We start from the raw sequence: 72,089 nt of genomic DNA, 5'->3' as shown, positions 1-72,089 counted from the left end.
AGAGGAGTCTACTGCTCCCCTGGTGCATTCACTATAGCTGCCAAATTTCCCTGCTTTTAAAAGTTTGATAGAAATATCTGTTGGCTACAGTTAAGTTCTTAAACCGCAAGGGTTTTTTTTTTTGCCTGTTATTGCATTTCTCTGCTTTTTAATCCAGGAGGTAAGAAATGGGATTCTGTGCAAGTTCTGCGAGAATGTATTGATCATTTGCATGGTTATTGAGTTTAGTGGGATTTACTCCCCTGCAATCATGCTTAGGATAGGTGAAACTGACCACAGGGGATGGAGAGGGAAGGGGAGGAGGAGGATGAGCAGGGGTAGAGGACAAGGAAGGAGGGGAGGAAGGGCAGAGGGGAGGTTTCATCATTTGCCTGCTTATTGAATTCAGTGGGATTTATGTCCATGCAATCATGCTTGAAAAAAAAATGAAATGGACTGCCTTCAAGTCGATTTCGACTTATGGGCGACCCTATGAATAGGGTTTTCATGGTAAGCGGTATTCAGAGGGGGTTTACCATTGCCTTCCTCTGAGGCTCAGAAGCAGTGACTTGCCCACAGTCACCCAGTGAGCTTCATCGCTGTGTGGGGATTCGAACCCTGGTCTCCCGGGTCGTAGTCAAACACCTTAACGACTGTACCACACTAGCTCTTGCAATCATGCTTAGCATATGTAAAACTGACCCTGCGGGGGAAGGAGGAGTGGAGGGGGGGAGCGTGGGCTAGAGTAAGCAGGGTGGAGGAAGAAGGAAGAGGGGAGGGGAAAGCAAGTCTCATCATTTGCATGCTGATTGAATTCAGTGGGATTTACTCCCATGCAATCATGGTTAGGATAGGTAAAACTGACCATGAGGGAGGGGGAGAGGAGAGGGAAGGAGGAAGGGAGGGGAGAGGGGACTGGAAGGAGGAGGAGGGAGAATGAGGGGATTGGGAAGGGAGGGGGAGGGGAGGGGCAAAAGGGAGGTGATGGGAGGTAGGGAGGCCAGGGCAGGTTTGATCATTTGCATGCTTATTGAGTTCAGTGGGATTTACTCCCATGCAATCGTGCTTAAGATAGGCAAAATTGACCATGTAGGAGGGAGAGGGGAGGAGAAGGAGGACTAGGGGGAAGGAGGGGATTGGAAGGGAGGGGCAAAGGAAGGAAAAGGGGCAAGAAGGAGGGGATAGGAGGAGGAAGGGGAGAGTAGGTTTGATCATTTGCATGCTTTTTGAGTGTCAGCTCTACACTGCGTCAGCAGTGCCGGTGGGGGGGCTGGAAATTCCTGGGTGGTTGGCAGGGAAGCAAAGTCCTTAGCCGGCAGTCTGGTCATAAATCTGCCAGGTCTAGGAGGAGGGGAGCTGATGAGGGCCAGGCTTGTCCGAAGCGTACTTGCCGAGTCAGGAGTCCAGAAGTGAGGTCAGTAGAGGTCCGGGATCAAGTGCCAAGGGGTCAGTCCGAAAGAGGGTGCCAGGAAACTAGGAACACACAAGCCACGCCTAACGTTGCAGTCAGCAACAAGCTGCAGCCAAGGTGTGCCTTATAAAGAGCAAGGTTGACAGCAGGTGTGAGTCCTCAACGTTTGGGCCTTAAGGAGACAGGCCTGCCTCTCTTCTGCCTGACCTTCTGCTGTCTACGTTCTGCAGGTGAGGGGGGAGTATCCTGTTCACTGTCTATGTCTGGCTGCAGGGCCTCTGCTGTATCTGGGGTGCTCTGCAGCTGAGGGGGAGAAGGAGCTGGATTCTCAGGAGGCTCCTCCATGTCTCCTTCTGAGTCTGCTGCTCCTGGGTCTGCTGCTGTTACTCCCGAGTCGTCCTCATCTGAGGAGTCCTCTGACGGGGCCATGACACTGAGTTCAGTATGGTTTACTCCTGTGCAGTCATGCTTAGGATAGGTGAAACTGACCTCAGGAAGGGGGAAAGAGGGAGGGAGGGGAGGAGGAGGGCAGGAAGGTGAGGGGAGGATGAATATGGTTCTCCTCCCTCTCCATTTTATCCTCGCAGCAACCCTGTGAGGTAGGTTAGGCTGAGGGACAGTGACTGACCCAAGGTCATCCAGCAAGCTTCATGACCTAGTGGAGATTTGAATCCAGGTTTCCCAGTCTTAGTCTGTCACATTAGCCATGACACCATACTGGCTCTGTAATCTTAGTTCAACCCTATCAACGGAACAGCATCCTATTGACAACAGTTGGCTAGCTGCTTAAGGGGCACCAGTAGTATCTTTGAAAATTCAGACGTGCAGAGTCCCTTCATGTTAGTCACAGCCATGCCTCCTTTTATTTTGCTGCTGGGTTGAGAATGAAATCCTTGTTAATGCCTTCTCCCACAACAATGTCCCTAGAAGCCAATAAGCATGAAAGGGGAGTGTTAGCTGCTGAGAAGAGTCTTCTCAATGGCTGACTCACCTCCTTTCACTGTGATTGGCTCCAGTCAGCAGGAAAGGACAAGGGAGCATTAGATGACTCTTCTCAGTGGCTAACACACTCCCCTTTCATGCTGATTGTGTCATAGGATACTGAAGACATAGGACCCTGCTCCCAAAAAAGTAAAAAGTCTAAGATTTGTACATGTACACAGCTGGTGCCTCCCTGGGAGGCGGTCCCACTGATTGACTGGATCCCATCTTCAGCCCCTAGCAACAATAAAGGGGAGGTGGAATTTTCAATTCCAACCAGCAGGTCTTTTCAGACAGAAGACAATACAGACTGGGTCTTTTCAGGGGCAAGGCAACCTCTGCTGACACCTGCAGTTATGCAATGGAGAGACAGTAAGATCAAACACTACATGCTTTCTGAGAGGATATCAAGCACACAGGGAGACAATACTTTACCATTCACCACCTGAGAGCTTTCACACTAGGAGTGAAATCCCTTCGTGCTGGGCAGCTGGATGGCTGACGGGTGCCCCTTGGCTGGACCCTCGGAGGTTCTCAAGCCTGTAAAGTGTATACACACACACATGCATACAATGGGAGGGGCGCGTTATTTACTTATGTTGGTCACGTATGTTCTACTGCTGCTCTTTCAGACACCCACACATGCATACTCTCTAAAATTTAAAGGGACCAGAAACCTTTCAGCCCAAAGGATTTTCAGATCTGAACAATCAAAGCAGTAACAAAGTTGAGATCTACCTTAAATAACATAGGAATATATCTTATGCAACCTGCCCCTGATCGTGTGCCCTGGAAATCTGCTGCAACTTCCCCAAAATGAGATTTTACATAGATCTCTTACTGTGGTTTGCACACTTTAGGAAAGGACGGAGGCTCTGCCAGTGTTGCGACAATGGTCCAGGCCATGTGGAGACATCCCACTGCTAACACCAAATTCTGTGGAGGAATTCACTCTGAGCCAATTTGCACAGAAGCAGATCTTAAGTTTATTCAAAGATGCAGTGCTGGAGAGCTGAGCAGAAACCTGGCAATCTACTTCAGGCTCTACCTCTCACACATGGTGCAGGCATTTTATAGTTTTTGAGTAACAGAACTTAATCAAGAGAAACTTACATTCATACATTTGGAGCAAGCGTAATAGCTAAGGCAAGAACAAAGGAATTGCTTTGATCCTCATTTTGTTATCAGCAAATTACTATGGCAACCTTGTTAGGGAGTTAGCTGGCAGTGTTGCACCTAGAAGTTGATACGTCAAGGATGAGGAAATAGCAGAGACATGCTAATACGGTTAATTGTGCTGTTTTCTTGTTGTCCCTAGCTTTGCAGTTTATTGCTCTCTTCCTACAAACAATGACATTCTGACTTTATATATACATTCACAAGCAGAACCAAGGATTCAGATACCCATAATCCTCTGTTTCCATAGCTAACATACTCCCCTTTCATGCTGATTTTCTTATAGGATGCTGAAGACATTGGGACCCTGCTCCCAAAAAAGTAACGGGTCTAAGACCTCCCGAGACCCTGGACGACTGCACCCCAGGGGGGCACAGGGCAGGCTGCATGACCCACAGCTGTGTCCTCAGACTACTTCCAACACCTCTGCCATTGCCTGCCCCCAGCATCCACCACCTGAGGTGGCTGCCTTACTCTGCCTAATGACAGGGCTGCCTGTGCAAGTCCTACATTGAGAAGAAAATTCTGTCCCCCATCTCAGTATGGGTGGCACACAAATGCTCCCATGTGGTAACCACTTCATTTTTCTGTGCCTGTAGCAAGAGGAGTTGTTCCCTGCTCATAGCAAATGCTTTGTGCCATTTCTTTGCTACAAACAGCAAAGGCAAAGCAAATGTCTGTATTTAGTTTGAGGAAAGCTGAACAATGGAACTCCTTGTTGCATGTAAAATGCTGTGGTATTTCTAAAGAGGGATTAAATATCAATAAAAATGTCAGTAATTGCCAGCTCATTGTATCAAACTCTGACTCTGTTTGCCACCACTTTGTGACTGGCTCTGCCCTTACACCACCATTTTGTGTTTGGTGGGCCTCAGTCCTTATAGGTGGCCCGCTGGGGGGGAGGGTAGAAGGTTTGAGAACTCCTGGTTTAACAAAACATTATTACTCTCCAGCTTTAATGAATCTGCTGTCCTAGAAAAGCAACAACTGGATTCTTAAAATGTAATTGAAAAAGTGGCTTCAGATGTGCTGGAGTGTTGTGCTTCTTCTCAGACTTTTTGAATGGCACCTCTGAAGCCACTGAAAAGCTTCCCCTCCATACAACCCTTCACAAAACTTAGGTTTTATGTTTGAAAAGTTATGTTCCAGTAACCTTTATGGAATCAGCTTACAGGTCCACAGCAGGTCATGTTGATGGTAGTCTATGTTATGTGGCCCTCAGTTGTTAAAAAAGCTTTAATTTAAATCTTCTGAAGCCACCTTTCAAGTGGAGGCTGGAAATTTGAGGGAATTGTACTAAATTCCATGGATATGGCAATGGGTGTTCTCCATTTTGAGAAACAGAAAATAGCGCTGTTTCAGATATCACAAATTAATTTTTAAATGGATGTTGCTGTATTCCTACTCCTCCACAGCCAAAGTTTCTCATGTATTTATCCAAGAATTGCTCATTTTCATTAACCAACGTGGAATGCAACTATTATCAATGAAGCTTGCATAGATAAGATATAATGCAACCTTCACCAGTTTGTATGCAATCTCAGATTAATACCACTTCCTAAATTTAAATTATGATCACTTCAATTTTTAAAGCTTTCAAAGAAAATAATCATCTATTTCTTCATTTCTCTCACAGTTTCAAACACTGTCTTCTTGTTTGTTTCCTTTCCCTCTTTTTGGGGTGAGGAGGATCAATTGTTTTTTTCTGAGCTGCTTTTGCCTTCTCTTCCTCATCCTGGTTAACATGAAACGTTCTTATTATTTTGGTTATTCTAAGTGGCTCACAAAATAAAGACAAAAAAATACTGCTTTTATTTAACTTTGTTTTTAAATAAATGCAGTACATGAAAAGTGGAAGTACCTTGCCATATTCATATATGTGTGCATTGAACACTTGTGTCTGTTGTACATCAGGGCAGAGATAGGTGGGTGTATTCTTCCAGGGTTGCCATGGCAAATGAGACTGTAAAGTGATCTGATACAAGCCTCTAAGAGCAATTGAATGAAATGATACTTGAATGCCAGCAGCAAGATTTCTTTGTCATGATTAATGAGATGTTTGGGCATTTAATTTCGTAGGAACTACCTGAAGCACCAGTCATGTCTAAGGACTATCCCATTACATGTACCTTAATAAATTTAAACATCAGTTACAGGCTAATTTCCCTTAATAAATTGATTACAGAACAGACGGCTTATGCTAAAGCCCAATACATAAGAAAAAGTTTTTAAAAAACAAGATGTCTCTGAGAAAGTCAATAATAGCTGAAACAATTCCAAGAGGATTTTAAACATTCCTAAACCAGGCATGGGGAACCTATAACTTTCAGATGTTGTTGGACTCCAGTTCCCATCAGCATGGCCAGCGGTCAGAGATTATGGAAGTTGGAGTACAACAAAATTCGAAGGGCTGTAGTCTCTATCCCTGATCTAAACAATAAAAAGCAGGCCTGAGTTTTTTCCTAGCTCTTTAGAATGCACATATTCCTGTGACCGATCAGGCACCCAGGCAGCACTTCAAATGCTTTATAAAATGGTTGGAAATAGCTAAATGGCTAGGAAGAATGCACGTGTATTATTTAAAAGTGCCCCAACTCAACTAAGATTGCAAGGTGTTCTTAACAAGCTATGCAGAATGATCTTTTTTTGTATTAACATAACTGTGTGAACTTGTGGCTGCAGCTGATTCAGTATTTTAAAAGGGAAACAGCCTTTTGAGATTCACCTGATAGCCTTTATCTATTTGGTGAATTCATTAAAATGATTTAGTGGGCACTTCCCTATAATAACTGGTGTTATTTTTGCCAAGATTCAGTAGTGCTGTTTCTGAACATGAGACACTGAAGTTGCCTCCTTGGGGATGTGATTGCTTCCCAAACTAAACAATGACAATGAGAGATATTGGGTGTGCATACTTCTTGTGATGGGTGCAGGTGTGTTGTTGTGGAACTGCATAGGTACGGCAAAGAGATTCAAAAATGATTATGAATGCTAACTTGGAAAGTTTTCAAATATATGCCGTCTGAAGGTTATCTCAGTTACTTTGCCTAGCCCCTGTTAGATGAGGGAGTGGGGAAAACAGATAATAAATGTACAGCCCCACTCATACGGCAGGTTAGGTTCCAGACCCCCGCCAAAAAGCAGGGGTCTGGAACCTAACCTGCTGATCGCACCAGAAGAGGAGAAGATCAGATCTTCCCCTCCTCGGGCGCGATCAGCTTGAGCGGGAGTCTGATCATGCCAGAAGAGGAGATCAGCTGTAGCACGCTACAGTGATCTTCCCCTCCTCTGGCGCGATCAGCTGGAATGCAGGTGTCTGACCGCCCCAAGGAGGAGAAGATTAGCTGATCTTCCCCTCCTCCGGCACGATTAGCTCCAGCGGGGGAGTCTAATCACGCCAGAAGAGGAGAAGATCAGCTGTAGAATGCTACAGCTGATCTTCCCCTCCTCCGGCACCATCAGCTGGAGTGTGGGGAGCTCCAGCCCCCCCTCCAGCTGATCGCCCCGCTGGTGCCGTATTAACGGAATGCCGAAAAGCGGGGCTCCAAGAAACGGGGCCCTACTGTACTTTAACAATGTGAAACAAAATTGGAACAAAATAGAGGGGGTGTCTCATAGGCCAATTGTTCTTAACCTTTTTTTCTCCATGTACCTTTGTTTAGGGTGATGGCAAACAACTTAATGATTTTTCTGCCTGTTGTAGCAATTGTCATGCCTTGTACTAGATGCTGTGTGATTTCTAATTCTATTTTGATGGCTTTTTTATATCTTAGATATTATATTACAATTTGAATTTCACATAATTCAAATTGTGGTACAATAAAATATAAGAAAGAAAAGAAGCAATCAAAATACAATTAAAAATCAATATGAATATTTAATGTGATGGATATGCCTGTCATCAACCACAAATTCATAGACATGCCACAGACCACCTGAATGAAGTTCATGGACCACTGGTTGTCCGTGGACTAGAGTTTGGGAACCCGTGATAGACAGCTACCTATCTTGGCTCCCATTGCTATGCTTCAAACAGAGCTCATTAAACTGTGTGAGTTTTTTCCTCCTCTTTCATTGCTGCCCTCTGATTTCAATTTCATTAGGCTCGTACTATTTTAATTTATTTCTATACTGCTGTTGAAATTTGGTTTGAAGGTGGTTTATAAGTTATTAATACACACAGTGGGCATCACAGAGTGCTGCTCCCACATTAGCTCCTTGGAACTAAAAAATATGTGTTTGGAGGCATCTCTTAAATGGCTTGTTCCACCATACTTTTGCAAAATCAGCTGTAAATTCTAATGTCCCTAATGCCACTGTTTGACCCCAACTGACCCCCTTAAGTGGTCACACCCTTCACTTCTGTCACTTTTCTTACAGACACATCCATATCCCATTGAATCACATCCACAAAGAGCTTGCCCTTGTTGCTTTTTATTTCTTTCCCTTTCAGAAGTATTGAATAAGCCAAGGATGAGAAATCTGTGGCTCTCCAGATGGTCCTGGACTCCCAACAGCTCCAGCCAGCATAGTCAATAGTTATGAGTGATGGGGGTTGTAGTTCAGCAACTTCTGAAAGCCCACAAGTTCCCCATTCCTGGTATTCAGACCTTTTTTCTTTGAGCAAGTGGAGGCCCCTGGGTGAAATCTAATCTCCTGGTTTCCAGCCTAGTGGCAAAAGAAGTGTGGGAGAAAGTGGCATTGGTAGCATTAGATTCTGCTGGCCAGTGTAAGGCGTTGTTGCTGATGTTGCTGCCCCTGGTTTTTATGCTTTACTCAGGGCAAAGAAGAAAATGGCAGTTTTTCTTTACACAAGAACAAAAAAGGGACATGAAATACAAGATGCCAGTTATTTGTCCTTTTTAAAAGTACTGTAGTCTCTGACAGTCCCATTCATCGAAGGTTGCCCTTGTTTCCATAGTGAGGGTGGTAATTCCGGCTGCCCTTTAAAATACTTGGGAATGGGAAGGGCTTTTTTTCTGTCTCCCCCCACCCTTTTACACAAGCAGCACATCTCTTAAGTAGCATTCTGAAATAAGGATGGAGAGCCAAGTATTTGCCTAGCTGTCAATGTGTGCAATTAGCTGGAGAGTTTCCTCTGTGCTCCTTACGTGGCTTATGGCTCTACCAGCTGGGAGCTTAGTTTAAACATTTCAACATTTGGGAAGCAAGCAGGGCTCCATTAGAGCAAACAGTGAATAGAAATAAAGCTAGGAGGCTGGGATGTTTATGGTTTCCTTCAACACAGAAGTAGCTAATGATATAAACACAGGTTTCTGTTTAAACCTGATGTGTTTTATTAATGAGCAGCTGGCTGCTTTTTTTCTTTTTCTCTTGTTTCTGAGCAGGATGAGGATTTCATATTGCCAAAGCTGGGTAGAAAGTAAATGGAGTACAAATAGTGCATAGGAGAGTGTAGTTTCTGATAACTCTCTCTAGTTGTATCATTATTTCTTGATAATATGCCTCTTCCCCCCCCCCAGTTTAGATGCTCATATGTAAATTGGCATGGAAAACTGCATGCATTTTGGTCTTATGATCTGGTGTGTGTGTTTGCTAGGTTGTCAGGCCATAGTATGTTATCAAACCGTCCATTAGTCAAGAAAGACAGGGGTGGATGGGAAATAAACCTGGGGTGTGTTTCTGTATACTAGGGAGTTCCTTGGGGTATGCAGGAAAACTGCTTTCGCTCTCGCTCTCCCCCCCCCTCTGATTTAAAAACACTCTCACCCTTTGCCCCCAAATCCCAGTGGAAGCCAAGGGTTGCATAGTAGCACTGCCAAAATTCTGCTTCCAAATGTTGACAGTAGAGGAGCACATAGGTGCAAGCTTTCAGATGGCCAGGTATGAGTGTAAAGCTGAAGACTGGTTTGCTGCTTGCTTCTCTTCAGACTGGAAAGCAAATACTTGAAGGAGCACTTCTTCCCATACTACCCTGGCCAGGTCTTAAGATCTTCCACTGAAATCTTTCTCCAGTTCCCTTCTTGATCAGAAGTGTGTTCTCCAGCCATAAGAGAGGGCCTTTTCAGTGGTGACACCCTGCCTTTAGAGGGCTCCTTTCTCAAGAGGCTAGCCTAGTACCGACATTGCAATCCTTTTGGTGCCAGGCTGGAATATTTTTATTTACAGAGGCATTTTATATTGTTTAAGCCAGGAGTGGTTAACTGATGGCCTTCTAGACATTGGATACTGATTCCCATCATCTCTAGCTAGTATGACCATTAGTCAGGGATAATGGGAGTTGGAGTCCATTAATATCTGGAGGGACATAGTTTAGCCACCCCTGGTCTAAGGTTTAGCTTGCATAATGGTTTTAAATTGCTGCCTTTTCTCATATTTATTTTTGCAATATAAATTATTGTTGTTCACCACCCTGGATTCTGAATCAAAGGGTGGCATATAAATGTTATGAATAACTACACAAATACATAAATAAATATTACAGTTAAGACCTTAGCTCTGACATTTTGCACTTATTTGCTGCGGTGTTATTCAGACTTGCCAGAGGAAAGTTCAGCTCAAATTTATTTATAAATTATATAAATCCATTTTATAAATTATATAAATCCATTTTAAGCATGCACCCAAATGACGCGTAAACAATATCTGCATATTTCCAAATTTACCAGAGTCAGTGTGTAGTGGTTAGAGTACCAGACTAAGACTTCTGAGACCTGGGTATAAATCCCCATTGGGCCATGGAGCTCCGTGGGCGACCTCACTCCAACCACCAACCCTCAGCTTGATCTACCTGAGAGAGCTGGTTGGCCACTGTGAGAACAGGATGCTGGACTACATGGGCCACTGGCCTGATCCAGCAGGCTCTTCTTATGTCCTTAGCTGTTGCGAGGGGGAAACCATGTATGCTGCTTTGAGTTCCTTGAAGAAAATGTAAATAAATATAATAAACCTAAATAAAATAAAAATAAATTGTAAAAAAATTTCTCCCAGTATTTTTTTTCACTTTTTGAATTCCAAATCTTTTAACATAATGTAGGTATAGTATTGCTATCATATTTATAAAGTTTATACCCTTTAATTTATTATCCTTTTGTATTCTGTGTTTGTAACTGATTTGTGAAAAGATGGTGATGTGATTTTGTTCTATTTCCCTTTCTCTTTCAGACATTTCTCACCATTACTAATATCCAATCATAGACAGTGTTTTGTAGAAATTTATAGTTAAAGCTTTTAATTTTTAATCTCTAATTTTTAGGATTTTGATTATGTCTATATGGAATATACTTGTGTTTGGTTGTAAGTCGCCCAGAGTGGCAGATTAACCTCTGCCAGATGGGCGTCTAACAAATCTCATAAATAAATAAATAAAATAAATATAACAACTAAAACATTCTACCTCGCAGACAATATATCCCATAATTCCATATGTCTTCTTAAATAAAGGGTTGAATTCAGATTGCAATGGCTTGTTAAAATGATTGCTGCATGTCTGTTTTTTCCTCTAACATTTCATTTGCATATTATCTTGGCTGCTTGCTTATGTTCCTACAAACTTTCTATAGTATATATTTCAAATCTGTCTTTGCATAAGCTGTAAATACAGTGGTTTTCATGCCACTGGAAAGAACAGTTGCTATTAGCATCCCAAATTATGTATCTCCTTTGACAATACTCATCAAGACTGTAACCAGAGTACATAAAATCCACGTCATCACTGTTCACAAGGACTCCTGTGTGTGCATTAAAGTTCTCGGTATTTCCCTTTTCAAGTGTAGCTTATAGTACTGAATTAAGTGCTGCTCCAATCTTCAATTATTATTTTTTTGGGAGGGGGAAATGATTAACATATGATAGTTTTGCCAACCCCCAAAATGCCATGTCTCATTCAGGCTTCCCGTGAAGTTGCTGAACTATACAGGCCTTTTCCTTCTCTAGTTACACACATATCATGTTAACCCTTGGGAAAATTGCTTGTTCGCTATGAGAAGTAGGGTTGCTAGGTCAGAAGCATCCCAAACCCTGAGACTGCAGGGATGTGGCCAAGTGATGTCATGGGGGCAGGTCCTAGTGATATCATTAAGCATGATACATTAAGCATCAACCACAATTGTTTCAACCACAGGAGCATACCACTCAAACAAAAAAAAATCTCTGATTGGAAATTAATATATAAATGAGGGTGTTTCCAGGTCCAGCTGAAGTGATGGGATCATTCCTTCTCACCTGCTTAGAGAGCCTGGGTAGGGAACATTTAATCTAGCCTACTTGCTTCTGGCAAGAAGGGTTTAAGTGCCTCAGGCCAGGCCAGTCACTAGAAGGCCATTGTAGGAAGAAAGCCTAGTGTTGTGGAAATGTTAGATGGGAGCACTCAGGAGTAAAGATGGATGCCCTGAAGGCTGCAATTCTAAACACACTTACTAAGGGACTAAGCCCCATAGAACTCAACTGGACTTACTTCTGAGTAGATATTGTTAGGATTGTGCTGTTGGTAAGGCTTGACTAGGGATCCTCTGAAACGATATCAATATCAAAGCGGAGTTGGCAACCCCCTGGCTGGAATGCCCTGCCTACCTTTTAACATGGCTGCTCCAAACTTCTTTACAGCCTTGACCCTTCACTGCAGAGAGAGGTTTGAGAAATGAGTCAGAGTTAAGAAGATTCTCTACTCTTTCCTGCCTACTCTGTGAGCTGCTATAAACTCACTTTGACAGCCAACCCAATTCCAGTGAGTAATTGACAGAGAGAAAACACACGTGGTTTGGTCTACCTTCACAGGCAGTAGATTGGGAACAACAGCAATTGAAGCCACACTTCCCAGTATGTGAATTGTCTTACCACTCTTGGGCAAGAAACAAACCATCATGCAAATAACAAGGTGCATTATCAATGGGTTTAAGGGGGTTGAGCTGACTACATGGAATCATGTTGTTGCTTCTATGGATGTAAGAGAGTGAGGTTAAAAGTAAATGAAATGCAAATAGAAAAAGAAAAGATAATGATGATTTCCTAAATGCAATACCATGCCAACCACAACAAGATTCCTGTGAGTAAGGCAGAAAACTCAGCATCCTATAACCAGTCAAGATTTCTAACCAAAAACCGAAACTAAAAAATCCTGGCAGCCAATCAGCCAAGGTCACAGAAATCCCCATGCAGCACAACCTGACCCGGGGGCTGCAGTTAGTGCAGAATGCTGTGGCATGATTGCTGACATGAGTGAAACCCTATCAGTGCATAATATCTCTGCTCTGAAATCTGCACTGGTTTCTGATCTGCTACTGAGCCAAGTTCAAGGTGTGCTTTCCATGTCACTGATGCCACATAGTACTTGTTCTGCTCTTGTAAGAAATGTATCCTTTCGTGTGGCAGTACCTATTTACATTAGGCAAGAGCTTCATTGTACTCATTTTGGCACCTGCTAAAAACATTTTGTTTCAGCAAGCCTACCCAGGCATGTAAAAGCTATTATGTTTTTTATGTTTTTAACTCATTGTTGATTTTATTATTTTGAATGTTTTTAAATACCTGTCTTTAACTGATTTTGCCAATAATTTTATTGTTTTAATTCTTTTTATAAACCTCTTTGAATTTTTTTTACAATAAAGCAGTGTATAAATGCTGTAAATAAAATACATAAATAAATTGTGGAGTCACAGTGGCCCTTGGGTCTCTTTCCTCTCTTAGGCACAAAGGAATCTGCCTTATACCAAGTCAGGCCATTTGATACCATCTAGCTCAGTACTGATTGCATGCACTAGCGTTTGCTGTCCAGGAATCCAGGCAATAGTCTCTTCCAAAGATTGAATTTTGGACATTGGCATGCAAAGCGTGCACCCTACCACTGAGCTACAGCCCTTGTTTAAAAAAGTATCTTTTAAAATTGTTCTTTTCATTTCACTAATGAATGCAAAATATACTAGGGCAGATCCACACCATGCATTTAAAGCACATTCCACATACATTTGAAGCACATGAATCCCATCACAGAATCATGGGAACTGTAGTTTGTTAAGGGTGGTGGGAACTATAACTGTGAGGGGGAAACTACACTTCCCAGGATCCTTTAGGGGAAGTCATACGCTTTAAAAGTGAGTTGGATGTGCTTTAAATGTATTATGTGGATCTGTATTACTTCATAAACTTTGTCTGCATATCTATCATTTTAATTAAATTTTAAAATGGAAATAAGTTACAAAGTTTACTGGATGACACATGGGCTATGCACCATCTCTCAACTTCAATCTGCCCCTCAGGGTGAAAACAACAGAGAGGGACCGTGACCACACCAAGGAAGAAGGGCACACTTAAAATATAGAGGAAATAATAATGTGTAAATAATTATTTACAACCATAGTGTGAAATCGGATATATACCAAGACATATGAAGAAATATTTATATAAGCATGAATGTAAAAGATGTTTATTATTTACAAACTTATAAATATATAGTGCAATCCTATGCATGTTTACTAAGAAACAAGTCCCAATGTACTCAATGGGGCTTACTCAAATAAGGAAGCATGCACAGGACTGTAATTCAGTGATTAGGAACTTCACTCACCCAATCCAAAATTCAGAATCATGCCTCTTTAAGCTGTTTTGCAACTGTTTTACACTTTTTTTATGGTTATTGGATTCTAAATGGCTTTATTTCTTGTTGTGAGCTGCCTTGGTTTCCAACCCTACCTCACAGGGTTGTTGGAAATATTCCATATACACACACAATGAAGATGCAAAAATACATACACCCCACATAATAGTTTATTGTCAAAACCAGTTGGCCACTGCAGAACATTTTTTTTAAGTATTAGTTTCCTGCCAGATAAAAGCAGTGACACCTAATTAAGCCCTGCCTAACTGCTTTTTTAAAAAGGATTGGAGGAGGAGAAAAAGATTTACAACACAATCCTTTTCTATGTTCATTCAAAAGTCCCACTGATTTTCAGCACAATCCTAACCATGTCTACTCAAAAGTAAATCCTACTGAATTCAATGGGGTTAAATCCCAGGTATGTGTAATTAGCATTGCAGCTTTACTCCCAGAAAAGCTTCATATTGGGAAGGTTTTCAAAGCAGGTTATAAATAAGACACATAAACTGCCCCTTCAGCAGTCCAGTAAAATTTAAACTTGTTTGACTCATTATTAGAGAAGTATAACACTACAACATACACACTTTTTAAAACGTCTGTTCAAAAATTATCTGAAAGATAAAACATATTGTTGCGCGCCTCCCCCAATCTCCAAGCGGTGAGATTTCAGGGGGTCCCTGCGCCCATCCAGGGTTTGGTTTCCTTTGGGAAGAAGGCCAGCGGAGACTGCGGTGTCTTTATGAAATACGGTTTATTTATGTACACACATTCCAACCTGAGCTTAGGATGGAGGGGTTCAAGGCATCAGCAGTCTAATATCCAGCTTTTCCATCTAGGTGCAGGGGCATCCTATCGCCACGATGCAGGGAGCCAGCCTTTCCGCATGCCTGCAGCCCTAGTTCTCCCGAACACACACTACCAACCCCAAACACACTTCTCCCCGCCCAGGAGTGGGGGGGAGACTCTCCTCCAGTAGAGTTTAAAATGACAAAAAGGATCTTCCTAGCCCCTTTCACCAGTTGCCGGGGCAACTAAATAGGACCATTAGCTACCTAGCCACTCTATTTGATTAACAAAGGAGATTCATCTGGCTAGCAGAGCCCGCCTCCCAGGCATAGGATTCCAAATCAGAGGCTGGAAAGGTGACCCACAGAAATCATCCATTCCAGCCCCCCCCCATGCTCATAACAATATAATATGCCATTTTTGCAAGTAATTAAAAAAACCCTGCATGCACACTTTTATTATAACTAAATTTGTTTACTGTGTATACCCACCAAGATCCTGCTATGATCTTCTGTTGTAGTGCAATCCTATGCATGTTTACTCAGAAGCAAGTCCCAATCCTGTACAGAGGAAGTACTCTTTATGCTGCTGAAACTATACATTTACTGAATTCCTGATGTGAGACCAGCAGGAAAAGGAAACTGTTATCAGAACTTGAAATGGGATTTAGGTATTGCCAGGGGTTAACAAATCTTGTCAATCACAACCCCGACTTCAGTTATTGGCTAAAATCCTGAAAGGGCAGGAATTAGAGCAGGCAGTACTAACAGAAGTTGCAGAGGGGGCAGCTGACATTTTGGTTTATATTTTTTGAACCCAACCAGCTAGAAACTTTTTTTTAATGAAAGCTAAGAGTCTGGAGATTACGGTGACTGACCTGGAGACCCAGAGAGGACCCCCCAAAGCCGGAGTCTCCAGGCGAAAACCGGACTCCTGGCAACCCTAATGACCCTCTGCCTGCCTGTTGCCATGATTCTTAAGATTATCGCTACTGTGACCAACACCCCCAAACCTGGAAACAGACCCAGTCTTTTTTCTGAGTTTTGATGCATGCACTTCTTGAATGGGCCAAGCGACACAGTCCCACTGCTGTCATCTTGTGATGAATGGTAGTAACAAGAGTTGCTGCTTCCTTGTGAAATTGAAAGAATGCCATTGGCCCTGTGGAAACAGGATAGATTGATTATTATCCTGGTATGTTAAATACATGTTACATTGGCTGAACCACTTTGAATGTTCACAAATGTGTTTCCTAGGGAACCTGCTTGTAACTTAATAGGGAGCATGAGGGAAATGGTCCTCTAGGGTGATCTCATGGGGATGACTTCTGGCCTAGGCCTCTTGGTGGCTTTTTCATATTTCCTTCTGTTCTTCCTGTTGTCCTTGTATCCTACTTATTTGGCTTGGAATTCTTGAATCAATTTTCAAAGCATTTCTAAATTCTTTGGCCATGTAATTGTTTATGTTTATTTAGCTAGAACAGAAGGCACAGAGAAAAGAAAGCACAACATTCAGGGCCTAATTTATACCATATATTTAGGAAGGGGTTGAGTGGGGGAAAAATCTGTCAGTTAAAGTGGGAATCCCATTAGCAGTATGCCCCTTTTAGTATTAAAAATATCTGTAGAGCACTATATATTGTCAATCTTTGTTTATACAGCTAAGTTGTAAATTGTGACAAATGTAGGAAATGATTTGAGAACAGAGTTGATGGACCTGCAGTAAATATGTCTAGAAATGTACTTGAAGTGTTAAAAGTAATAAGAATAATAGGTCTTCTATTGAGACCCAGTGTTTTTACTTTCATATTTGACAGGAAATGAAAGATTATTATTCAGAAGGACTGTAATTGCTAGAATTATTGTGTGCACGAAGTGCTGGGAGAGAACAAAATTCCTTGCATATGGCCTTGGTTATAATGGCATTTGTGACTTGTTACACAACTTGTTGTGCTCTTTAGGGCTTTTGACCCAATGGAGGCTTTCCCCGATGGAAGTTGGGGGGAAGGTGGATTTTTGCTGATTTACCCTCCAAAACGTCTGATCCAGAGCGTTGGAGGACCTTCCAAAAAAGTGAGGGGGGAAGCAAAAATAGCATCTCCCCTTTATTAGCAGAAACCTCAGCTAGATCAAAGTCCCTTCCACGAATGGAAGAATTCCGTTCTTTTTATGGAAGGCCCGCATTGGATGTGACTCCCAGTACCAAAACAAAACAAAGATGGACTTGGAACTATATGTTCTGTACAGTACCCAGAATCAAAATGGAAGAGGAAGAAACTATTTGCACAGAGCTGCTTTGAGACCTAGATGGTGAAAAAGGGACATAATTTTTAAAAATCAATAAATGGTGCTTCACGTTGCACCTCTCTCCTAATGGCCTTGTCAGCAGGAATAAGCTTGGGCAAAAGTGGGGGGGAAAGTGCTGAGTATTTCTTCTGAAGAAATTATTTATCAAGCATGCTCTGTTTGCATGAAATGATACTTTGTTTCTTAAGATCAGTATCTTAAGTTTAGTATGTATAAGGCATATAAGGCAAATACATCTTTCCCCTTCTGCCATTCTGTATGTTTAATATCTCTGAGTTTTGAATGTCCACTGTAGCTTTAAGAATGACCTAATTTTTGTTGTTGTTGTCTAGCCTTAAGCATTAATCAAGAACGGAATGGGGAAACAGAACAGTAAATTGAGGCCCGAAGTACTCCAGGATCTCCGAGAGAATACAGAGTTCACAGACCATGAACTGCAAGAGTGGTACAAAGGCTTCCTAAAAGATTGCCCAACTGGCCATTTGACTGTTGACGAGTTCAAAAAAATATATGCTAACTTCTTCCCCTACGGTGATGCCTCAAAATTTGCAGAGCATGTGTTCCGCACTTTTGATACCAATGGCGATGGGACGATTGACTTTCGGGAATTTATAATTGCATTGAGTGTCACTTCTCGTGGAAAGCTTGAGCAAAAGCTGAAATGGGCATTTAGCATGTATGACCTTGATGGCAATGGCTACATCAGCCGTGCTGAAATGCTTGAGATAGTGCAGGTAAGTAAATCAGTACTGGCGGGGTATATCTAGTCCAGTGCAGCTTCTTCAGTGGGTTTTTTTAGCCAACATACATACCACATAAATAGTGCACATCATCCTGATTAGTGTGGCACATGACTGGAGCATATTCCAGATTAAATTCTTCCCATCTTGTACCAAACTGCCATATAAAAGCTACTTAGATACATGTTGTTTATTTTACACACACATGGCAGTCTTAGCTCCAGCTCCAAACGTGCAGCCCTTAGCTTTCTCATTTCTCTTTGCAAGGCAGGGTTAGTGTGTGTCTGTGTGCAAAACACAGAAATACATATCATGTCAGACCGCTCCTCCCAGTAAGTAAACAAGTCTGATACACACACACACACACACACAAACAAATCTGTCAAAATGATGGGCATTGTCTAGTAAAACATAAGATTCTGTATTTCTTATGCCTAAGAATACAGGCTGGTATACAAACAAGCAAATGCAGCATGTGAGGAATACATTATGTACAAATTGTAGTGAGTGTCCTGATTTTGCAGCAGCAACAACAATTAGAATGTGTTGGTAGTTCTTTTATCATTTATTTCCTGTAACCTGGCAATATAAGCTTTCACTGCCTGTCAGCCTTATTCAAGTTTGGTCTACAGTCCCTTGAAGGATGCAAAACAGACTTCTTGTATTTTGCTGTTCCTGTAGGCAATCTACAAAATGGTGTCTTCAGTAATGAAAATGCCAGAAGATGAATCTACTCCAGAGAAACGAACAGACAAAATCTTCAGACAGATGGACACAAACAACGATGGTATGTTTTCTGCAGCAAGCCATTATAACAGACATGATTGAAACACACGTGTGTGTGTGTGTTCATCACTTCTTAGTATCTAGGGTATAGAGATCTACATACAGTATCCACAATCTGTAACTTTAAAAAAAAAAAAAAAAGTCCTGAAAATCTTCCATTTACATTTTTTTAAAAAAGCAATCCAGGTTTCAATCTCTTTGGTTGTACAAAATTGTGACCTTATACACCCGGAGCCGCATCTTTTCCCCTTCTCCGGGCACTAACCTTTTACTCCTGCACAATGTGTTTCCTCCCCATCATAATACTTTTCTCCTCCGGTACCACAGTCCTTGGCAAGCACTATAAAACTCTGCCAATAAGCATGTTTTACAGAATTAAGAAATAAATTTAAGGAAAAGTTGTACTTTTAACCTCATTTGTACAGTTTATTCTGGTTATGGTATTTTTAGATGTTTAGCACAGACCTTTGATGAGCTGCTCTCTTGCCTAACAGAGCAGTTGTGCCAGTACAAGTATCATGTGAAACTCATTTCACGCAGTGCAGTACGCTTAAAACTGTCAGCGTGTTGCGCTGCATCACTTCAAATGGGTAACAATTCTGTTCTAACTTGGGGGCAAATGATACATTACATAGGAGAGCCGTCATTACATCAGCCAGTGTATTTATTTTCACTTACAAAATAGCTGTGATAGGGGACTCCAAATTTGATCAGAGCTGTGGCGGAGGTTGCGGAGTGTTCTTCCAGGTGTTTTGTTAATGACTAAAGGCGAAAGGAGAAGGACTGAGATGTTATTTAATTATTGTTATTTAGCTGGACATGTATCCACCTGTAAAGGAGTGAACTGAGATTGATGGGAGAGTGGGGGTGTCTGCTTTGAGACCATAGTTGTGGAAATCTTTGGACCAGTCTTTAATTTATAGATAGCAGGATCTCAAAATATAGCCCAAAATGGGGTTTCTCCACAGGGCTCATGTCCTAGACTACACTGAGGGCATTCTATTGCTCTTGTGTTCTCAAATACCATACTGGTGAATTCTGGTTGTGCCTTCAGGCAGGTTGTGACAATCAATTCTTACCTGGGTTCAAACCGCCAGTGTGACTCATAACATAAGCATTACAGCCAATAGAGCTATCAGTGAATACTAACAGTTGCAACAGGACTAAGAATAGCTAAGATATTCATTCTGTGAAACACTATTTCTCTAATGACACAAGAGAATGCATACAATGACTATTATGTCATTGAAATCAGGACTAATAGTCATAAGATAGGAAGAACATAAACTGAACCAGGTGTGATTATATTTAATGAAAATCTCCCCACGAGGATAGCCTCTCAAATCACCAAGCTTTTCAAGGATTTAACATCTCAGTTTATGATAATGGATTGTTATACTCTATGAGCGAAGCCTCCTTTTCAGGCAAAGTTGTACGTGATTCTAGCATGAATAACCTTCCCTCTGACAAAATAAATGTGATCATACTTAGGGCTCATCTACATGGGAGCATTTCTTCATAGCAAATACACGGTTAGCTGCCAATCGGTTTTTCCCATTCACACAAGTTGGTGTTCCATTGGGAAAGACTAGTCTTGCTGTTTTCCTTGTGGCCCCACTTTCTAATTATACATTTCCACTCCCACTGATTGTTAGGGATATCACCAAATGATCAATCTAGGGATCAAATTGATTATATAATTGCTAGCAGAAGATGGAGAAGTTCCATACTTTCTGCGAAAACAAGACCAGGAGCAGACTGCGGTATAGATCATGAACTGGTCATATGGAAAATCACAGTAAAGCTAAAGAAGAAGAACAAAGCAATCATAATGCCAAAATACAATTTAAATAACATCCCAGAAGAATATAAAGATCAAATAAGGAACAGATTTGAAACTTTAAACTTAGTTGACAGACAACCAGAAGAACTGTGGAGTGAAGTCAGACATTATAAGGGAAGAATGCAACAAAACAATACCTCTAGTTAAAGAGTGAAAGACCTCAATGCATGACTGAAGAAATTCTTAAAAGGGTTAAGGAGAGAAGGAAAGCAAAAGCAAAAAGGAGATAGAAACACGGTTAGACAAAAGGAAAGAGGAAAAATAAAGAGGCTTTCGAAGAGGACTGGTGGCCCTTCATACTGTTCTCTGCAAAAGATGAATTAACGGGTCAAGTACCAACTCCTTTTAAAAGACTATGGTTAAGTTAATGTTCTCCTTAGACTCTAAAACTGTGTATTTCAATGGAAAATGGAAGATGTTGAATAGGTGGGAAGAGGGAAGATTTATGGGGGTGGGGTGGGGTACAGTAGTATTGTTTAGAATGTTGATGAATATATATGTTTTTCAAAACTTCTAAATAAATAAACACACAAAAAAAGAAACACGGTTAGAACCCTAAATGCAACAATACAGCAACTAATACATAGGGACAAAGAACTATTACAATAGTTATTGTACAGAAATAGAAGAGAACAACAAAAGGGTATTCCAAAAGATTAGAGAAATTAAAGGGAAATTAAAACCAAGAGTAGGGATGTTGAATAATCAACAGGGGAACACACTGACTGACTGAGATAAAATAAAAGGAAGATGGAAGCAATACATTGAAGAACTCTATAAAAGAGACGCAAGGATGACAGATTAATTCATGGAGGAACATATGATGAAGAACCAGAAATTTCAGAATGTGAGGAGAAAGCTGCTCTTAAATACTTGGAAGAAACAAATAACCAGGAACAGACGGCATACCAATAGAGTTGCTACAAGCTATTGAGACTGAACCTGTCCAAATTTTGACAAAAATTTGTCAAGAAATATGGAAAAGAAAACAATGGCCCACAGACTGGAAGCGTTCAATATACATCCCAATTCCAAAGAAAGGAGATCTCAGGGAATGCAGTAATTATCGAACTATTGTCTTAATATCCCATGCAAGTAAAGTAGTGGTCAAGATTCTACAACAAAGGCTCTAACCATATATGGAGGGAGAAGTGTCAGATGTCCAAGCAGGATTTAGAAAGGGAAGAGGTACCAGAGCTCGTATTGCAAACATATGTTGGATAGTGGAACAGACCAAGGAATTTCAGAAGAAAATCACCCTGTGCTCTATAGATTACAGCAAAGCCTTTGACTGTGTAGATCATGAAAAACTATGGAATCTTTAAAAGAAATGGGGGTGCCATGGCATCTGATTGTCCTGATGTGCAACCTATACTCTGGACAAGAGGCTACTGTAAGGACAGAATATGCAGAAACCGATTGATTCCCAATTAGAAAGGGTGTGAGACGGGTGTATTTTATCACCTTATTTGTTTCATCTATATGCAGAAGATATCATACGGAAAGCGAGATTGGACCAAGATGAAGGAGGTGTGAAAACTGGAGGGAGAAATTTCAATAATTTAAGATATGCAGATGATACCATACACTTGGTAGAAACCAGTAATTATTTGAAACGAATGCTGATGAAAGTTAAAGAGGAAAGCACAAAAGCTGGACTACAGCTGATCATCAAGAAGACTAAAGTAATGACAACAGAAGATTTATGTAACTTTAAATTGACAACGAGGACATTGAACTTGTAAAGAATTATCAATACCTTGGCACAGTCATTAACCAAAATGGAGACAATAGTCAAGAAATCAGAAGAAGACTAGGATTGAGGAGGGCAACTATGAGAGAACTGGAAGAGGTCCTCAAATGCAAAGATGTATCACTGAACACTAAAGGCAGGATCATTCAGACCTCCTGATCTCTGTATGGATGTGAAAGTTGGACAGTGAAAAAAGCGGATAAGAGAAAAATCAACTCATTTGAAATGTGGTGTTGGAGGAGAGCTTTGTACATACCATGGACTGCGAAAAAGACAAATAATTAAGTGTTAGAACAAATTAAACCAGAACTATCACTAGAAGCTAAAATGATGTATCTGAGGTTATCATACTTTGGACACATAATGAGAAGACATGATTCACTAGAAAAGACAATAATGCTGGGAAAAACAGACGGGAGTAGAAAAAGAGGAAGACCAAACAAGAGATGGATTGATTCCATAAAGGAAGCCACAGACCTGAATTTACAAGATGTGAACAAGGTGGTTTATAACAAATGCTATTGGAGGTTGCTGATTCATAGGATCACCATAAGTCGTAATTGACTTGAAGGCATATAACCACAATAACTTTTTGTTAGGTGACCGAACATGCTCAGTCTATTCTACCAGCTGCAGTAGTTTCCTTTAAAAAAACAAAAACAGAAGTGCGATATCTGTTTTCCACACCTGTGGTTGGTAGGATACAGCTGAAATACACATCTTGGTTTGAGCAGTGCCATGCTTTGCGCACAAGTTAGGGGGAAAAGAAAGTAAAGGCACCGTTTACAGCAATATAAGAAAGGTCAGCAAAATGGAGGAGAACAGCCAGAAAGTTGCTTGTCAGCCCACAGGAAACAAAATGAAAGAAGGGAGAAGGAGATAGTGGGCATGGAGAGGGGAACGATTAACACATCCACCTAAAAGCATTGGAGCAAAGCATCTGCAACTACTAGAAAAACAGAGTGGAGACTTTTTTCCCTCCACTTTTCATATTATCACCGGATTGGGTTAGTACAGATTTACAACGGGAAAATTATGATAGCTTCTGTTTGCCAGTAACGTCATGTGACCATGCAGATTTAAAGAAGATGTGAGTAGCACCAAACACACAGTCAAACACAGTGTAGATGAGCTCTTATTTTCATAATAGGAATAATTGAAAATGGGTTAAGAATTGACTTCAAATGTGTTGTACCTAATTACTTTTTAATTTTTTAAAAAATACTGTCTCCTGTGGCATCAAATGCAAATGGGCATCAGTGATCCAAATTGGATTTTTTAAAAAACAAATGCTACCTATTAATAAAAACAGAGTTCAGACAGCTTTCTAAAGGGAAGAATATACTTCCTGGTGCAGCATATAGACATTGCTGAACAATAGTTGCATTAAGGGAAGAGGTGAGAATATGAAGCTGGGACGCTCGACCATGTGAGCACCCCTGCTGGAATTGTGAGTTGAATTAAGTCAGATACAATCTAGCTCCTATCTCAAAGGACTTTGGAGGGTAGCAGTTGACAAAATAGAGTTCCAGCATGCCACCCATCTACTAGCAATGATGTAATTTTCTTTTCTTCCAGGAAATCATGGACTGCATTACAAGTTCTGTGATTTCCTGGCAAGAAATTGTGCTATACCTATCATATGCTGATTCCTCAGTCTTCACTGAAGTCCTCTGAGAGGAGCATTTGCCCTAGGTACTTGTGCTTTCTGAATGCTCAGCAGGCCTCCTCAAGGCCTTCCAAGCATTTGACTAACACCTGGGGTGCCAATGCATTTTGGGGGCAAGCACAAGGCAGCTCTCATATCTCCAGTAGCATCAACCGTGGAAGAAGGGTAAATGAGTATAAACCCTTTTAAGACAGGGCTTCTGCTGCACACTGTCACTTTCTAATAATGGCCTTTCAAGGGGCTATAAAAGAGAGAGCGATGGAGAACTCTGCAGATTCCCATCCCTGCCTTGCTGCATTCCTTTGAACTTCTAGGAGAATTTGATCAAGCACAAATGGCTTCTTCATTAATTTGGGGTGTCTGTGGAGGTTTTATCTGAATTTGACTGAAATCATCCTAGAAATAGCTATATCACTTCGCTTTATAGCACAGCTTTGGCCCTCTTTGCCTGTCTAAAAAATTTGAGCATGAGGAAGATCCTTGCGCTAAGTGTGTGTTGGCAATTATATACAATAATACATCAAGAGCGGAGCTACACATTCTAAAAAACATAGGGCATCATCAAGCTGTGAGTTTTTCTACTCTTGCCAGTGGCAGTGATTTGGAACCAGAGGCAGGGAAATTCACATTATTATTACTACTATTATTATTATCATTATCATTGCCATCACCTGCCCTTCACCCAAAGATCCCAGGGTGAGTTACAACAATTTCAAAATACGGCATTTGATGATGTCAGGGCAGAGTAAAAGTTTCAATACGTATTGCCTGGGGGCGGGGGAGAGAGAAAGAACTTGAGGGTGTCATTTCAGTGGTAGCCCTCTGTTTCTCAAAAAGTGTAGTTGTGCCCTAAATTGGAATTAATGTAAGGCATTTGTCGAAGCACATACATAGTGTTCTATGCCAAGTTTTTGCATTGATTCAGATAGCAAAGTCCGCAACCAGTTAACTTAGAGTACAGTAGGGCCCCACTCATACGGCGGGTTACATTCCAGACCCCCACCTAAAAGCAAAACCTGGTGCCTGACGCCTGAAAAACGCCGTAAACAAGCACTGTATGAGTGGGGCCTTACTCTAATTGAAAGCTGCCATATTAGTGGAATGCCGCAAAGCGGGCCACCGAAAAGCAGGGCCCTACTGTAGTTGAATTTTATGTCTGCTTAATTTAAAATACGTCAACATCACTGGTTTGTATGCCATAGTCCAAGTACAGGAAAGGCATTCTGCATTTGCCTCAAAAACATCTCTGCCTGAGCTTCTGCTTCTCTCTGGATTTATTTAGGTTCACACCTCTACAAGGTGTCAGTTTATTTTTTACTTATTTATTTACTATTTTATTTATATCCTACCCTTCCTCCCAGCAGGTCCAGGGCGGCAAACCAAAGCATTAAAAACACTTTAAAACATCATAAAAACAGACATTAAAATGCATTAAAACATCTTTAAAAACATTTTTTTAAAGCTTCCAAGACATCTTTTTTTAGAAAAAGGTTTAAAAACATATTAAAAGCAATTCCAACAGAGAGTGGGATAGGGTCTCTACTTAAAAGGCTTGTTGAAAGAGGAAGGACTTCAATAGGCACCGAAAAGATAACAGACATGGCACCTGTCAAATATTTAAGGGGAGGGAATTCCACAGGGTAGGTGCCGCCACACTAAAGGTCTGTTTCCTGTGTTGTGTGGGATGGACCTTCTGATAATATGGTATCTGAAGGAAGCCGTCATCTGCAGATCACAGTGATTGACTGGGTATATAAGGGATAAGATGGTCTTTCAGGTATCCTGGTACCAAGCTGTATAGGGCTTTATACACCAAGACTAGAACCTTGAACTTGGCGCGGTAGCAAATGGGCAGCCAGTGCAGTTCTTTCAGCAGCGGGGTGACATGTTGGTGATACCCTGCCCCAGTGAGCAATCTCGCTGCTGCACCAGCTGCAGCTTCCGGACCAACCTCAAGGGCAGCCCCACATAGAGCGCATTACAGTAATCGAGCCTAGAGGTTACCAGTGTGTGGACAACAGTGGCCAGGCTATCCCGGTCCAGAAACAGCTGCAGCTGACTTACCAGCCAAAGCTGGTAAAAGACACTCTTGGCCACTGAGGTCACCTGGGCCTCTAGCAACAAAGACAGATCCAGGAGCACCCCCAGATTACAGACCTGCTCTTTCAGAGGGAGTACAACCCCATCCAAAGCAGGCAACTGACCAGTTACTTGAACTTGGGAACTACCAACCCACAGCACCTCTGTCGTTGCTAGGATTCAGACTCAGTTTATTGGCACTCATCCAGCCCACCACTGAGTCCAGGCAGCGGTCCAGGGCTTGCATGGCCTCTCCCGATTCTGATGTTAGAGAGAAATAGAGCTGGGTATCATCAGCGTACTACTGACATCTCACCCCAAATCTCCTGATGACTGCTCCCAAGGGCTTCAGATAGGTGATAGACAGCATAGGGTATGGTACCCTGCGGCACCCCACAGCACAACTGCCAGGGGGCCGAAAGACATTGCCCAATGCTATTCTCTGAAAACGACCTTGGAGATAACATCGGAACCAATGTAAAACAGTGCCTCCAATACCCATCTCACCAAGTCAGCCCAGAAGGATACCATGGTCAATGGTATCATAAGCCGCTGAGAGATCAAGTAAGAGTAACAGGGTTGCACTCCCTCTGTGCTTCTCCCAATAGAGGTCATTCATTAGGGCGACCAAGGCCAATTCAGTCTTATAACAAGGCCTGAACCCAGACTGGAATGGGTCAAGATAATCTGTTTCATCCAAGAGTACTTGCAATTGCTGCGCCACAACCATCTCAATCATCTTCCCTAAAAAGGGGGTATTTGTGATCGGTCGGTAATTGTTGCAGACCAATGGGTCCAGGGTGGGCTTTTTCAGGAGCTGTCGGATCACCGCCTCTTTCAGGGCGGCTGGAATCACTCCCTCCCACAATGATGCATTGACCACACGCTGGATCCACTCGGTCAACCCCCCTTGACAAGCTTTAATAAGCCAAGAAAGGCAAGGGTCGAGAGAACACATTGCTGGCCGCATCATTGCAAGCACCTTGTCTACAGGCTACATCAACTGAAACCGTTCCCAAGAAGTTTATTGATTGATTGATTACATTTGTATACCGCCCCATAGCCGAAGCTCTCTGGGCAGTTTACAACAATTAAAAATATTAAAAACAAATATACAAATTTAAAAAAAAACAATTTAAAAACACAGTTGCCGCAGACGTTGGGGACTACAGTAGATGTGGATGGGGCATCAAGATTGCTATGGAGGCGAGCAACTTTACCCTCAAAGTGCCTTGCGAACAATTCACAGTGGGCCTCCGAAGGCTCTAAAACTCCATTTCCTAGAGTTGATGTCAACAGATTCCTGACAATACGGTAAAACTCTACTGGACGGCTACTTGAGGATTCGATGGAGACAGAGAAGTGGGCCTTCTTCACCACCCTCACCACCACACAGTAGGCACGGTTATGATGTTTTACTCCTGCCCAATCAGCTTCACAGTGCATCTTTTGCCACTTGCGCGCTAGCCATCAACCAGCCTGTTTCATTGCCCTTAACTCACTGATGTACCAAGGTGCAAACCGGGCTCCACAATTCCTGAGAGGGCGCTCGGGGGCAACTGTGTCAAGAGCCCGACACACCTCACTTGATCCACAGCGTGACAAGGGCTTCAACAGATTTACCTGCTGGTAAACCGCCTAGAGAGCTGTAAACCGCCCAAAGAGCTTCGGCTATGGGGCGGTATACAAATGCAATAAATAAATAAATAACTCCCCCAGGGCATTCAGGAATCCAGTGGATTCCTTTAGTCTCCGGGGACGGACCATCTTAATCTGTCCACCCCCCCTGCAGGGAAGGATCAGAGCCATAAGTCTAAAGGAAGTTCAAGGAAGCAGTGGTTCACTAGTGAAATTTAGTATGTTTTTCATGTCAATTCCATTAAATGTTTTGGCGTTTGTCTTCAGTGTTTCAGATTCACAACAGGATGTGAAACTCTTTGTCTGGTTCTTATTCTGATTATTGTTCTGTAGTCTAGATTATATTAAGATTTCCTTAGACAGTTCATCCCAAGAACTGTTTGCTAAATTCTTTTGAATAAGGATTATTGGAAGCGGTTGGATGTATTGTTAGTACCATTATTTGGAGTGCCAAAATCTCAAATCTTACCTAAATGTGTGCTGAACTAGGAAGTGTTAGAGCTGATACAATTGCTGATTCATCTTTTCAAGATTGTCTTTACCTTAAAACTCATTGGCAGTTGAATAGGTATCTGTCAGGCTGGCCCTAGGAGAAATAGCACCCTGGGTAAGAAGTGCCTTCGTTCCCCCCCCCCAGCACACATTGTCAGCTTTGCCGGGCCACCCAGAGGGTTTGTGGAGCCTGGTGCAGGTGTGATGTTGGGGACCCTGCTGCTGCCTCCTACAAGGACCCATGCATGTGTGTACAAAGCTGAGGAGTGCATGCAAGAATTATTGCATGCATGGACGACATGTGAGAATTCTCGCCTGCGGTTCTTCCTTGCCCTGGGAACAAGCAGAATGACAGATGTGCTTCATTTTTTTCTTACATGGGGATAAGGGAACAGGGATCAGGTTGTGCTCCTCCTGTGTACCTCTTCCGGCAGAGCTGCTTTCGGCTTCCTGTTTGTGGCCTGCTGCTGGCCTTTTCCGCTACTGCTTTCCCTTAAGAAATATTCTTCCCTTAAGGCCTGCTCACATTGGCATCACTCCTATCCCTTCCACTGTGGTCAAGGCCACAGAAGATTAGTCTCCAGTGGCACTTTGCCTGGAAACTTAGATGGCATTCACTCACCCATTTGCTCACTGTTTGAACTCTTTCCCCGGTTGACCTGGAGTTCTTTGTGACAAGAACAGGCTGCCTGCTCTGCCATTGAATCCTCATTCCTTCTCTCCTTACAACAAACTCTGTAACTGGGGTTACTTGGCCAGAGCCAACCATAAGCTTGTCTGACCAATCTTATCTCTATTGCTGCCCAGACATAAAGAAAGACTTTACATTTCCATGATTGAATTAGACTCCCTTACAGCTGGGCTGCAGGCTTAATTAATAAGCAGGCCTCCCTTCCAGCCTCCCAAGCATATATGTTACAGCAAGCTTGAACCTCAAATTAGCATCTATTCTGTTTCATACACAACTATATAAAATATTTGCTAAATCATGGTGGAAGAGAGGTCCCATTATGTCCACAATGACATGTTGAGGTTCAGTGTCATCTTACACTAATTTGCCATTTCTTATTTTTATGAAAACTTTAAACAAAATATCAAGCATTCTGGTGAGCAGTTGTGGCAGAGCCAGGGCAGGGATCAGTGGTACACACAGGAACTGAGGCAGGGAGGCCTTGCTTTGTGGAGGTCTGGGGCAAATTGCACCAGTTGCCCACCCCCCTCTGTGCAGCCCTGCAGCTTTGCAGTGTTATCAAGTTGTACGGTCTGTGTAGGATTGCAAAACACAAGGATGTAACAGACCCTGGTACTCCCAGGCTCTTTCCAGCAATGCCTATGAAAAGGGCCCAGAGTGAGCTATCTGTTGTTTGCTGCTCTGCTTTCAGTGCACTCCTGCTCCACTTGTAGGATCTCAGTGAAGTCTCTGTCATGTGGTGTGGGTGGCTCTCAACAGATAATCTTAAAGGGACAGTATCACCTTACAGTATAAGTCTCCCAGACTGTAGCTCCTTTTCAGCCACTGTGCCACAGTTTGCACAAGCCAAAGTTTGAAAACCCACATTCTAAGCAGTGACAGTGCACTATGCAACACGGTAGAACCATCACAGGTTTACTTTTAATATTTTTTGTAGCAGTTCCTATCTTTTGGTAAGCATTCTTTATTTTATGATATCCATTATTTTTATCTTTAAAAATAATAAAAGTTATAAATAAAAATATATCCAGCTGACCTCTTACAGCTTACTGCTTTATTTTATTTTATACAGTACTGATAGTGTTTATAGTATTTGAAGTGCTAAGTGCTTGGTAACATTGCCTCAAAGTAAAGCTGTATTCCACTTATTTTTATCTAGCACAAATGATATCAAAGTAGAAATTGAAAAGGAAACATACTTTAAAGCTAATTAAAGGAAGATCATTTTTGTACTTAGTACCTGTAGAACCGTTGAAAAAAAGGTTTCAGACACTTCCTTTTTGCCACCCTAGCTTACTGCAGACAGTACCTTAAAAAAAAGCACCGCCACTGAGCTTAGCCGGACACTCCTCTCTGCTCTGAACCCCCAGCAACTGCCCAGCTTGCCAACCCAGCTTGCTGGCCCTGGGTATCTTAAAACCTGATGATTGAAGGACTAGTTTTATTTTTCTAAGATAACATTTTATAAGCATTTATTAATGGCATTTATTAGCAGACAGAATGATTTGATTTTGTCTTTCTCTTGTTTCCCTTCAAGGTAAACTATCTCTTGAAGAGTTTATTAAAGGTGCCAAGAGTGATCCCTCTATTGTGCGGTTGTTACAATGTGATCCAAGCAGCGCAAGTCAGTTCTAATTAAACTCTGGACAGTTTGCAAAGAAAATTACTGGCTTGTTCAAGCTTTGCTCGTAAATGGATGCCTTCTTAACCATTCCTCAGTAGCTAGTGGATGAGATTCCACTGCCAGATTATCTACGTATCCAAGTGAAAGAGCCTCACTCCTCTCACCAACATTAATGCAGTTCTTCTTTCCACAATTCCATCTTTTGTTTCCTTCTCTCGTGACTCACTCTACACATCCAATATAACTGAAGGGTATGTTTACAATGGCAGATTAAAGAGGGGTTTATTGTACATCACTTGGTTAATATGAACAGATGACTTTCTAGTTAGCCCCTAAGAAAGATATACTGTGTGTATCTTTTGCCCAACACAGCATTGGCAAATGGCAGGAATTTTAATTTGCTTCCCAGAAAATGGCTATGAAATTTAGAATAAATTGAGTAGAATTTTTTTAAGAGCATGATATCAGTTTCCTCCTATGAGGAAAATTGCTTGCACTTAATGGTCTTTCCATTCTTTTAAATATAAATATATATATGTATAAACTATATATATGGTGAAGTAATTTTTTTTTAATATTTAGGTCATATTTAATATATAAAGTAGAATTCATGCTTTAGCTCTTCTAGTTGTCTGATTATTCAATTTTTTTTTTTTTAGTGATATTTATGCATAGCAAAGTTGCTGTTAGGACATTGCACGTCTAGATGTTTGTGGATATAACACTGTTTAATTACCAGTTTCAACCATTCATTTTTACTGCTGATTGTTTGAGCATTTTCCTGTGTAAATGAAATTTAAAAGGAGTATTTTTCCTTCTATGTTTCTCGGTGAAGTGCCACTTAACTGTGGCTGCAGCATTTTGAAAACGGCTTGTGAGTGAGGTGAGGTGATTTGACATGCACTTGCTATGGCCCCTCCTACCTTGTCGCTGTCCATCTTTGTTAATAGTCTTGTGCATTTCCAGTGTTATTTAATATCTGCCTAATGCCAAGAAATGTTAATTGAAATAAAGACTAATTTTCTTGTCTTTCTGAGTCATACTTTAATGCTTCACTTTTGCGCATGGCATGATTTCTCTCTGGAAAGCAATGAAAGGGGGTGGGAATAGATGACCAGTTTAAAACAGTGTTCACCCAAACGGTAAGTGAATCGTTCCCCAGTCTTCCACAGATGATGTGAAGAGCAGAGCCTCTGCTCATTCACTTGCCATATCCTGACTCTTACTTTCTTATGCTAGCGGGGAAACAATCTGTGAGGCTGAATAGTGGCAACTCTCTCTATGCTTAAAGCATTGAGCAAGGAAAGAACTAGAAAAGAAAAACTCAAAGAACAATTCCTACTCCAGCCAACTGGGAGGCCTTTTCCACATGATGGCTCAGGTAATTTGTGGGGCAAATGTATAAATGAGGGCAGAATGTTGGTTCTAAAGGAGAGTTGTGTTTTGGAGCGGTCGCTTCATAAAGTTGCATGGCAGCTGTGCAGAGATGAAATGGAAATGGGCTGCCTTCAAGTTGATCCCGACTTATGGCTACCCTATGAATAGGGTTTGCATGGTAAGCGGTATTCAGGGGGATTTACCATTGCGTCCGTCTGAGGCTAGTCCTCTCCAGCTGGCTAGGGCCTGCTCAGCTTGCCACAACTGCACAAGCCAGCCCCTTCCTTGCCCACAACTGCCAGCTGGGGGCAACTGGGCTCCTTGGGACTATGCAGCTTGCCCAAGGCTGCACAGGTGGCAGGGCACGTAAGCCCTGAGCCATGCCCTGTGGGGGTGATCTTTAGCTGTCCCTTGACACCCAGGAGACACGAGCGGGGATTTGAATAGAGGGCTATTATTTCCTTACACTAGCAGCTCCATGGCAGCACCTATTGCCAAGGCACATAAAGCAGTCATTTCATGCAGTGAACTGCAGAGAGGGCTTCACTTTCCTGCTTCCAGCCTCCATCCCTTTGTAAAGGAAATAAGTGAGATGTTTTGACTTGTACTGAAGTCCAAATATATCTAGGGCCAACACCAAGCACATGGTGGGCATCCCATTTTAATGTCACTGATCATAAGGCTAAGTCCTATTTCATAAGAGTTTCTGCGGTGCCATCCCTAGCTGCTGTCAGCCATGTGCATTGCAAATTGTTTACATTTAATAGCTGTCGTATAGAGCCACTACTATGCATTCCCAAGTAGCTTTCCACATGGCTGTGATTATTTTAGTATATGAAATTGCCAGGTGTGCTTCCTTAAGCATGTATTGAAAGCAGTATTGAGGGGAACTCTACATTCATTACATACCACATGGCTATAGTGGTTATATTAAACAAGCAGGTAGCTGAAAGGTACATCCGCAGTTGCCTGTACTGTTTCTTCATGCAATCTTTTGGTGAATGATAATTACGATGTGGTTAGGCACTTTTCATATAAACACATACTTCCAACATGATCATGTTGAGGATGTGCAAATAGTATAGCCCATGGTATTGTGGTTCTGTAGCATGGATGGATAACAGACTTGAAAAATGAGGATTAGTACTGTGAGGGTAGTGATGCAATCTGATGCAGTGAGAAGACAACAGTTGATCCCTTGTCCCTTTGATCAAAATTGTCCCTTGTGGGTGCATTCTAAAACATGTTAAGGCTACAGTCCCAAGCAAACCTGCTTAGAAATAGGTTGGACTTGCTTCAGAGTAACCATGGTTAGAATTATGCTTTATGGGTTGCGTCTGATGAAGCAGATTCTTGCCTGAAGAGGTTACTTCCACACTTAAGTGTTTCACTGTACTTTTTTCTTCCTCAATCCAAATGTTGACCTTAAATGTGTATCCTGAAGCATGTAATGGGGATTCTAATCCAAGTTAATGATTGTTAGACTGGTATTTTATTTTTTCTAAATGTGATGATCCGAATTTCTCTCCAAAGCAGAATGAAATTGTGTTCATTTTGCCCTACTTGAAACCCAGAAGACAGAACGTCATTGTTCCTTTTGTCATTTTGTTCCCTTTGGCTTTTGTAAGGCGAAAACGCTACATCTTCCTTGCTTTTTAATCAACCCAAGTGTAATACATAAGAATAAAATGCAAGCAATTTTTGTCTCAAGGCCCAGCGTGAAAAGGTCTTTGATGCAGAAAACATTGGATAAATCTGCTGCTGACAGATTTTGTCGGTTACCGCAAAGTACGCCGTATTTTGTATACCAGAGTCAACCTACTCTCTCCATACTAAAGGGTGATATTATTGGCATTGAACGGGACCACCTGTTAGCAAATGTTTTGAGTTGACATAAAAGCTATTGTCCATATAAAAGGGTGCAAGAAAATGTAGTGTACTATGTTTAGATGAAACTCCTCACTCAGTGATAAATATAATTGAGTAAGAGGATTTAATCAGGTGTGTGATAATGGGGAAAACATTTGCATGTGGCAAAGAGCTATCTAACCCATGCCCAACTGTGAACACTTCGCTTTCCATTCTAGGAGAATAGAATTGTTCAAAAGCCACTCTGCAGAGCTCTAAGCTGTCCTAGAAAAGCACTACACAATTCCAACTATTGAGAGAAGAGAGGGTGTTTGTGTGTGTGTTGTAATTTAATGCTTGCAAGAACTTGAGAAAACTGGCTATAAATCTATATTGCCGGCTTTATTTCATACACCCTCTTTAATGGTGGACGGTATTCCGTTACACAAGTGTAAATAGCTCAGCCACTGTGCATGTGATAAAAAAAATCACCAAAATCCACAATTGGGCAATACTGTCAATGAGACCAACCAAAATGTGGCAAATTTTACACCAATGTTACACAAAGGAGGGGATGAGGAGAAATGAAAAAAAGTGCAAATATTAGGCTGATCTTTTAGCCTTGAGGTCAGCTTGTAGATTTAAGTTCTAAGATGCAGCCGGAACAAATCTTTCCCATGTACTATAAGGTTACAAGCCAGACTTTAATTTCTCAGAGCTGGGGAACAGCTATTGCTTCTTTCCTCAGCATCCTAGGTGTGTGACCTGATGTCTGTAGCACATCCTGGACGGGACATAATTAGCCTGCAATGTCTGCCTTGGAAATGAGTCTAAGACAAGGATGGGGAACCAATGAACCTCTAGATGTTGATGGGCCCAATCCCCCATCAGCCCATGGTCAAGGTTGATAGGAACTGTAGTTCAAAAACATCTGGAGGGCCCCATCCTTGCTCTGCAAGCTGACCTCCACTGCTCCACTGTACTTTTTTGGTTGCACCCGCCTCCTCCTCCTCCCCCAGTGCCTTTGCCTACTGAAGAGGACTGGGGAACTTGGACGTTTGCCACACTTTTCTGATGTCTTGGTAATTCCCAATAAAGATATTACTCAATTGTTTGGAGGGGTTATGAAACAACGCTGCTAACTTCACTTTTGATGTACGTGTGATAGCTAATATACAGGCAGAACATGAAGACCCTTAAGTGGTGGTTCTATATTTTCCCCATTATTTTATACCAGTGTGACCATCACATCAGCTTTATAGCACAAGTGATGAAGTTTCTCTTGTAAAGAGTTGAGTCTCTTCAGATGCTAAAAGAACCCTTAAACAAACAATGCATAGTAGCAGCCACACTGGAAGTTTTAACAGAATTCTCACATACAAACCCTTTTAAATTTATATTGAGACTGGCAATGAATTCATAGCTTGGCTGATCAAATAACTCCAACAGTGCTATGTTGAGCCAGTGGTTCAGCCAAGAAGCATAAATATGCCTTAGTCCCAGCACTATTTCATGGAAAACTAGTAAGATGTATGGACACACATAGTTTGTTCAAGGTTAGGGTCTATTATTAAGGCTATTATTTCTTGTGTATTGGCAACCCATCAAATTGTAACTTAACCATTCTGGCACAAGGTCTACTTCTTTTAGACAACTCAAGAGACCATGGAGTGTTTTCTTAGCTGACCCAAGAAAAACAGGGTCAGAATATCTTTTCAATGTTTTATTAATACACACTTCAGTACACGCATCACAGTTCCTAATACTATAGAGCTAACATCAACAGACAAACAAGAAAAGCTTGTCTTAATCAAACCTAAAACACAATAGTTGGTTGATCAGGCCAATTAGTGGGTGCAGTTCTTACCCAGGACAGTGGGGTGGCAGTAAGTGTTCTAAGTGGCATGGAGTTTCTCCCTCAAATGAAAGCACTGTATCATACAGGCTAGCACTGTTGTTGTTTTTAATAGGATCTGAATCGCGGATCCCTGCCAACTTCAGGATGTTGTAATGGTTAAGAGATTTTTCTGGGCTTTGGCCAAACCAGTAAGAATGAGTCTTGGTCAGTTCTCTAACCACAAGATGTCTTATAAGAGAGAATAAGACTTCTCATTTCATTAAAGAAGGGATCAGTGGCTTCCATCATCCCTGATCATATTTTTGTTATATGGGCCCATCCTTTGGTGTTTGGATGGTACACTCTAGGTTGTGCTTATCTATTGGGGTTGTTTACTTCCAGGTACTTTTAGGATTCTTCATACTACATGTTATGTCTGACTTTTAATTGAAGGCCACACAGCAAGCTATATGAAGGTCCCACTCCCATGGAAAGCCCCCCACTGCCATCATTATGAAGTTCCCTTCATTAATTAATTTTGTCACGCATATTGTTCCTTAGAGTCCCAAAGCCTCTAGCAAGTAGGGTAAGGCAAGACTAGCTTAGACGTTCCTGTAGGACAGTATTCTGTCCTTCCAAAGCATATTACCAAGGGTTTCCAGTCTCTGGAGATATCCCAGAATGCTACAATCCTATATCCCACTAACCTGTGTTCTGTGAAGTTCCTGGAACATGGTAGATTATGATGATCTTATCTATTTGGCAGGAAATAATGCTGAGAGCAAGATAGGGAAGCCAGGGAAGCCAGTACATTGGTTTCTCTCCCCACCCTGTGAACTTCAGAATTTCCGCCAAATAGCAGGCTCTGTAGGAACTAAGCTCATTTGAAGAAAATGGTAGACACCATTGAATACACTACCACAAATCAGCTCTCTAAAGGCTGGTTTACCCATACATGTTCAGATGACTACAGTATGAAGTGACATTGTGTGTATAAATGAGCCATCCTAAAACGGGCACATCCTCAAACAAGCCAGGTCACACATTCTTCTCTGAGTCACCAAGTGTGAGCCAGCCTACAGTCATAGATGAACAAATAATCTTGGCATATAATAGTCCAGAAGGCGTAGTATGTTTGGGAACAAGAGGAACATACTAAGTAATTAGGACTGTCTGTACAAAGAGATGACTCCCCAACCGTGGCCTGGTGTTTTAGCTTATAGGGTCTTGATTACAGAAGGAGCAGCACAATTAAAACTCACAAAGCTCTGCCAGTTCAAATAGCATTAGCCTGCTGCTACCCCAGGTGGCATCCAATAAAGTTGGCCCACAGCCTTGTGCGTTCTTTTTTGATGTGTTTGCACCAGCATTCATTCACTTGGGATAGTTTGGTTGGCGATGAATTCAGATAAAATTTTGAAATCTGATTATTGTGGTTTTGCAGCAACTGCCCAGGTTACCAAAGAAAACAGTCTGGCTGGCACGCATGCCATCAACCAAGATGGAGGCAGAGGCATCAGCCCCTAAGGGAAGCCTCGGCCGCCATCTTGGTTGATGGCAGGCATGTGCGCACAGCGTAGGCAGCATTCACCAAGAAAAAGGTAGGTAGGTGGAGCGTGCATGCGTGTGCTGGGGCCCAGAGCAGGCTGGTGCCCAAGGGCCCCGGCATGCCTGGCACTGGCCCTGAACTGAGTACATCCACTTGCTTCCTATATGTGTGGGCTTCTCCCTAAACATGTATGTGCTGTCTCTCCCTTCAAATGCCTTCTCAAAACCAACAACTCCACATGGGCTGTGGCTTATCTTCTTTCTTACAGTGCACTTCTATTACTGCCTACTCAGAAGTAACTTCCACTGAGTTTAATAGGACTTACCACCATGGACTTTGGTATAGGATTGCAGCTTGAATTTCTTTCTCAAGCTTTTAAGTACAGGTAACAGCATTTGCCCATATTCCTCCCTCATTCCCTCTCTCCCCCCCTCCTTTTTTAGTTCTTCCCACTATTTTAGAATGTAAGCTCCTTGGGAGCAGAGACCTATCTATGTTGCCTATGTAAACTTGGCCAGGAACATCCATAGCTGGCAGACCAACCAAAGCTGATGAAAGGTACTCTGAGCCACCAATGACACTTGAGCCTCCAGCAACGAAATCTAGGTGCACTCTCAAGCTACACACCAGCTCCTTCAGAGGAATCCAGAGTTGATAACCTGCCTAATTCCTGGACAAAAAAGCAGCAGGCCAACCTGCAAGGCCTCCATCTTGTTGGGATATAGTCTCTGTTTACTCGCCTTCATCCAGTCCAATACAGTATCCAGACCCTGCACAGTCTCACTTGACTGAGACGACAAGGACAAGCGTAGCTGAGTGTCATCAATAATCCCCGATGACCTCACCAAACAGCTTCATATAGCTTCATATGCCTTCAGTGCCTCCCACCAGAAGTCAGACAGGTACCATCCCTGCTAAATTCAGTTTAAAAAACAGATTTATTTCAGGAAGCCTTTGCACCAGCAATGCTGTTCTAATATTTTATTCTCCAATGTTTTAATTTATATTTACGGTTTTATATATTGGATTTTTTTTAAAAAAAATGTTGTAAGCTGCTTTGAGACCCAGTTGTGGTGAAAAGTGGGGTATAATTCTTTTAAATCAATAAATGGTCACCCTAGGCCAAGAGAGATCCCATGCCTTTTAGAACTTTGTAGATGGAAATTCCAATGGCTGCAGTTCCTGCCTTCACTGGGTTGAGGAAAGGTGCAACTGATACTGATGGGATGAGAGAGGGTAGGTTTTGGGTCAAAGATGCCAGAGGCTCCATGCATGATTCAGCACAGGAGCCCTATGTCCTTTAGCCCATGCCCACATTCTTAGGAAATGTGAGTTTTAAAATACTCGTCGTATGCATCTGTAAAACACATAATGCATAAAGTGTCACTTAGATTATTTTCCCCCAAACTGTTCCAATCAGAACCCTGTTCAGTAACCACAGTGGCTTATTCCACGGGAAAACATTTGAGGCCAGATACAACTAAGACAGACGCAATGGCGTCACTAGGGTGGGTGTCACCTGGTGCGGTAACTCATGGTGTCACCCCCATGGACCTCCTCCCATACCAGACCATACAGAATCCTTAGTAATGTTTTTTGTACTAATGTTACTCGTAAATCGTAATTCCCATATATCACTGAATGTAATGGCAATAGTATTGACATAAACAACTAGCAAAATTAAAATTACACCTTTAAATTACAATATCATACGCACAGCTCAAATTCTTGCTCTTATCACTAATGGGAGTTAATTATCTTGCATATGCCCATAGTAAATTTTCAGATACTTTCAGACCCTCAGCCATTTTCAAGTGGTCTATGTAGAAGAACAGTTTGGGAACCCCTGGAATAAGACATCCTTATGTTCCTATGCTGCTCTGTCCCCTCATTTAGGTGCCTGGGATGCTTGCGTGTGGACACACCTCCTTACAGTTATGGAAAGTGATTCTTAATAACAAGTCTCCAGACACAAAGTTACATAGGTATTTATCAGTTGTTTAGTAGAACATTCAGAAATGCAGAGTCCCTTCATGATAGTTGCAGCTACATACACCCTTTTCTGCTCCTGGATTAAGAATGAGATCTTTGTTAATGCATTCTCTCACAACAACAAACATCTCTAGGAGTCAATCAGCATGTAAGTGGAGAGCGTTGGCAACTGAGAAGAGTCTTCTCAGTGGCTGACTCACCTCCTTTCACTCTGATTGGCTCCAAACAGCAGGAAAGGCAAGGAAGCATATTAGAAGATTCCTCAGTGACTAACACACTCCCTTTTCATGCTGATTGTAGGATGCTTGGAGACATAGGGACCCTGCTCCCAAAAAAGTAGAGGGACTAAGATCCCCTGGGCTCTTAGTGCCCTCCTGGTGCTTATGGACATGACTGTAATATATTTTGTGACGTGCAAGTTCGATATTGTTTATTAAGTGTGTTTAGGATTACACTGATGGCATCCCCAAATATGTACTTTCACACAGACTTTGGTTTTCCATAACACAATGTTTGTCCAAGCCTCCACACTTGGGGGGGCACTACTTGCACACCCCTTCCATAAGCACATCAAAGTTGGATACACACCTGAACCAAGACCCAGACAAAAGGGCACTCAAAACAAAAAGGTAATTACAGTGGCTGAGTAGATCTTGTACAGTGGTTATACTGACTGGGCAGCCACTGTCCTTCACATTTTACAAAATACTTTTTCCTATACAAAGATTAACTTTCTGTGTATGAAAAAGTAATATATGAAGTGGTCTCAATAGTGAGAAAAGTAAACAAATGAATGGTGATCCAAATGTTTTTCATTCTCCCGTTATGAAGCTAGCTGCCAGATGATGTATCACCTTCCCTACGCATGCAGCGTAGACTGAAAAAACAGCACCCAAGCCACCATTCAATACGTGCAAGTGTTCTTTCCAATGTGAATCTACAGGTCTCAAAAAGTAATGTGTGACAAAGTCCTCAAACACCTTATAACATGCCTCAAACATGGTCTCTTGTTCTACCAGCATGCCTTCACACCATCACTTTGCCAAAACATAAAGATAGGTAAATTGCTTTTAGGGAGGTTCACAATTATGATTTCCTATTTATTTAATCTAAAAATATTTAAAATACATAAAAACAGCCAGGGGAAGATACTGGAGAAATATAAAATAAATACAAATTAAAAAGGGGGGGGAGGTGAAGAGACCTTAAATGTGCTACTCACCATCTCTCAGCCTATCCTCCCCTCAGGATGAAAACAATGGAGAACCATGACCACCCCCAGCAAGAAGGGCACACTTAAAATGTAAAAATGATCTACAACCATAGTGTGAAATCAAATACTTATTGGGACACAGTATGAAGAAATATTTATATAAACATGACTCTCAAATATGTTTATGAATTACACAATCTGTAAATATATTTATAGTGCAATCCAATGTTTGTTTACTCAGAAGCAAGTCCCAATGTATTCAATGGGGCTTACTCAAACTGGGAAGTGTGCAGATAACTACAGCCTCAAGTGATAAGGAACTTGTTCTTTCAACTTGTTCTTTTAAGTTGAGACCTTATCCCGGTCTGAGTCTGTGTTGGAATTGCTTTTTAATATGTTTTTAAGCCTTTTCTTTTTTTTAAAAAAAATGTTTTTTTAAAGCTTTTAAAAAATATTTTCAAAGATGTTTTAATATATTTTAAAGTCTGTTTTTATGATGTTTTAAAGTGCTTTTAGTGCTTTTGTTTGCCGTCCTGGGCTCCTACTGGGAAGAAGGGTGGGATATAAATCAAATAATAAATAAATAAACTTCATTCACCCAACCCAAAATTGAGAATCATGCCTCTTTAGGCTGTTTTCCAACTGTTTATTCTTGCTTTATGGTTACTGGATTTTAAATGGCTTTATTTCTTGTTGTGAGCTGCCTTGGTTTCCAACCCTACCTCACAGGGTTGTTGGAAAGACTACACACACACACTGCAGATGTATAAATACATACAGCCCATATAATAGTTTATTGTCAAACCAGTTGGTCATTGCAGAAAAATCAGTATTAGTTTTAAAAAAATCAGTATTAGTTTCCTACAGAATAAAAACTGTAATACCTAAGTAAGCCCTGCCTACTTGCTTTAAAATAGGACTGGGAGGGGGGGGGACAGAAAGAGAACAAACACAATTCTTTTTTACATTCACTCCAAAGTCCCATTGATTTTCAGCACATTCATAACCATGTTTACTCAAAAGTAAATCCTATTTAATTCAATGGGATTTACTCTGGAGATATGGGATTAGCAATGCTTTTACCCCCACAAAAGCAAGTATTGGGAAGGTTTTCAAAACACTGCCCAGGATCTGACTCCTACACACAAGAGGGGAAAAAACTGAAATGTATATACTTACCCAATTTATGAGATTTTCAGATAAACGGGGGGGGGGGCAAACCACCATTTTCTGGCCTTGCAATGAGGTTTGCTAGACACTGCCACAGGTCAAACAAACACTTCACTGATTGGCTGCAATTCTGAATGGGCAGGGTTAAAGCTACGAAGTGCTATACATTAGTTTAAAAAAAGATTTAACGGGGCCGCTGACGTTTTTATGTATATCTCGAGAACCGAACCACCTAGAAACTTAATTTTTTTTAAAATTAAAGCTGAGAATCACCCCCCTCTGATGGTGTCATCTGGTGCGGTCCGCACCCCCCGCACCCCCTAGTGACGCCACTGGACAGACTCATGAAATCCTGGCTCCACTATAGCTTTGGGAATGGAGAGGTTTACATCTGCAGGAACCAAGATCTGCTGGATCAGACCGACGGTCCTTCTAGTCCAGCATCTGTTTCCAATAGTGGTTAAGCCAGGCCACTGTAAAACTATACGTTCTCATAACACAATGCCAGCTAGCATTCTTTTAAATAATAACAAGATATATATTAATCTGGTTGAAGTGTATACATTTAAATGCTCTCACTCCAGGTGTCCTAGCCAAATACTCCAGAAGATATTCTTAGCTCCTTGCTGTTTTATGATGTCGTTAGGCACTGTTCAACAATGGATACTTTTTGCACCAGTGTTGATTGTATTTCACCACTCAGTGGACTGTATAGTGCTGGCTCAGAGTTTTATGTTTACTTCAGGCCATTGTAAGCACGTACACATGCATGCCATTTCTGGGCCCTTCAGGCAATTCCAGCGTAGCATTTGAGTCTCTGTTGAGCTTCTAGTTCATTCACTTTAGTAAACCACTAACGGGATCCCTTCCCTGTGTCTTCCCTGCGTTCCAGAAGGATTTGTGCAAATGTAGAGACATAGCACATGGTCAAGGGTCAGGGATGAAGGGAGCTGCAGCCCAGCATCATCTGGAGAGCACCACATTAGCTACCCCTGTTCTGATAGAACCATTGCAACAGCAAGTCAGACATCTAGCTGACTTGTACAAGATGCACAGCTATTTCTGTACTATTGTACAATTTGTGTGGGATAGATAGATCGTAAATAAAAACACCATGCAGAAGAAGTCTGAGTATTATCCATTAGCCATGATGCAGAGTGAAGGAATGTATTCTCCATTATGTTCCTGAGGACGAAGCTAAGCTTTTTCTGTGAGGCTGTGAGTCTTTCTGGAAGGTACTTGCAACATAACCTTCTGCATTTTTAATGTGCAAAAAGCCCACAGCGAACGGCTTTCACCTTTACCAAACGCAAGATGGTTTATTGTATATTCATAGGGTCATTGCATCACATGTGTTTCTGCATGAATGCAATTTTCTTTCTTTCCCACAGAATCACACTTTTACAGATGGATGAAACCATCTCCAGAGAGGCAGGGGGCAAGCAGTACAGGAATAATTCAAAATGTTTTATGAATATATTTTCAGTGCCCTGGGTTTAGGCTGGAATCCTAAAGATCTGGAACCTAATTCTGCATGAGTGTTATGCTATTGTTTAGTACAGGGATAGCCAAAGTGGTGCCCTCCAGATATTGCTGAACTCCAACTCCCATACTCTCTTACGGTTGACCATGCTGGCTGGGGCTGACGGAGTCCAACAGAACCTGAAGACACCACATTGGCTACCCCTAGTTTACTACATCACATTCAGTGCACCAGCCTTGGAACTGGGCCTTACTCCTGGAAAGGCAGCTTCCAATGAGCAGTAGTAGGAGCCCCAGGACTGGAAGGAATTTTGCTTAATACTGGAATTCAGCCGTGCACCTGGAAATCCAAGTGCAGACTTCATATTCATTCTACAGATTATCTGGGGATTTAGATAATCTTGCATTGTTTCATAAAAGTGCGGCAGACTGAGCTGGTAGAAAACACAGTGTTCACAGGCAGGCTGGAGTCCTAGAATGAGAGACAACACATGTGTCTCATGCTTCTGAATCTAAAACCTGCATTCTGGTGTGCTGCAGTTTCAGGAACAGTGCAAGACAAGTTTTTTTTGGGGGGGGGGAGGCATTCAGTGGCCAGCAGGAAAGCAGGGTTTTCTATGTCTTATGTTCTTATGTTTCACAGAGGTTTGGGATTGGAAAAGAGTTCAGCAGTAGGGCACCTGTTCTGTATGCCAAAGATCCCAGATCCAGTTTCCAGCATCTCCAAATCATACCAGCTGCAATACTTTATTCACCGATTTGAACATATTCTTCGGTTAGTTTGTCAGCTCACCAATGTATTGGGACTTCAGGGCTTCAATAATCTCAAGACTGAGCCCTGGAACACAGAAATAACAACACAGGCAAGTGTTTGCTTTTTACACTTACATCCCACTGGTCTTTTGGGAAGCTCAGAGAAACTCATATAAGGCTCCCAATAGGCTCCCACTCAGGTCCTAATTTGGTTCATGTGGGTTTAATTTCAACAATGCTGAAGCCGCAGGTTCTACCTGGAGCCATCTGAGTATTGGCAGAGTGCCTTTGTGTCGTTACAGACTAGACACACAACTCAGCTCCATGCATCTGGGAGTAGAGGGCTCTTCGCAGTAGCAGTTGGCAGGGCACCACTGCCTTTCTGACCTCCTGTCACTACCACTATCACTGCCACGTACCAGGAGGGCGAGAGGCAGGGCAACAGCATGGCCAGTGAGATGTAAACACACCACCAGGAATGCCGGATTTGCTCTGCCGGTGCGTTTGCTACCTCCCTCTTGCCCTCCCAGCACCACCCCCCACCCTGCCAACTGTTATTGCTCTGTAGTATACAAGCAAGGCCTGTCCATTTCCATCCCCCCCATCCCCCTCCTGTCCACAGAGAATCCATCAGTCCTTTGTTACCACTATGTTTGAAGGAAACCACAGAAGGGGAAAAAAACCGAAACAGAAGGAAAAAAACAAATACAAAGGGTGTTTCCAGAGACAGGGGCTTAACATTGTAAATAGGTTATTGAGATACTGCCAATGGATTGTTGGCAACAGGTTGTGTTTTTTAAAAAAACAGCTTCAGGTGCTTCCAGAGTGTTGCTTTTTGCAGATGGGATTCAATCACATACCAACAAATTCAGGCTGCACAATTAAAATTGATCTGGAGGCTTTACACAGCAAACAATGTGGAGGTGCAGGGAATACTTATCAGATTTGCGTATAATACAAAATTGGGAGGGACAGCTAATATCCTGGAAGACAGAAACAAAATTCAAAGGGATCTTGATAGGCTGGAGCACTGGGCTGAAAACAACAGAAGGAAATGTAAAAGGGATGGTGCAAAGTTCTACATCTAGGAAAAAGAAATGAAAGGCACAGTTATAAGATGGGGGATACTTGGCTCAGCAATACTACATATGAGAAGGTTCTTGGAATTGTTGTTGGTCACAAGCTGAATATGAGCCAACAGTGCAATGTGATTGCAAAACAGGCAAATGCTATTTTAGGCTGCATTAACAGAAGTATAGTTTCCAAATCATGTGAAGTACTAGTTCCCCTCTATTCAGCATTGGTTAGGCCTCATCTTGAATACTGTGTCCAGTTCTGGACACCGCAGTTAAGAAGGATGCAGACAAACTGGAACAGGTTCAGAGGAGGGCAACAAGGATGATCAGGGGACTGGAAACAAAGCCCTAAGAGGAGAGACTGAAAGAACTGGGCATGTTTAGCCTTGAAAAGAGAAGACTGAGGGGAGATATGATAGCACTAGTATTTGAAAGGTTGTCATACAGAGGAGGGCCAGGATCTCTTCTTGATCATCCCAAAGTGCAGGACATGGAATAATGAGCTCAAGTTACAGGAAGCCAGATTTCTACTGAACATCAGGAAAAACTTCCTGTTAGAATGGCACCAACGGAACCAATTACTTAGTGAGGTGGTGGGCTCTCCAACACTAGAGACATTCAAGAGGCAGCTGGACAGCCACCTATCAGTTATGTTTTAACTTGGATTCCTACACTGAGCAGGGGGTTGGACCTGATGGCCTCATAGGCCCCTTCCAGCTCTACAATTCTATGATTCTATGAACCCGCTTCTGAAAAGACTGGGCTTTTTGGCATAAAGAAAGTGATGGGAACATACACTGGATGGGAAAATGCACTGGACAGTGTGGGATGACACTTGCTTTGCTGCAACAGTGTCATCTAACCTTTCTGCAAACAAGTCAGAATGAGTGCTCATTAAATAGCCAGTGCCATCTAATCTCCTTGCACACAAATCAGGATGCATGCTCAATAAACAGGCTGACTGGAAGCATCATTACTGGCTTTCCCTCCAAAGGATTAAATGGGGAAAAAATACAGACTGGCTTTTTCATACCAACGACATCATGTGGATGATGTGAAAAACTTGTATGCCTGAGACGCAGCCATCCAACAGTCAACACCCATCTAGAAGCACCCAAAGCTTCATCACCTGTGTTGAAGCTGTTGTCCTCTCATCTCTCAGCATGGGTTATCCGACAAGAAATGACCGTCCTTGCTCGAGATGCTGATGATGGGAAAGCATTTTTGTGAGAGTTTTAGAGCTTTGATGCCAAAAATGTAGCTGGTATCTAAGCAAGGAGCAGCCGCGAAGAAGAGTAGCGCAAGGCACTGCTGCCATCTAGTGTGTAAGGAGGTAAAACGGCATGACTAGCTTTTTAAGTGGTTTCATTTTAAATTCAAGGTTTCTTCATCTTTCCCATTCCTAATTTTGTGTGCGAATCCCACTCTTCCTAACATTCAGACCCTGGTATAACTACACTTTTGAGTGTCTCTAAAGTATCTGGCCATGTATTAAAACTAACACAAATGAAAATAAGGATTTTGTGCTGGATTCTGATACGAGTTATAGTGTTATATCTGAAATGTATACCCCAGCACCTTAAATGACCAATTACTATTCCCAGGACAGGTTTTGCAAAAGATTCTTTTAAATATATATATATATATGTGTGCAAATATATTTCAAAACAACTAAAGCAACAATATAAAAACTGTTCTGCTTTCTTTCCAGACAGTACATGCCCCAGAGGCTTCAGCTGAAATCCTGTAATATCATACCACAAATGTGTTTTTTTTGGGGGGGAGGGTTGTTCCGCTATGGTGCAAGAGTGCCCCCCCCAGGCAGCACTAATGCAGTAACACTGGGAAAGCATTGCCGAACAACTAATAAAACGGAATGATGTGTGGACGATTCAGTATAAATCCACCACTAACGCATTATTATCACATCAATGACATGTTGCAGAATATACCTTCCCCACCCCCAAAAAACAGTCTGAAAGAGCCCACCGTCATGTGGCCATTTCTATCAGAACTGCTAGTTTCTTCCAGATATGCCCAGGCCATTCAACAGTGGGCTTGGGTTGGTTGCGATCATGTGCACTTGTGTATGTCTGTATTTCCAGGCCAGGCACTATAACCACTTCTATGGACCCAGGCTATGGTCTGAAGGCACATGAGGCCAGCACCCTGCTGAAGCTAAGCAAGGTCAGGTCTGGTCAGTGCCTGGTTGGGAGACCGCCTGGGAGCCATATGTAAGCCGTCTTGGTTTTCTATGATGAAAAGAAAGGCAGGGTATAAATGTAATAAATAAATAAATATAGGACCTCAGGCTTATGAGCCAAAAGAGATTATGGAGAGGACGTAGCCAAGTGTGAGGACTGGTCCTCTGGCTACTGAATCATACATTCACATTTCTGAGTGTTCAATTGCTGCTGTTTGGCCAGTGCTTGGTTGCACGAGGTCATTCCACTTTGTTTATAATGCTTTGTCTCTCTGGATGACTTTGCCTGCTCAGGTGGAAGGCAGGCTGAAGAAAAAAGAAGGGGGGTTACAAGCTGGTGGTGGGCGGGGGTTGTACTAGATCCACTGAAGTCCATCTCAGTGGGTCTACTCTGAGTAATCCTTTGTGGGATTGGGGGGGATCTGTGGCCATTCACTAGGGATAATTATTTATTTATTTATTTATTTAAAATATTTATATCCCGCCCATTTACCCTATCATAGGACACTCAGGGCGGCTTACAAAAATACAAAAATAAAATCAAACACGTAAATCAAACATGATAAAGGACCCTCCCAATTCTCTTTTTTTAGTTTAAAAATGGCATGTTATTCATCCTTTATTACATTACTCTTAATAATACATAATTCACTAATAGGCAAAAAAACCTTTGTGGTTTATAACCCACAGATATTTCTATCAAACTTTAAAAAGCAGGGAAATTGGGCAGCTATAGTGAATGCACCAGGGGAGCAGGAGACCTGAACTCCTCTCTGAGATATTGGACTGCTCTACAAATTTGTCAAAATGCAAACAGAGTTTGGGTTGGTCTTTCACAGTCCAGTCCACTTGCTGTGTAGCTTGGAAGAATTTGGTAACATGTGCCTCTGAGCATATGGTGAGTGGTGGCAACACCTGCCATTTCCAAAGATGGAGAATTATATTTTTGTATGTTTGTTGGTGTTCTTCTTACTTTGCTTCTTTCCTGTGTTACTGCTGTTGCTACAGATAATCTAATCTAGAAAATTTTATTTCCCTCATTATTCATCCTAGAAATCTGTGTCAAATTTATTTTTATTAATTTCAAAGCCTTTTTATTGGTCAATGTCATATGGTGGTAAAGACAGCCTTTTGTGTTTCAAACTGGAGGTTATGTTCTATTACTATTTTGGGTGCATTAATAGTGGAATCTGGACCTGCAGTTTGATGTAAAATCAGACTGATTACAATATGTTGCTCCTTCAGGAATGACTCTAGCTGTTGGAAAAAAGAGGATGCATGTTTTCAGCCTGCTATGTTTAAACCACTTCATTTAAAGAAAGGTGGGCATGGTCAATTAAAAACATAGAGCACACCTAGAATTTTGCTAGAATATATTTCACCTCCCACTGTTTTATCTTGTGCAAAGTGAGACCCTCTGGATGTCCACTGGAGATTATTCTGCAGAATAGTCAGTGCCATTATTTAACAATTATTTTTGAAGTTTTTTTAGTGTAAATTTTGCAAAGTGTTGCTGTACATATATTCACAGAAATAGAAATAGGAAACTTCACTAAAATTGCAAAGTAAATCAGACATATTTAAAGTGACCATCTGAACTATATCAACTGTCTTAATAATGTTGCTTCCTCCCGGCTAAAACAAGATCAGCACAGCACGTCTTCTATTATTGGGGTCATTGCAGGTGTTGACACCACTCACCATATGCTCAGAGGCACATGTTACCAAATTCTTCCAAGCTACACAGCAAGTGGATTGGACTGTGAAAGACCAACCCAAATTCTGTTTGCATTTTGACAAATTTGTAGGGCAGTCCAATATCTCAGACAGGAGGTCAGGTCTCCTGCTCCCCTGGTGCATTCACTATAGCTGCCCAATTTCCCTGCTTTTTAAAGTTTGATAGAAATATCTGTGGGTTATAGGTACATTCTTAAACCACAAGGTTTTTTGCAAGCTTGCTGAGAATGGATTGATCATTTGCATGCTTGAGTTCAGTGGGATTTAGTTCCCTGCAATCATGCTTAGGATAGGTGAAACTGACCAAAGGAGATTGGGAGGGGAGGAGGAGGAGGAGGGAGGGGAGGAAGGGCAGAGGGGAGGAGGGGGATGGGAGCAGGCAGAAGGGGGAGGGGAGGAGGACAGTTTTGATCATTTGCATGTTTATTGAGTTCAGTGGGATTTACTCCCATGCAATTATGCTTAGGATAGGTAAAACTGACTGGGCGGAGGGAGGGAGGGCTGGAGTGGGCAGGGGAGGAGGAAGAAGGCAGAGGGGAGGGGAGGAGGAAGGGAGAGGAGAGGGGAAGGAGGGGAAAGCAGGTCTCATCATTTGCATGCTTATTGAGTTCAATGGGATTTACTCTAGAGTTGCCAGGCTTAGGGCCTGAGACTGATCCTGTATCTTTAGGAGAAGAGAAAGTCTGCCAAGTGCAGGTGTTCTTGCAACACTGTAATGGGAAAAACCACAAGGTGGAATTCTCCCTTCCCCATGCACAACCTTTAAAGATACAGAAGACCTCTTGGTTGCCAGGCCAAGCCTCCAAGAGGTCTTCTGTATCTTTAAAAGTTGTGCAGGGGGAAGAGAGAATTCCACCTTGTGGTTTTTCCCATTACAGTGTTGCAAGAACACCTGCACTTGGCTGACTTTCTCTTCTAAAGATACAGGATCAGTCTCAGGCCCTGAACCTGGCAACCCTAATTTACTCCTATGCAATCATGGTTAGGATAGGAAAAACTGACCATGGGTAGGAGGAGGGGGAGGGGGAAGGAACAGATTGGAGTGGGGCAATGGAAGGGAGAGGGGAGAGCAGGTTTGATCATTTGCATACTTATAGAGTTCAATGGTATTTACTCCCGTGCAATCATACTTAAGATAGGTAAAACTATGGAGAGGAGGAAGGGGAGGGGGAGGAGGGGATTGGAAGGGGGAGGGAAGGGGCAAGAGGGAAGGGATAGGAGGGAGAAGAAGGGAGGGTAGGTTTGATCAGTTGCATACTTTTGAGTTCAGTGGGATTTATTTCTGTGCAATCATGTTTGAAAAGGAAACGGATTGCCTTCAAGTCAATCCTGACTTAGCAACCCTATGAATAGGGTTTTCATGGTAAACGGTATGCAGAGGTGGTTTTACCATTGCCTTCCTCTGAGGCTGAGAGGCAGTGACTGGCCCAAGGTCACCCAGTGAGCTTCATGGCTGTGTGGGAATTTGAACCCTTGTCTCCCAGGTCATAGTCTAACTGACCTGGGGGAGGGGCAGGGAGGGTAGGAGGGGGAAGGGAGGAGATTGGGTGGGTGGGAACTGGGCAGAGGGAAGCCCCTTTCCTTTCCAAAAGGAAAACATTGTGAACAGTATCATTGCTTTTCAGGGTTCCCCCCACCGTTTTATTCTACAGCAGACACATGTAGCCTCCCACCCAAATTTAAACCAAAGCTGTCCCTGGCCACATCCACACCAGGCCTTTATTTCACTTTGGATAGTCATGGCATCTCTCAAAGAATCCTGGGAAGTGTAGTTAGTGAAGGGTGTTGAGAGTTGCTAGGAGAGCCCCTATTCCCCTCACAGACCTTCAATCAGAGAGGCTGACTGTTAAACCACTCTGGCCACTGGAGCACTGCCAGGGGAATAGGAGTCTCCTCTCAGCACCCTTCACAAACTACACTTCCCAGGATTTTTTGGGGGAAGAAGCCATGAGTGTCTCAAGTGAAATCAAAGTCTGGTGTGGGTGTGGCCCCTTGATTAGCCAAGCCCAGCAGCTATGAGTCTGGCTTTTAGAACACTGACAGTTGGTTCTTACTGAGTATGCCTGACACTATCATTCAGTTCAATGCAAAATTTCTTCATTTAATTAAAAATCAGCCAGGCATTTTTTTAACTATTAAACTGCAGAAGATGAAGGTCAGAGTATGGGGCAAGGTCAGTAACAGGATTACAGGTACTCTGTGAACATGGGTGATTTTGAATGAATTTCAACAGATTATGAGAACTCTGACAGAACAAAGTCCAAAAGGGCTCTGGGTTTTTTTTTTAGACTTTGAACTCTCTATTCTCTCTGACTGTTTTGTGTATCACCATGAAAATGTAGAGGGTTGTTAAGCACGTGTTTCTGAATTCAGGACTATAAGTTTTGTCAGGTTTTGTTTTGAAATGAGCTTGTGGGAAGCATCAGAATGGCATGGGGGTATTTTCAATTTAACAATGCGGAATGTGAAAAATCCACGCTGGCTATGGTATACAGCCAATAAGAACATTAATCTACAGAGATTATTTTAAAAAGTCTTATTCTAAACATACAAAAACTGAAAACAAAAATCAAATTCACAAAAAGAAGCACTGCAATATGTACAGATCATTTCCAAATAATTTTTTTAGTGTATCTACTGGGTCTAAGGACAAATAGATTTTTTTTTAATCTTCACCAAATTTCAGCACAAACAATACCTGTGTGAGTCTTCATTTGTGTCGGAAATAAAGTTCCTGGAGACTAATGAAATCCACTGGATTCCTGAATGCCCTGGGGGAGTTACCAGCAGGTAACCCTGTTGAAACCCTTGTCACGCTGTGGAACAGCGAGGCATGTCAGGCTCTTGACACGGTTGCCCCCGAGCGCCCTCTCAGGCATTGTGGAGCCCGGTTTGCACCTTGGTACATCAGTGAACCAAGGGCAATGAAATGGGCTGGACAACAGCTAGAATGCAAGTGGCAAAAGACATGCTGTGAGACTGATTGGGCATGAGTAAAGCACCATAACAGTGCCTACTGTGTGGTGGTGAGGGCGGTGAAGAAGGCCCACTTCTCTGCCACCATTGCATCCTCAAGTAGCCGTCCAGTGGAGCTTTTCCATATTGTCAGGGATCTGACACCAATTCCAGGAAATGGAGTTTTAGACCCTTCGGAGGCCCACTGTGAATTGTTTGCAAGGCACTTTGAGGGTAAAGTTGCTCGCCTCCATAGCAATCTTGATGCCCCATCCACATCTACTGTAGTCCCCAGTGAGGTGTCCGGTGCAATGTCTGCTGCAACTTCTTGGGATCAGTTTCAGTTGACGCAGCCTGATGACGTGGACAAGATGCTTGAGACAATGCTGCCAGTAACATGTCAAAGCTTACTGAGTAGCGTTAACCGAGTAGATTCAGGGTGTGGTCAACACATCGTTACAGGGGGGAGTGGTTCCAGCCACCCTAAAAGAGGCAGTGATCTGACCGCTCCTGAAAAAGGCCTCCCTGGACCCATTGGTTTGCCACAACTACCGCACAGTAGCAAATACCCACTTCTTAGGGAAGGTGATTGAGATGGTTGTGGCACAGCAATTGCAAGTACTTTTGGATGAAACAGATTATCTTGACCCACTCCAGTCTGGGTTCAGGCCTGGTTATAGGACTGAATCAGCCTTGGTCGCCCTGGTGAATGACTTATATTGGGAGAAGGACGGGGTGTGTGTGCGACCCTGTTATTCTTACTTGGTCTCTCAGCAGCTTTTGATACCATTGACTGTGGTATCCTTCTGGGCTGACTTGGTGAGATGGGTATTGGAGGCACTGTTTTACAGTGGTTCTGATGCTATCTCCAAGGTTGTTTTCAGAGAATGGCATTGGGTGATTGTTTTTCTGCCCCCTGGCAGTTGTGCTGTGGAGTGCCACAGGGTACCATCTTGTCCCCCATGCTGTTTAACATCTGTATGAAGCCCTTGGGAGCAGTCAGCAGGAGATTTGGGGTGAGGTGTCACTGATGATACCCAGCTCTATTTCTCTGTAACATCTGAATCAGGAGAGGCTGTGCAAGCCCTGGACCAGTAACTGGACTCCGTGGTGGGCTGAATGAGGGTCAATAAACTGACTCTGAATCCTAGCAAGATGGAGGTGCTGTAGGTTGGTGGTTCCCGAGTTCGGGTAAGTGGTCAGTTGCCTGCTTTGGATGGGGCCGTACTCCCTCCGAAAGAGCAGGTCCGTAGTCTGCGGGTGCTCCTGAATCCATCTTTGTGGATGGGTCTGGGGAGTGATTAACGCTTCACTGGAGGAGGGGAGGTACCATCTGCCTTGAAAAAGTGCTTTCCCTCCTTAAGAGGACCTTTCTGAAGTGTTAAACAGCTATCTCCCAGTGGCAAATATTCCCAAATATCCAAATATCACCTTTGGGCAAGGTGCTCGAGAAGGTGGTGGTGGTATAGGTTCAAGCATGCTTAGAGGAAACTGATTACTTGGATCCGTTCTAGTCTGGCTTCAGGCCTGAAACCGCCTTGGTCGCCCTGGTTGATTATATCTGTTGGGAGAGATTGGCGGAAGGCAACCCTGCTTATTCTCCTTGATTTCTCAGCAGCTTTTGTTGACCATAGTATCCTTCTGAAGTGTCTCAGGGAGGTGGGGGATACTGTTCTTCAGTGATTCCGCTCATACGTCCAGAGCTACTTCCAAAAAGTAGTTATGGGAGGCTACTGTTCAGCACCATGGGCAGTATCCTGTAGTGTTCTGCAGGATTCCATCTTGTTCCCTGTGCTATTTAATATCCTTATGAAGCCACTGGGAGCTGTCATCAGATTTGGAGTGAAGCGTCATCAGTATGCAGTTCACACCCAGCTCTACCTTTCTGTTCCATCTGAAATAGGAGAGGCAGTTGAGATGTTGGACCAGTGCTTGGAGGCAGTGATGGACTGGATGTTGGCCAATAAATTGAGGCTGAATCCTGAAAAGACAGAGGTGCTATGTGTCCAGAGTTCTCATGTCTGGGAGGTGGGGAAATGGCTTGTTCTGGATGGGGTTGCACGCCCCTAGAAGAAGCAGGTCCACAACTTGGGGATACGCCTTGATCCAACATTGTCACTAGAGGCTCAGGTGGCCTCAGTGGCTAGGCATGCTTTTTTCCAGCTCTGGCTGGTTTGCCAGTTTTGGACCTTTTTGGACACAGATGACTTGGCCACAGTATTCCATGCTCTGGTAACTTCCAGACTGGATTTTTGCAATGTGCTCTACATGAGGCTGTGCTTGAAAGCAACTTGGAAACGTCAACTGGTTCAAAATGCAGCAGCCAGATTACTGGCTGGGGTTCCCTTAAGTATGCATATAGCCCGTTTTAAAACAGCTACATTGGTTGCCAGTTCATTTCCAGGCCCAAATCAAAGCGCTTACCTAGAGTTTAAGGTCCTAAATGACTTAGGCCCCAAATATCTGAAACACTGCGCCCTTCGCTACAGACCCTCTTGGGTGTTGAGATCAGCAGAGTACCTTTTGGTAATTCCACCACGCTCAGAAGCGCGGGGCGGGGGGTGGTGGCCTGGGAGGCTTTCTTTGTGGCCACCCCTAAGTTGTGGAATTATCTCCCCACTGAGGTGCTGCTGGCACCTTTGCTGTAGTTTTCAGTGAATGCTAAAGACACTTATTTTTACCCTGGCCTTTGACTCCCGAGATGTAGTTTTAGGACCCACCTTATTTTTTATAATCTTGTGATTTTATATTGCTTTTAACTGTTTTTAGTGATGTATTTTAAAATTGTTATAAACTGCCCTGGGACCTTTGGATAAGGGCAGGTAATAAAATAATAAGAAAACATTAAATTTCAGTTATAGCCATTATCACATTAGCCATATTAAAGGCTAATGTACAAATAAGGGGATGCAGAAGTGTGCTACTGTCCCACCACCGCCACCACAGGAGCTGTCTGGCCAAGCTTCCGCAGGTTAGAAGGTACCGTTGGCTGTGGAGCAGAGCCTCCTCTGTGTGATCAAGAGACTCACTCCCCTGCCAGAGCCTCCACAAAGTCCTCCTTCAAACCTTGGCCAAACGTGGAGGGGGCAGAGTCAGGGAGGTGCATGATATTGGAGGTGGGACCAAGAGGCATGGGCTCCTGTTAGCTCTTCCTACAGAAAACTAATGACTGAAAGGACTTATATGTGTAACCTTATGTGTTGGAGGTTCTGGAGGCATTGCCTGGAGCCTAGCCCTTGTCTGGCTCTTAAATGCTGCTGTGATTGAAGGGCTTCAGGGTTGCAGGCGATTTGTTTCAGTGTTTTGGGGTGAGTGGATCAACGGTCACTTTCTGCTCCTCTCCTTTCCGTGACCATTACTTCCTCTTTTATTTCTTTTTCTAGCTACTTGTAACTATTTCCAGGAGCATTTTTTCTTCTTTTGCTCCATCAGATTTGCACAAAAACAGAAAACTGCCCAAGCAAACCACATAAAAATTTCTACACCAGAGGCAGCAATCTGAAGTGTGCTGAGAAGTTACCTTTCTTTTCTACCTGCTAGTAAGGGTTCATCAGGAGTTTTGCCATTTATGTATTTCTGTTGATCCCTCAGATTTGTACAAGACTGGAAAACTGTATAAGCAAATGGCACCAGACAAATATCTATATTTATAATTTTTTGATCCCTCCAATTTGCACAAAACCAGAAAACTGTATAAGCAAATTTACAATTGCCTATGTACTTTTGCACAGTTCTTATGGGGGATTAAAAAAAATCCACACTGCCCTGGGGGTGCTTCATTGGCATAACAGAATCAACAAATTAGAAGGGGGGGTCAAACACAAAAGGAAATGCCTACTGGTATGAATGGAAAGACCAGTGTTGACACTTATATACAAATTTAAATACCTGTAGGTGTGCACTGCTCCAAATAGAGGGAAATGTGGATTAACAGCTAATACAGCCCAGAGAGTGGCTGTATACAGTACTATAGCCAGCAGATTTTTCGCATTCTGCAATATTAAATTGAAAATACCTCCATGCCATTCTGTTGCTTCCCATAAGCTCATTTTGAAACAAAATCTTACAAAATTTATAGTCCTGAACTCAGAAATACTTGCTTAACAACTCTCTGTATTTCATGGTGGTACACAAAACATTCAGAATCAAGAGTTCAAAGTGTAAAACGGGGGGGGGGGAATCCAGACCCATTGGGACTTTTTTCTGTCAGTGGTCTCATAATTTGTTGAATCAGCCATGTTCAAAGTACCTGTAATCCTATTACTGACCTTGCTCCACACTGACCTTCATCTTCTGCAGTTTAAAACTTAAAAAAATGCCTGGCTGATTTGTAATTAATTTAAGAAATTTAACATTGGAGTCTATGACAGGTCAGGCATGCTCAGAAAGAAAAAACTTGCAGCATTCTAAAAGCCAGACTAACAGCTGTTCGGCTTGGCTAATCAGGGGGCACACTCATGCCATACATTTATTCCACTTTTAACAGTCCTGGACTCCCCAACAGAATGCTCAGAGGCATGTTACCAAATTCTTCCAAGCTACACAGCAAGTGGACTGGACTGGACTGTGAACGACCAACCCAAATTGTTTTTGCATTTTGAGAAATTTGTAGGGCAGTACCGTACCTCAGAGAGGAGGTCAGGGCTCCTGCTCCCCTGGTACATTCACTATAGCTGCCCAATTTCCCTGCTTTTTGAAGTTTGATAGAAATATCTGTTGGCTATAGGTATGTCCTTAAACTACAAGGGTTTTTTGTGTCTTAGTGAATATGCTCAAATGTGGACATGTCCCCAGAGAAGACTGGAAAATATAAGAGCTATTGAGAAGAGCTATTGATTCATTTAAAAGTAACCATACTTGGTTTATTCTAATATATTAACTTGAATGAAATCCAGTGAAACAGCACATAGCCATAGGATAGGAATCTCTAGATCTGACCATTCAAGCTTTAAAATGGCTCTTACTTCCAGTTATAGATTGGGGAAACAGCCACAATGAGATAAGAATGGATGACCCATTGCAATAGTCATTCAAAACAGATTTGCCTTCACAGAATTTAATGTTCTGTGAACATGTAAGTACCACTTTTAAAAACCCACATACTCTTATATTTAAAAGCTAACTTTTATACACCAGCAGCATTTACTCAATCACTAAACAATCTATTATTTTGATTTCAGGAACAGGTCTTCCATTCTGCCTAGCTGCTCCTATAAGAAGAAAAGCTTATCGGAAGGAAGTATATTCTAACTGTGCTCGAAATTGCTGTTCAGATGAACACCTTGTTAATGATTTCCCCAACTGCTGTCGAGGCTGTAGTGTCTCATTCTCAACTATGACTACCTGAGTAGTGTCCCAATGTGTACAAAACCTTCAACACAAGAAGCTTGATTGAAATAATTAAAATAGTAAGTACGTGCACATATGGTGGAATCCAATTCAGAACTACCATTCATAGTACTGAACAAATTCTTCAACCAGTCTTGAAAACGCAACTCAGCCTCTTCTAAGTTGTCTCAATTAAATATTGGCCATTTTTCCACACAAGCTTCACAGAGAACATTTTTTATTTTTCACCAGAGCAAACCAAATAATCTATACAAAATGTTGTGCCTGGACCACTTACAGAAATTCTGTATTCAAATGATAGTTCATTGACATTTCTACCATTTAAGCAGCCTTGCACTGGATTAAAATTTAGATAGCCAAGAACCAGGAGATATTTGACATACTTTAAATGGGATATACAAGCCTTGTTTCAACGATCCCTTTATTTTTGTGTGTGTCTTATAGTTAAGTGGTCAAAAGATCAAAGGCAAAAAAAAAACAAGCAGCAGGCATTGAGAGCCAGCATGAGAGAACTACCTTGGCTGCTGCTGAAAGACATACACTACGTAGAAATGTCAAACTTACATAAATTTCAAGCCCAGAGCAAGTGACAACTGAACAAAACTTTAAAATTTATTCAACCCAGGTTTTAGTTCATATATAGCAAAGAACAGCTACCCAGTTATTTCAATAGACTTTATTGTAAAACAGTCAGGTCACAATACTACGTCCAGACCATTCTGCCAGTTACACAAGCTACAAATGCTTGCTTGACAGTCAAGGATCAGTTTTAGTAGCATACTTGAGAAGTGAATAAAAATCCATATAAAACAATATTCAAATAGTTTCCATAGGAACACAGATAAATGTGACCATCCTGTCTCCTAGTTGTCTATTCCATTACATTTACGCCACCCCGGCCTTTCAAAACAATTAAAAATTCTAGCAAAAATTAAGTTAATGGTCCCCAAAGCCCCAAAAATCCATTCCTAACCTTGCATGTTAGACAAAACTGTATCTATACATTAATGCTAGCTGAAGCACAAGCTGCTGGACAGTGTTCAATCCCACTTTCCCAGGCACAAGACAGTGGCAAAGTGACATCCTGCTCTTCCACCTCAGCTTGAAAACCTTGCTCCTTTATCTGTTCCATCAATTGCCTAATAAGGGGGGGAAAAGAATGAGTAAGTAATCTAGATATAATCAGCCTCTAGTAAGTTTCAAGTACACACATTAGCTTCCAAAATTACTGATTAGGCGGGACATTTATAGAACATGGCTGTGTGTGCACTCTGTGCTAATCTCTCACTAGATTCTGCTCATAAAAACAAAGCAGGATTGCAGCCAGTATAAATGATTCTCTTCTTCCTAGCCATGGAAAATTAATAAACCTTATTTTGAAATTGCTCATTGCTCATATCCTGAGGATATTTTTAAAATCATGCCAAGATTGTCAAACAGGTAAATTCTGCACTCAATATAGTTTCTGCACTTGCATGTAACTGTGAGAGAGAGTCATAATCGTAAAGCAAGTCTTCCAAACAAGAGCAATGATACCTTGTACTAGAGAAGACAGAGGAAAATTGGCCTGGTTCACCCAGAATGTTAAAATTATGGTTTAACGTGCATTACTGCTTCATTCCTCCCCCCAGCCTCCCTGGGGGAGAAAGCAAGCCAGTCTGGTTTGTTGCAAGGTGTGAACCCAGGCTCATGGTTTGTTTCCTCCATGAATGGAAGCCAAGGTTTGTTCTTGGCTTACCACTCATGGTCTGTTTAGAAGAAGTGAACCACAAATCTCCCTTCACAACTCACAAAAAAACAAACTCTGGCTTGTTTTCTTCCCCACGTGACAGTCAGATGTGGGAAAGGAGCACACATGTTAAAATAAACTATGGATTAAGAGTGCATGGAAACAAGGCGACTAAGTAATTTAGCCTACCAAAGAATCCCAATATGTTTTATGCACTTGGAGTTGTCCGAGTGCTCTTCTGCTCTTTTCAAAGTAATCTACATAAGCTTTTCTCAAACAGTGCTTTACGTACACTTTGCCTGAGTCACATTTAAGCGTGACCTTTATTAAAAGCAAAGTTAAAAAGCATAGAAGGAAGAATTACTAACCACGCTGGCCTTGACATCACATAGTGTATTGTTGGCCTCTGGAATCCATTGAAAGTAGAAGCGGCTGCCACAGTGTAGGCACCCATGTTTTCAAACAGCATCCAATCCCCAACCTGCAATTCTGGCAGCCCACAGCGCTCAACAATGCGATCCAGGCCATCACAGGTTGGTCCCCATATGCTGCAGGAATAGTATCTTTCATCTGGCTTAGGTCTCTGAAAATAGTTTAAATTTTAAGTAGTTACTACATACATACTGTCACAGCGCAGTTGTACAGTTGTGCATAAGATGGTCTTTGGAATTTGTTCCATTACTACATCATGCCAAGATCAGTTAGAGGTCTATATTATGCCAGCTCTGCAAGAACCACAACCTTTTATTTCTCTGGTATAGATAAATATACCAGAATAAGTATATGGGTTTAGGGGTAAAATGGGCTTAGGGGTAAAACTATGCTTTATATATAAAACAGTAAATAATAAAATACAACACACACACACCTTTTGCAAAACTGGTTTAACATGTGCATGATCATACAGGATGCAGTTAAAAGATCCATATACCCCATCATTTACATAGTACATAAGAGTTTTGTCATTTGGTTCTTCTTCATCTATTCAGGGGAGAAAAGGGAAGAATATTAGAATTGAGCAATTTGCTAGATATATACAGAAAAGCCCATTCCAACATTCTATCGTACTTTGCCATTACCATGAACACCAATCTAGGATAGTGCTACATTCACGGCCAAAGTCATCAGGAAGGTATTTAGCTCTCATTCGAGCTTTAATTTCACCCATATAAATGAATAGCTCTTGTTCACATTTTTATAGAGAAAGCAAAACATCAACTGCCCTCCACACCAACACTAATTGACTGCCACCCCCTTCAGGGGGCTCCCCCCCCCCAATCAGTTATGAGTATCACAGTGAAATCAAAGCTTGGAGTTATCAGCTAGATAATACATACCATCAGATCCAGTTTGCTCCTTTATTACAACTTTCTTTGCAATTACGTTAACAGCCAGTGTAAAAGCTGATGCAACATAGTATCTGCCAGGCTCCGCAATAATTCTCACTCCAGAATCAGAAGGAAAATACTTGTCCAAAGCCGGATTGATTACATTTGTTATCTTTTTTCAAAAAATATAAAAGTGGGTCATTACTAGTTAACCAATAGGAATACTGCATAAACAATGAGCTTTTAGGCAAATTGTGCAGAGGAATTCCACTGTATATCCCCTTTTCTTTAACCAGTTTTCACCAAGAAAGATACTGGCACTACATATTGGCTGCAAGGAACTGGTGGATCAGAATCCATCAAATGACTTCCTATGCAATTTGAACCCCCAATTTTACCTCTATAAAACCTTTTAGCGCTGTTTCAGCTATATACATTCTGACTGCTCAAATGAACTAGATGGGGAAAGATGGGTTTAGATTGCAATTCAAACCCCTTCTGCACTGGGGGGGGGCTGAGAATTGGGCAGAGATGTCCCTCCACCCAGAGTGACTCCAGCATCACTCTGTTGGTGTGGAGCTCCCAGCAGGGCCAGCTCCAGGCACCATAGCCCACAGATACCCTCCGATACAGGCGGTGCTGGGCTAACAAGCTTGCCCATGCCCCCCCACTTACCTCTCGTGTCATGTGAATGATGTGTCCACACAGCTCACATGCCTGCCAAGATGACGGCAGGGTCATCAGCCCCATAGGGAAGCCCCTGCACCATCTTGTGTGATGGCAGGCAGGCATGCACACACAGCATTCACACTGACAGGCAAGGTAGGCAGGGCATGTGTGCAGGCTTATTTGATGACTGCGCTGTCTGTATTGGGGGGCACCTGGGAGCTCCTTCTCCGTGTTGGGGTCAGGTTCTAGGACCCAACACTACCATGGATCACGGAATGGGAGCACTACCCTCCCACCCTAAAAAGGGGCTCCTTGGTCAGGGCCCAACCTGGCCACACTCTCTGGCTCCCAGTTCTATCCACAGTAGTCTGCAGAGAGCCCAGAACAGGGTGCTTTTGGAGAAGCAACAGGCTAAGCCAGCCCCACTGCCATCAATTGAGAGCACCAGGCTGGATCACTGCACCAGCTCCAGGCTAGCGCAGCAATGTAAATGCCCCTACTTCCACCCTAGTGTTAACAATGGGTTTGTGGATGCAGCAGTAGCTCTGTCCTTCCATCACGCTCTACCTCTCCTTATCAGGGTTTTGGATTGTCCTGCTCTCTCTTTACCCTGTCCACAAAAGCTAGTGTTATTTCATTTTACTGCATAACAGCGTACCATTTACAGTAGCTGCATAGTTCAAGACTAAGGTTTGTTATTTTGCAGCAAAACACAGAACTGGAACAGACATACATGGCAGAATTCCTGTAAGCACTTTTTCAAGGAGAACACTTTTGGTATTGTCATCTTAGCAGTACAGAGTATATACCATAGCAAGTAAACTTCTACTGTAAATTATGTATCCACAATGTCTCCCAGAACCTGATGCTGCTGTGCAGCAAACACTTTCAGCTTGAAAATTATGATGTAGATTGCTTCTCATTTCAAGTACATCAGGAGAGGCAAGGTAAAATTTCCTTCATAACGCGACTGAAATTATTATTCCTATTAAAGCTGTAACTCAGTACAAGTGGTTTTGTACTTGTAAACCGCTTAGAAACCACATTGATAATGAAGTAGTATGTATGTTTTTTAAAAAAATCAAGTTGCCATCAAACCTGGTGAGCTCACTCTAACAATATTCTAACCCAGGGGCCACAAACCCTTTTGGGCCCATGAAGAAACTGTCATGGGCACCACATACACACATACAGTAACCAAGCACATGCTGCAATCTGTTGTACTGGCTACAATACTTTCTATTGGGCACATATGTGCTCTGCTTATGACCCTTATATCAACATCTTTTGCCACATAATAGCGAAATCCCCTCCATGTCAGTTGGAAGAGGATGATGTCAATTGTAGTTCAACATCATCTGGAGAGCAAAGGTTGAAAAACACTGTCCCAAAGATTCACAAAGAAAGACAATTAGGGCTACATACCTCTTCAAACTTAAGTTTTACATCTTCAGAGCCAGGGAAACCACCACCAATATCAAGCAGGTACATGTTGAAACCAAGCTCAGCCTAAAATACAGAAATATTGATTAAAATGCTATTATTATTATACTTAATTACCCACCCTTCACCCTGATGTTACAATTTAAAACACATCCTTAAAAACAATTTTAAAAACTTACAATCACTAAGGGTTTGTGGACTAGTGAAGCAAACAAATAAGGATACAAACAATCCTCATAAACCACCGATAATTTGAACTAATCTAAGTTAGCTGTTTAGACCATGTAAGTATACCAAGTATTGTTGTTGCTGTTGTTATGTGCCTTTAAGTTGATTACGACTTATGGCGACCCTATGAATCAGTGACCTCCAATATCATCTGCCGTGAACCACCCTGTTCAGATTTTGAAAGTTCAGGTCTGTGGCTTCCTTTATGGAATCAATCCATCTTGTTTGGCCTTCCTCTTTTTCTACTCCCGTCTGTTTTTTCCCAGCATTGTTGTCTTTTCTAGTTAATCATGTCTTCTCATTATGTGTCCAAAGTATGATAACCTCAGTTTCATCATATTAGCTTCTAGTGACAGTTGTGGTTTAATTTCTTCTAACACCCAATTACAGTAGGGCCCTGCTTTTCGTCGTTCTGCTAATATGGCGGTTTTCAATTATAGTAGGGCCCCACTCATACAGCATTTGTTCTGCTTTTTTGGGTGTCATTTTACTGTCAGTGTTCCACTTTTCGGTGATTTTTGCTTTTCGGTGGGGGTCTGGAACCTAACCTGCCATATGAGTGGGGCCGTACTCTATTTGTCTTTTTTGCAGTCCATGGTATGCAAAAAGGTCTCCTCCAACACCACATTTCAAATGAGTTGATTGTTACTATATGAAATGCTCTTAAAATGTACTTACTCCCATATCAAAGACACAACGGGCATCAGAAATAGCTTGCACAAATGTCTCAGGATCTGTACAGCCACTTCCAACATGGAAACTACAAGAGATGGGTTAAGTTAGTGGGCAAGCTTTTTAATGAAGGCAAATTTAAAAGGCAGCAAGCACACCATTTCTTCTACACAGCATTGCTACTCACCTGACTCCGATAACATCAATATCAAGCTCTTTCGCTCGCTCAAGCAGCAACCTGCTGGTTTTTAGTGTGGCTCCAAACTTAACACTCAGGCGGCAAATTGCCTTTGAGTCATCTGTTGCAATGCGCAAGACCAGCCTAGAGAACATTTTAGAACCCATTGTAAGCACATTTGCTTTTATCTGTGAACACACATTTGTATTTGAACTATACTTAAGGCAAGTTCCTCTGAGGAATATAACATATACAGATTGTCATAAAATAGAGTGTCACGGGTTCTTACTTTGCTTTTGGATGGGCTCTTGCAACTTTCATCAGCTCAACTTCACTATCAAAAGTCATCATCTGCACACCATTATTTGCAGCATGCTTAATTTGAGAGACTTGCTTGCATGGATTTGCATATATTATACGCTCTGGAGGCACACCAGCACTCTGGACCAGCTGTATTTCAGTCTGAAAAAGAACAATTTATTAGTTCACACTCTATTCACCAGAAACGCTTTGTCCAGAAACAGACAACTGGAATCAAAGGCAAATAATTTAATTTCTAACACACAGTATTTAAGCAAATCATTCAAAAGTCAGACACTTACTTTACTGGCACAATCAAATCCTGCCCCAAGAGCAGCCAGAGTCTTCACTATAGCTATGCTGTCATTACATTTGACGGCATAGAAAGGAGATACCCTAGGGAGGGCTTTGTACCATCGCAAATGTTTTTTGAGAATATCCCCAAGGTCAGCAACATAAAATGCATCTTTGTCATCCTGGGGACAAAGAAAACATTTATCAGCCAATATACAGTTGCCTACTGTTGATATTACAACAGCAGTAAGAGTAAGTTTAGTATAAAACATTTTTAAATAGTTAAGCTATCTGTCATACTCACTGAGGAAGAAACTTCATTTATTTTTTGGTCTACAATATCCTTTGCAGTAAAGCCTTCATCAAGGAAAGTAAAATTGAATTCTTCACCACTGAAGTCATTCATCTTGCTTGATGTTCAGTTATGGCACCAAAGAGATTTTCAATGAAAAACTGTGAAAACATAGAAAAGAGTTTATTCGCTCTCCCTTCCATCACAGTCAAAACAGCCGCTTAGCAAGCCAACTTTCACAACCTGACTAAGATGCAATTTTGAAGGAAACTACTTCTAGCTGTGCTTCTAGGGAGAGTCTCCAGGAAAGCAAGATCTTGAAATAGGAAATCAACCCTTATGCCCGTTAGCAGTCACCATAATGGTGAAGTGATCTGAATGAGAAAAGGCTTTTAGGTTTCTACCACATTTATGCCAGATTGTGTCTTTTAAGGAAATCAGACATAGGAGGAGCCTGAATAAACCAGTACCAAAAAGACTGAACTTTAGTGAATTTCACATTGACGTTACAATAGGTACTAGTAGGAAGACAGCGCCAGAACTTCCTATGTTTGCCTGTTGTTTCCACTAGTAAAGAAGAAACCTGCTTACAGGTGGACATAGGCAGTACAACTTAGTAATTTGTACCTGTTTCTGCCATTCTGCAGTTTTCTCAGGTGACTTGATCAGCCTCAAGTTCTCCATGGAGTTTTTAATGAAGCTATTAAAAAAGCCAACTGAACTGTCACTTGAGAATTTCATCTGGTATTGCTTTGACTCAACTAAAGGGGGAGCCTAGACTATGGGGGGGGGAAAGAAGCATGTGTGAGGCACTGAGAATACAGCTGCCAAACACATAGTCTATGTTGGTCATTCAGAAGGAGTCTAAGTATACGGTAGGGCCCCGCTTCCCAGCGCTTTGCTTCCCGGCGTTCCGCTAATGCGGCGGCTTTCATTCCCCGTTTTAAAGCTGATTTGGCGTTTTTGCAGCATTTTCACGCAATGCGCCCCATTATACTCAATGGGGTTCCGCTTTACGGCGATTTCCACTTTACGGCGGGGGTACGGCAGGCACACAGGCACGATGGAAAAAAACTGGTTGACAGAAAAATGAAGGAGAGGAGGCACTCTGCACCAGGTGGAGGTTACAGACTGAGGATCAAGAAGCAGCCTCGTGCACTGATTTTGTGCACTAAAGACAGCCTGTTTCTTTACTCTAGCACTACAGATTTAAGGCTGCATGACTTAAGCATGCGCCATTAAAGACAGTGGGACTTTTCCAAGTAAATATGCATAGCAACATGCTGCACATGCTGTAATCCTGCTGTCACTCCAAATGAATAACAGCACACATTTGCACACAACTTGCTGATAAAAAGCACTATAAAGCTAAATGATGGCATTAAACAGCTTGATCCTCTCTGGTTCAGTGTGATGCAGGAAACCTGCAAGAAGACCTGCAGGGCATAATGTTAAAACATCCCTGCCACGTCCAGGCTCTTAACAGTGAACAGCAGATGTAGAGATCCCAGGGGATGAAAGGCATAATTGGGAACAAGGCTACTAATGCAACACAGAAGCAACATGCTGTTGTGCCAGCACAGCCTCTGTGCACAATTCTCCAGCCCAACCTACTTCAAAGATGGATAAAAAGCAATTTATGCAGGAATTCACAGATACATTCTACCATGCCATTAATGAAACAGTCACAGGAAATAGAGAATGGCATTGTAAAAGTCTCAAAGAGACTAAACAAACATAAATATAAAATAAATAAAAGGAGTATAATGTTTTATATTTAATGAGCTAAATTATTTATTGATTTTAATTGCATAAACAAACAATGCTTTACTGTTTTTTGCAATTCTTCCATTGTAAGCAACTTTGGGAGGATCTATGATCTTGAAAAGTAGCACAGAAATAATTTAAACAAATGAAATACAACAATGTACATGTCAGAAATAAAACTCAATTTCCCATTTATTATCAAGGAACCACAAAATAGTATCACTAAAATTATTAGTTGTGCTTGAATTCCTTATTCTCATGCTGCTCAGTCTACTACTTGACCCAAGATTTCCATATCTGAAATCCCCATTCACAGACTGGAAGGCAAAGAGAACAGATGAGAGAATGTCTAGGCTAGGAATAAAAAGTACCACAGATTGACATTACTAACATGACAGCACGCACAAATGATTTTAGAATGTATTTGCTGCAATCTCTATTGAACCACAGTGAAACAGCTAAGATTCTGTAATACTGAATGCTTTTTAAATATTTGACCCATATTTTGAAAGTGCATCTTAGCAACCAACCAAGAATACTGAAAAACAGTAATTTCACCAAAGAGGCATGGTAAGCAAAATTTTAAACATACCTCTATTGGCTCAACCTTTTTCTTTTTTTAATTACAGCTGTCCTTGCATCAATTCTTTTTAGCCTGAATTCTAAGCGTAACTGGAGGCATGTTCACCAGTATCAATAGACTTCCAATTATATACCCAGAGAGCTTCGGCTATGGGGCGGTATACAAATGCAATAAATAAATATAATCACAACAGACTATGAACTCCGGTAAAATTCCCATGGTGGACAAACCCAACGTAAACTGAACATATCACTTTTTGCTGTAGATTCTAACTTCTTATCAAATATAATAGAACAACAGACATTCAGATATGCGTGTGTACACATACTACTTCAAATACAAAAGAAGCAAAGCCTTTATGTAAAACATTCCAAGCAAATCCATACTGCATTTTAAGATGTATTCCTTAAAATAACCCAAACTGAAGTATTTCCCTACCCTTCCCAATAGCATCACATATGCTTGCTCAACAGCTATCATCAGCACCATCAGTTAAATCACTAAATATTCCTAGACCTGTAGAAGTCACTGTTTACAGCAATAAAATTAGCACAAAGGCCCTATTTAGAAGAAAGGCCAGCCATAAGCTGAGGTGATTCACATTTGAAAAATGTTGTTTACTAGCCATCTCCTTTGCAGTCTATACCTAGCCATCTCCTTTGCAGTCTATACCTAGCCATCTCCTTTCCAGCCTTCAGCTGAGTAGCAATGGGGATGGCAGCTGTACACCAGACAGACAATTTGTGCAACCCAAGCAGGGCCTCCCTGCGCCCTGCCTTGCACGTGTCTGTCGCCACTTTTGCCAGATCTCCTAGCAAATGCTGTTGAAGCAGCTCAGGCTTTGTCTGCTTTTTCTGCACATGTGTGTGCATGCCAAAGACGGCCAAGTGCTACCTCCTCCTTCTCAAACTGACACAGTTAACTGTGGCAGGATGTGAAGGGGTGGAGCAGAGATATCAAGAACAGTGTTGTATCTGCAGTGTCCTTTTATATTGAAGAGGAGACGAGGGAATGGGTTGGCCAAGTCTGTGGCTGGGTAACCCAGTTCGGACTGACTTCTTGAGCTCATGGCATCAGGAGTGCCAACTTTCAGGACGGAAATAAATTCAATAGGCAACATCCCAACTTCTCATTCTCCATGTGAGACTTCACTTGATCACCAGCTGTTCGGGCTAGCAGCTGCCCCGTTATTTCAGCTTTCAGTTTTTTAAGATTTTCCCCACCACCACGACCCCCTTGTTCCAGTGCTTTTGCCGCAATGAAACTGAAAAGGAGCAACCACCGCAGTATCGTCTCTACGGAAGAACAGCCAGCACTTTCAAACACAAACGGATCTCTATCACCTCCCCCCCCCCGCCCCAGAAAAGTAGTCATCCTCTTTACTGCTCTTTATCAGAGCAATGAGGGGGGGGGGCAAAACAAAAGCGTGGGGTGGGCGGGCGCTTAGAACAGAACTTTCAACATGTGACTATTAAGGCAGAGCCTCATCAGCCCCCAAATTAACACCAAGCCTTGTTTGGGGAGAGGAATAAATTGTTTCCGAGCACGATTATTATTAGAATCTCAGTGGGATGATTCTATTTGTTTAGTTATTTAGGATATAGTCCTTTTTAAGAAAATGGGGCGAAAATGAACAAGGGTATTTTTTTTTTTTAAAAAGCTAAAAATCCAAGCCGTTAATCAAAAGAGCGATGGCGTCTGGGAAGTTTTTACAAACATTGTTTTCACCTTAAAACCCACATTCGTCCTTAAATCTCGTCCTGAGGCTCCCTTTGCCTTCCACGCCACAACGCCGAAGTGGACACCCTCACTCCCCCCCAGATCGACCGGCCTGGCCTGCTTGTTTCTCTTCCACCCACCCCGTCCACGTGGCCAACTGCCTGTTTAGGCCGGTCTTCTCCCTTGCTCACCTCAGTGTGTTGTAGCGGCGGCAGCAGCTTCTTGTTCTTCAGCGACAGCAGCAGCAGCCTCTTCTACCCTGCGCGGCAGCCGGTGGGGATCAACGGGCGGGTTAGCCTGTCCCGTCACGCTCCCTGGTCTTGGAAACCACCGGCTACTATCCGAGAAGGGGCCGGAGCTGGTCGCCGCCCACCGCCGCGCAGGATAGCAGCTGCTGCTGCTGCTGTGGCCGCTTCAGCGTCTTCGCCTGACAAAGCCTTGAGAGCGCCGCAGAGCCTGTATTTATAGGCCCGTCCTCGTCTCCATGACAACACACCAGCTCAAACCAGCCCCGATCGGCTACGACCGGGCCGCAGCCTTCGCCAACCGCTATTATGACGTCAGGCAAGCGGTGGCGAACGCGAGCGTGGCAAGCCAGGAGATATGAGATCCTCGTCCCCGCCCCTCTTCAAAAAAAAAGAAAAAAAGGGGGAATGATTGAAGGAGGGAGGGGGGAAATGACAAACGCCCCTCACGCTTCCACGTTCATTATTAGAATTCTCCAAGGAGGAGGGGGGCGGGGAGCAAGAGTGGTGGAAGAGTTCAACACATGGGGCTCATTGTAGACATTTAAATTAATGAAATGTTAATAGTAATTTTTCTTAATGGTTTATTTGTATTTCACCTTGTTATTTGAAACAGCCCCTGGAAGCTCTGCTGTAATCAGAATCTTTTAAATAAATAAATAAAAAGAAGGCAAGGCGCTGAGCGGTTTGAGACAGTCATTGCTGCCAATCCAATGATGCAGTCCAGTCGGCAGCAACATTTCACCCGTTCCGATTAGAGGATTTGTCAGAGGAACAAAAAAGAGAAGTTGTAACTGGAGAGTTAAAAAGGAAAGCAAAAAGAAAAGCCATACATCTTGGCTAGAAAATGAAAAGGGGCTATATTTGTATGATGGTAATGAATCCCCACACAGCCGTGAAGCTCCCTGGGTGACCTTGGGCCAATCATTGCCTCTCAGCCCCAGAGGAAGGCAATGGTAAACCTCCTCTGAATACCGCTTACCATGAAAACCCTATTCACAGGGTCGCCATAAGTCGGGATCGACTTGAAGGAAGTCCATTTCCATTTTTCAATGCTGTTGTTGCGACTCACCTGAAGTCCGGCTGTCACCCTGGTATTGGGTCCCTGACCCACCTGTTGATGAAGACCAATGTTTACAATCCTTGGGACTTCATTTGCTTTGCTCCTCGCTGCGCCATCCTTCAGTAAGCCCTCCCCGCCCCCCTTCTCTCTACCTCTCCCTTAGCTGCTGCCTTTCCTATGGCTGTTTAGTGGTACCATTCAGAGTGGAAATTAGGCAAGACAGGAAGAATACAAGCAGGACTTCAGCAATAGCTTTTCAGGTGCTCCTTGCGCAACAGCCGCTTTTCAGCTTTCTCAGCAAAAAGGTTAGTCATGTCACGTGCTCCATGCGCAGGAAGCAATGTCGTGGGTTTGGGCCTAAAGCAATGCCAATCACTTTAAACTTCAAATTGGAACAAGCAGTTTGTGGGCCTTGAAGAATTTGCACTCAAGAATTTTTCATTTAGCTAGAAAAGAAGAGGCCAAAACATTTTGGGCATTATCTTTAATTGGCCCCACTTGGGTTGTTGTTGATTTGTAAGCATTCAAATTACACAGAAGTTCTTTTTTTATTATTAAAAAAAATTGTTCCAGAGAAAGCATTCTGTGCAAGATTAAACTTTAGTGTTATACCCTAAGCCCTAGGGTTACAAATAATATTTTATTCAGAAAGGAATTTTAAAAAGGCTACTGTGTAACTTGAAAACTCACAAGACTAGTACAGCACATGTTAGTTATATTAGCTGTCTAATATAAAAGGGCATCTGAACCACTTGACAGAAATCTGGTATTGGACCTTGGGTTGCCTGAAATCACTTTACTTTCTGAGTTCCCATAATTTTTATACAGTTCATAAAAATCCACTGCCTACTCACAGCTCATAATTCACACACACATGGAATGCAAGATTTAAAAAGTCCAACCCTTCATGATGCTGCCATTCATCAAAAATATAGATCTTTTTTTTTTTCAATAATTTTTATTCAGATTTTCATAAAACATACAAGACAAAATCATAAAACATTCAAAGACAAAAAACAAAATCAAAAATAGTTAAACAAAAAGAAAAAAAGAAAAACAAAAAACAAAAATAAAAAATAAAGAGTAAAATATTGACTTCCCATTTGTCAAAGATCAAATCAGTTATAAGTCTATAATATATAACAATCCTGTCTCTTAAGTCATATTATAAAATCACTTTCCTCCAGTAGTTATCTTACTTAATCATCAAATCTCATAAACATTACTTTATTCTTTCCACAAAAAGTCAAAGAGAGGTTTCAATTCTTTAAGAAATATATCTATCAATTTTTTTTTCCAGATAAGCATATCGATTAATCCATCTCATTACTAATTATGATAATCTTGTTGTCATAACCATAGTCAAAATAAACATTTCAATTAATCCATCACATCAGAATCTGTTAGGTTCAGTAATTTCAGTAGCCATTGTTCTATTATCCCTATTAGTTCCATTTTCCATCTTCCATCTTCAGTAGTCTTGTTAAGTCCAGTAATTTCAGTATCCAATCTTCCATTATCAGTATTCCATAATAATCTTGCTGTCAAAGCCATAGTCATATAGTAAGAGTCTGATGGGAATTACCTCTATCCCAAATATTTTCTTGCCATCCATTCTGAATAGGTTGCTGAAATACTGCTGTAAAATCATATCTCTGTTCTTTTTTTCAAAATACACTGGGTCATCTCTTGAAAGTTTTTCCATTGTCACATGGCTGCAGTTAATTCCATAGATTTTCTCTATATTGGGCTCCATCACATCATTCCAGTCCAGAAGATTATCCATGCCATTGATAACTTTATCTCTAGAATCTTCATTAATTTCTTCAGAGATAACATTGAGTTCCAAACAATATATTTTATTTCTAAAGTCCATAGACTCCAAATCTTGTTCCTGTTCCACGTTTGTCCTGTGTCTCCAAACAATAAATTTTGTTTCTAAAGTCCATAGACTCCAAATCTTTTTCCTGTTCCACGTTTGTTCCAATCTCCGGGGTCTCCTCTCTCACAGGGACCCCTTCCAGGGTCACCTCTCTCACAGGGACCCCTATATCTTTAATCTCCTGCTTCATTTTACTCAATTCAATTTTCAGCTCCTTACAACCCTGTCGCAGGTTTTGTTTCGTTATCTCAATCTCATCCATTATTTTCTGAAACATAGTTATTTCCAGCTTCTCAGCCACTTTCTTAATTGCCATTTTAAAAGAAAAATATAGGAAAACCACTTCTTATTTCAGCAACAATTGGGTTAATACTCCAAACTTGGTGACATCACAGTATCTATATAGATCAAGATTTTTATAGGACTTCACCATGAAAATCAGTTTCAGTATTTCACGTTACTGCAGTGGAACAAAAATTTAGATCTGAGGCACAGAGCCACATGGTTTTTACAGACAAGCCACACAAATCAATTTTCTAATCACAGAACACATCATATGTAGGCTTTTGAATTATAATACAGTGCACATCTTATTTTCATCATGTGATCTAGGGGCACGGATGTAAGCTATGATTAGATCAGCAGTATCC

At 42.0% G+C, this 72,089-nt stretch overlaps 2 protein-coding genes across 4 annotated transcripts in view; one reads left to right on the top strand and one right to left on the bottom strand.

The window, feature by feature from the left end:
* HPCAL1 (hippocalcin like 1) overlaps positions 1–31,535 on the top strand; it is a 119,647-nt gene extending 88,112 nt beyond the window's left edge. For all 3 annotated transcript variants that reach the window (XM_061622783.1, XM_061622782.1, XM_061622781.1), the window contains 3 exons: positions 17,524–17,925; positions 18,613–18,718; positions 30,420–31,535. In XM_061622783.1, the coding sequence (XP_061478767.1) occupies positions 17,548–17,925; positions 18,613–18,718; positions 30,420–30,517 (582 nt within the window). In that variant the 5' untranslated portion in view covers positions 17,524–17,547 and the 3' untranslated portion in view covers positions 30,518–31,535. The remainder of the gene's footprint in view (positions 1–17,523; positions 17,926–18,612; positions 18,719–30,419) is intronic.
* Positions 31,536–57,708: 26,173 nt separating this feature from the next.
* On the bottom strand, positions 57,709–68,766 carry ODC1 (ornithine decarboxylase 1). Its single transcript, XM_061622779.1, has 11 exons — positions 68,441–68,766; positions 64,193–64,341; positions 63,897–64,070; positions 63,584–63,756; positions 63,304–63,438; positions 63,123–63,204; positions 62,199–62,282; positions 60,114–60,276; positions 59,645–59,757; positions 59,145–59,359; positions 57,709–58,186 (listed from the first exon to the last, which is right to left on the bottom strand). Exons 2-11 carry the CDS (start codon positions 64,292–64,294, stop codon positions 58,045–58,047), a joined length of 1,383 nt encoding a protein of 460 aa, XP_061478763.1. The 5' UTR covers positions 64,295–64,341; positions 68,441–68,766; the 3' UTR covers positions 57,709–58,044.
* Positions 68,767–72,089: the final 3,323 nt, after the last annotated feature.

Source organism: Rhineura floridana, chromosome 4, assembly GCF_030035675.1.
Source record: "Rhineura floridana isolate rRhiFlo1 chromosome 4, rRhiFlo1.hap2, whole genome shotgun sequence".
Taxonomy (NCBI): domain Eukaryota; kingdom Metazoa; phylum Chordata; class Lepidosauria; order Squamata; family Rhineuridae; genus Rhineura; species Rhineura floridana.
This window is presented reverse-complemented; position numbering and strand designations above follow the sequence as displayed.

Excerpts from the sequence above, each read along its gene's own strand:
- ODC1 (XM_061622779.1), bottom strand. The coding sequence starts at position 64,294 with ATGAATGACTTCAGTGGTGAAGAATTCAATTTTACTTTCCTTGATGAA. Across the intron at positions 64,071-64,192 it reads TAAATGAAGTTTCTTCCTCA|GATGACAAAGATGCATTTTA; the intron begins GTGAGTATGACA and ends CTTTGTCCCCAG. Across the intron at positions 63,205-63,303 it reads ATTGATGTTATCGGAGTCAG|TTTCCATGTTGGAAGTGGCT; the intron begins GTGAGTAGCAAT and ends CATCTCTTGTAG.